This window comes from Tamandua tetradactyla, chromosome 20 (genome assembly GCF_023851605.1).
Source record: "Tamandua tetradactyla isolate mTamTet1 chromosome 20, mTamTet1.pri, whole genome shotgun sequence".
NCBI lineage: Eukaryota > Metazoa > Chordata > Mammalia > Pilosa > Myrmecophagidae > Tamandua > Tamandua tetradactyla.
The window spans coordinates 3,966,541-4,038,629 of record NC_135346.1 but is presented as its reverse complement, the minus strand read 5'-3'; the positions used below and the strand labels follow the sequence as shown (position 1 = coordinate 4,038,629).

General features: G+C 36.2%; 2 protein-coding genes and 1 pseudogene across 2 annotated transcripts; all 3 read right to left on the bottom strand.

Moving 5' to 3' along the window:
* Positions 1-10,725: 10,725 nt before the first annotated feature.
* On the bottom strand, positions 10,726-11,658 carry LOC143664776 (olfactory receptor 2T27-like). Its single transcript, XM_077138164.1, has one exon. The coding sequence runs from the start codon at positions 11,656-11,658 to the stop codon at positions 10,726-10,728; it is 933 nt and encodes a 310-aa protein (XP_076994279.1).
* Positions 11,659-39,103: 27,445 nt separating this feature from the next.
* Positions 39,104-40,986, bottom strand: LOC143664775 (eukaryotic translation initiation factor 5B pseudogene; annotated as a pseudogene).
* A 12,649-nt stretch (positions 40,987-53,635) lies between these two features.
* On the bottom strand, positions 53,636-54,571 carry LOC143664774 (olfactory receptor 2L8-like). The gene has a single exon (XM_077138163.1). It carries the CDS (start codon positions 54,569-54,571, stop codon positions 53,636-53,638), a length of 936 nt encoding a protein of 311 aa, XP_076994278.1.
* Positions 54,572-72,089: the final 17,518 nt, after the last annotated feature.

The following is a 72,089-nucleotide window of genomic DNA, read 5'->3' as shown; positions in this document are numbered from 1 at the left end:
TCATCTCTGGCCAACTGTAGCAGGGTGGACCTTAATCTGTATTACTGCAGTCCTTGGTAAGTAGAAGAAATGCTGACATAATCAGAGAAAGCTGCAGTGAGGAACCACAAACCAGAAGTCAATGGAACCTAGAAGAGGAAGTAAAGAATGTTGCCACATAACATGAGGCAAACATACAAGCCAAAGGACCCAAAGACTCACTGGCAGCCAGCACCAAAATGTTACAGGCTTTGGGGAAAAACCATATAGCTTTGCTAACATCACAATTTGGACTTCTATAGTCTCAAAACATGAGCGGATAATTCCCAGTGTTTAAATCAACCCAGTGTGTTGTATTTGTCATAGAAGTGTGGAAAACTAGGAGAAATATGATATAATGAAGTCTTTAAAATTTTGGTTATAGAGATTTCATGACTATATAGGAGGGGGTTAGGGTGAATACACTATTATTATGTGATTGCAACAGAGGTAGATGGCTTAGGTGTTTCAGCCACTAATCTGCATTTTTAATTTCTGCCCTCTGGACCTTCTACTGCCAAGCTATGTTTTGTTCCTATATTTCAATGAATAATTGTGCTACAAGTATGAATTTTGGATGGGTATCTCAGCTCAGGAACAGTAACTCTGATCATGCATATATCATATCCACTTCTCAGTGAAGACTAAAGCTCCAGGCCAAAGTCCTGTGTGTGATCTTTAAAGCCTGACCATAGGCAATCAAAAGGCTTTCTCTGGAATGTTTTATGGAGGAAGCTGACCTCCCCACACTAGACGTGGTGCTCAGTCAATGCACTGCTTATCTAGAGCAATTTGCAGTCAGGGACTCTCCACCACTTTCTCAGACCAGCCATGTTCTTTAGCATATCTGCATTCCTAGCCCAGTTGCTTCCATTCTAAGGCCTCCTTTAAGGGTATCCTTAATCAATCCTTTGAAAAGTATAAAGCTCCTCTTTTGAGATTTCCTTGTCTGGGAGCCTTGCCTAAGGTACTTTTCTACCCTTAACTCAGTGCTTTTCCACTGTTATCCTTCACTTTCTGACCCCACCAGTTATATTAAAAACAGAAGCCTTTTGTTTGAGATTCCTCAGCAGTGAAGTAATTCTCCCACCTCTACCACCTATTATCTGACTCTTACCCTGTGCCAATCTATGGTGAAAAATTGAACATTTGGGAGCTATCACCAATATTTTTGTCTTGCTTACATTGTTGCCAAGGTTTAAAGTCTTGATTATACTTTGAGTAATGTAGTGAAAAAAGCCTTAATTTTCACTTTCAGTTCGTTTGTTGTCCTAAATGACCATCCAGACACACAGCAGCCCAACAGTCAGCTTGCAGCCCCTGCTGGAACCAACAGTGTTATGGATAAAATATGGGTAAATTGACAGTCATGCTCAATAGTCAATCCTGAGACATCAAGCTTTCAAACAGAGTCTTTATTGCACTTGGACAAAGGAGGAGAACATGAGATAAAAGTCTTATATCTGTTGTCCCTGAATTGGAGAAAATTTGGGTTTTGTGAAATTTAAACAAAGGGAGATAGAGATAGTGATGTAGGGATGGTAGGAAATATTGATTGATTTGTTCAATTGGAACAAATGTGCCCCAGAGGCTGTTCCTGTGGACTGACTAAAGCTGGCTGAGACAAGCAATACAGGTTATAAAACTAGTTCCTGAATTGCTTAATAGACATTCATTAGGAACAGAGGAAGTATAGCTGGTGTAATACCAAAACTTGTAAGTAGTTCAATCCATAAAGGATGATAAGTAAGAAGTCTAGTTACATGGCTGTAAATTGTCTAAGCTAGTACGAGGTAACAAGTAAAGAGACTAAGCTAAACAAAGTGGGTCATTACAGACTGTTAAAAATTGACATAATCCAGCTGGCCCATGTATAATAAGATGAGGGAATACAAGTAGGGTCAGTAACAAATTAATACCTTACTTTTCACATTTATAAAACAGCATCAGCATTAAAGAAACAAGTGAGTTATAACAATTCAAAAATTTGCCTCTAGCTCCTGCAAAAAGCTAACATACTAATATTTGACTCTAACTACTTTCCTTTAGCTTCTTTAAAAGGCTGTCAGTTATGTGTTAATGCTCAATATTTGGTTTCAGTGACGAGCCAAGATGAGTATTTTCAATAGCCATTATTTCTCTGGTAAAGATTATATAGCCATGATCTAGAACTAGTTATTTGCACTAGGACTTAGACTCCATTTTAAAATCAATCTACCATGGATATTTAATACATTGTATATTCCAGATTCTGTGGCATAAGAGGAAGAGCAGCTTACATGGCAGGATGGACTTGTGGCAGGGCCCTCTCATGCTCCTGGCACTGTGAGAAATCACCATCTTCCCTAGTGACCTGATAGTTGAGTTCCTAATTTTTTTCTCAAGTGTAGAACATTCTTCCTCTACAATCCAAAGGCACCCAATAAGCATGGCACCTTTTTCCTCAGAGTAGATTGTATAAGGTGTGAAAATGGAATAAACAATAACTATACTAACCACCTGGATTTTCTTGAGCTTCCACTTTATCTAGGGAACTATAAAGAAGGGAAGAAGGCCAGCTGAGCTAAATTAACATACCAGTGATTTTTAAAGCAGGATAAAATAGGACAAATGCAAGTCCCTGGATTCCTATCTAGCTCTGAAAGAGTTAACAGCCAAGTGCAAAGCTCTCATTTCCTTTCAACCTCTTAAAAGAGTGAATGGACAACTGCAAGTCCCTTGTTTTCTTATTGAGCTCTAAAGTAATTAATGTAAATTTGCAAACTTCAGCTGCAAAATTCAAAAGACAAAAATTTCCCCCAAAGCCCAAAACCTCCCCAAACCATGGAAACCTCACCAAACCATAAAAGCTGATAAAATCATGGGCTCGAATCAGACTCAGAGTTAATAACAGAAAGCCCTGGTGGTTGCAAAGAGTGTTAACATCCGCCCAAAGATGGATTTTGTATACCTGAAGGGATGGCCACAAGTATCCATAAGTTCTCTCTTCCTGACACAATCCTAAGCACCTGGTTGAAGTAAACCATGTAAGCCCAAAACGTCCAAGCATCACTATGGAAACCTGCATAAAAAGACCCACTTGTGCTCAAAGGTGGCTCTGGAAACCTGCTACTAAGAAAACCTTTCTATAAAACAAGTTAACCCACTTCCACTCAGTGTGTGTCACTCCCTTGACCACCTACACATCTATATAAATAAACAAAATATAAATAAATCTATAAATAATTTTGGGTAGAAATGAAATCTTAACTATAGTTAGTCTTCCAAACCAGAAACATGATATGTCCTTCCATATATTGTCTTCCTTGATTTATTTTAGCACTGTGCTGTAGTTTTCTCTGTACAGGTTTTTTATATCATTTGTTAAATTTATTCCTAAATGTTTTGTTCTGTTGGTTGCAATAGCAAATGCATTAGTATAGTGAAGGAATTCTTTCTTGATATCCTTATCAGGTCATTCGTTACTACTGAATAGAAGTATTGATTTTTGTGTGTTGATGTTATATCCTGTCAATCTGCAGCCCTTGTTTATTAGATCTACTAGCTCTTTCACAGATATTTTGGAATTTTCTACACACAGGGACATGTCTTTTGTAAACACTGAAAGTTGTTCTTCTTCCTTTCAATCTGGATGTCATTTATTTCTTCTTCTTGCCTAATTGCTCTAGCTAGAACTTCCAGCACAATGCTGAACGACAGTGATAAGAGTGGGCATCCCTGTTTTGTTGATGATCTTAGAGGCAATGCTTTCAGTCTTTCCCCATTGAGTATGATGTTAGCAGTGGATTTTTCATCCATGCCCTTAATCATGTTGAGGAAGTTCCTTCTATTTCTTTCCTTTGAAATGTTTTCCTTAAGAAAATATGCTGAATTTTGACAATTAACATTTCTGCACCAATTGAGATGATCGTGTAGTTTTTCCCTTTTGATTTATTTATGTTATATTGCATTAACTGATTTTCTTGTATTGAACCACCTTGACAAAACTGAAATAAATACCCTTGCTCATGGGTGATCAGGGAGCATAATTCTTATCATAATGTGATGCTGGATTTGATTTGCAAGGATTTTGTGGAGGATTTTTGCATTTGTATTCATTAAAGAGTCAAGTCTGCAATTTTCTTTTGTTGCAATATCTTTGTCTGTCTTTGTTCTTAGGGTGATGTTCACTTTATAGAATGAGTTTGATAGTTTTCCCTACTCTTCAGTTTTTTGAAGTGTTTGAGCAGGATTTGTACTCATTTTCTATTGAATGCTTGGCAGAATTCACATGTGAATCCATATGGCCCTGGACTTTTACTGAGTTTTCTGATGATTGATTCAATCACTTTATTTATGTTTTGTTTTCTCAGGTCTTCTAGAGTTTATGTTCATTGTCCATTCTTTTCTAGGAAGTTGTTCATTTCCTCTACATTGTCTAGTTTCTTAGCATGTAGCTCTTCATCATAGCATCTCATTGTCTCTTTTATTTCAGGAGAGTCAGTAGTTTTTTTCCCCCTCCTATTTCTGATTTTATTCATTTGCATCCACATTCTATTATCTTTCTCAGCTTAGCTAAAGATCCAATGATTTTATTGATTCTCTCAAAGAGCCAATTTCTGATTTTGTTGAGTCTCTCTATGGTTTTCATGTTTTCAGTTTCATTTATTTCTTCTCTAATCTCTAATTTTTAATTCTGTTTGTTTTTGGGTTAGGTTGCTTTTCTTTCTTTAGTTCCTCAATTTCTTAATTTTTTTTCTTTCTTCTTTTGTAATACAGAGATAGTGGGCAGTAAATATTCCTCTCAGCACTGCTATTGCTGCATTCCATAAAATTCAATATACTGTGTTCTTATGTTCATTTATAACGAGATATTTACTTTTTCCTCTTGTAATTTCCTCCTTGTCCCAGTGGTTGTTTCAGAGTGTGTTGTTTAACCTTGACCTATTTACAGTTTTACAGATACTGTTTTACATATTCATTCCATTATGATCTGGAAAGCATTTCATATAATATCAAACTTTTAATTTTTTTGCAATCTAACATGTGGTCTATCCTGGAGAATGTCCTATTAGTATTTGAGAAAAATGTATATCCTACTCTCTTGGCTCATTTATAATTTTATACAAAATTTCATTTCTTTATTGATCCTTTGTCTAGACATTCTATCCATTATTGAGAGCAGTTTATTGAATTAGTGAATGATTATTGTGGAGGTGTCCACTTTTACCTTCAGTTTGCTCAGTGTTTGCCTGATATTTTGTGACACTCTGGCTTGGTGCATAGATATTTATGGTTGTTATGTCTTCCTGCTGAATTGTTCCTCTTATCAATAAAGAATGTCCTTATTTGTCTCTTTTAATTGATTTACATTTGAAGTCTAACTTGTCTCATATGAGTGTAGCTACTCCCAGTCTTTTCTAGTGGTGTTTGTGTGAAATAACTTTTCCAGCCTTTCACTTTCGACTTACTTTTGTTCTTTGGTCTAAAGTGACTCTTTTATTGACAACATGCAGATGGTTCTTAGTTTTTTATCCATTCTGCCTGTCTGTGTCCTTTGATTAGAGTTTAATCCATTAGCATTTTTTAAGATGTTTACTTTAAAGGCAGTATTATCTTCAACCATTTTCTTTTGAATTCTATTTGCTGCATTATTTTCTCTTTTTACTCTATTTACCTTTACTGAAAATCTTCATTTCTGCACTTTAGACCACACCTCACTATTCTGTCTTATCCCATCTGTCTATATAGCACACACCCTTTAGTATTTCTTATAGAAAAGGTAAATTTTTAATATATCATGCCTTCTCTCCTTCGTGTTTTTTGCTGAAAAGTCCACATTTACTCTCATTGAGCTTCCCTGGTATATAATGGATTGCTTTTCTCTTGCTGTTTTCAGAGTTATCTCTTTGTCTTCTACAGTCTGTCTTTGAGATTTGATCATCTGAATAGTAAGTGTCTTTGTGTAGATCTATTTGAATCTATTCTGTTTGGAGTATCCTGCACATCTTGGAACTGTAATGGTATGTCTTCTTTTTTTTTTTAATTTCCAAGAGTATACTAAGTGAAAAGGATGAAGTACAAAAAATTGAATATTGCATGCAACTTTTTGGATTAAAAAAAAGTGGTGAAATGCACAAACATACACTCAACACTAATTCATGCATATGCATATCAACAGCCATGGCTGGATGGATGCATAAAGAACCAGTAACACTTCCTCTGGGGAAGAGAACTGGGAATAAGAGTATCTTAGTTTGCCATGGCTGCTAACACACTAGGTTGGCATAGACAAAATAAACATATTGTCTCATGGATTTGGAGGCTAGAAGTCCAGCATCAAGGTATGCGTAGGGCTTGCTTTCTCCTGGAATCTAGAGCATTCCAGCAATCCGTTGTCACATGGTAATGTCTCTTTCTTCTGCCTGTCCCTCTGATTTCCACTGACTTCTGGATTTTACTGACTTCTACTGACTGACTATAAATTTCCTTTATTACAAGAACTTCAGCATTATGGATTAAGACCAATCCTTATTCTATTTGGCCTCATCTCAATAGGATCTTCCAAGATCCTCCTCACAAATGAGGCCATACCTTAACCTAGAATATCATCCTGGAAGGTCTTATTTACAAATGGGTTTACACCCACAGGAAGGAAGATTAAGACTTGAGCCTGTCTTTTGTGGGGGACATGACGCTATTCCCAAAAGAGAAGAAGAATTCCATTTCATGGTGCTTTGTGCCATTTGATTCTTTTCTCCATGCATCTTTATTAATTTTTGAGTAATAATAATGACAGTTTAAAAGTGAACAGCTCATTGAAATCATGTACAAATCTCCTGAGCACAAGAGGAACTCAGTCTCAGTAAACCTCAACTTCCCTCCTCAGGGTTTATCTCTTATAACAACTTCTATGTGGATTCATCCCAGGATTCTTTCATTGAAAGAGACAAGATGATGGTGAGAGTGGTGTTATGGACACAGTGAGGGGAATAGAGCAGGAGATGCATAGACATTCGTTCTACATTTCTGAGCATGGTGAATTAATCTGAGCATTCTGAGTCCATCTGAGCACCAATGACATCTGAAATTAAGGGCATTGCTACACATGAGTTTACTGGTTGGAACGGGAAGAAAAGAGATATTATGAGGAGAAATTTTTTCAAAAGCTTGTGGTTGAAGAAGCAAAGAAAGGGATGATTTTTAAGTATAAAAAGGGTGGAGGATGAGAGAAATATTTCTTGTAGGTGTCAGTTTTCTATATTTTACTTATGTTTCCCTGGAAAAGCAAGGCACACACTGTCTGGAAACTCAAATTGCTTGTATTGTAATAAAAACATTGAAAGGTGAGTTCTGCTTCCTATTTAACAACAAAGTTTAGTGTGTATGTGCATGTACACTAGGACCTAAGGAATACTTTTGTTTTAATTTATAAGAATAGAGAAAGTTTTCTCTGAAGTCACAGTGATGATGATATACAATCTTTTGAACAAGAATCTTTTGAACAATGAATATTTTGAACAAGATTGTAATGGTATGTCTTTAATAAGACTTGGGAATTTTTCAGTGATTATTCTTTCTATTATCTTTCTTCCCCTTTTCCCTTCTTTTCTCCTTCTAGGGCATCTATAATAAATAGATCCTATGTGCTTCATGTTGTGACACAATTTCCTAGACCCTTCTCATCCTTTCTATTCTTTTTCCTATCTGTTCTTTTGTACATAGGAATTCAGATGTCCTCTCCTGGAGGGCATAATCCTTTCTTTTGCCTCTTCAAATCCAGTGTTGTACGATTCCACTGTGTTTTTCATTTCTTCTATTTTGCTTTTCATTTCTATAAGTTCAACCATTTCTTTTTCAAGTGTTCAAGTTCTTCTGTCAAATCATCTTCATTGATTTTGTGTTTATAAGGAAAACATAAACTTTCATTTTGTTAAGTCACTGTGATTTGAAGATAGCATTCTTTTTTGGGTATTGTAGGAATAATGGGATGCTATGTTGGCAAAGTAAAACATAATTACTTTGTCTAAATTTTCACTCCCTCCACAAGATTCTGTTGGGAAAATCAGGTTCAGTATTCTAATAAAACACTCTGCTCTCTTCATCTTCCTTCCATTTCTACTACATATTCCCTGAATCTCTCCTCATAAGCAGAGTTGTGGGGTGCTCAGTTGATCTTGCCTTGAACATACTTTCTTAAAATTATCTTGGATAATTTTACCCCTTTCCCCCAAAAATTAATCTATTGGAAACATGATCTGTGAAGAAACTCACAATTTATGTAGGAAAATACAGGGAATTAACAACTGCTTGAAAAGAATGCCCAAATGAACAGAGAAATAACGGGTAAAAAAAACAATATTAAGTCTGAATTTATGAAATATTATGATGTGTGCTTGTACTGAAACAGGAATGAATTATGAACACAACAAAGGGATGGCTTCATAGCCAATATTAAACATGTAAATAATACAATTGTAAGAATGAGCATATGTTATATTAACATCTTTTTCTCATTTTTATTATAATAGAAAAATAACAGTTCTATATAGTAAGAAACAACACAGTTCCACTAACCTATGCTATCTCTGAAACTCTAGATATCACTGTATTTTGAGAAAAAAATATGAATTTGCATTGAATTCGCAAGAATATTATCTATCAGTATGGAGTTCTTAATTTCCATTTTGAATAGCCCCTATGTCAAACATTGTCTAAGATAAAATCTTTATGTAAGATCTAGAAGAACAAATATATTATTTGTTTTCTCTTATGTGCCATAATCCAAAGTAGAACAATGTCTCTATTGAAACCAGATTCCTATTTCCATGGAATAATTGTCTTACATTGCCTTAATTTAATAAAATCAACATCACCCTTCTAGGGAACTTATTTATAATCAGCCTTTAAATTAACATAAATTCTGCCTTCTTATGAAAATCTAGCATTAGTGTCATGTTTTGATCAGATTTTGTGCCTACATGAAGCTGTGGTGTCAGGACAGAGGTGGGAGCTTTCCACTATAGCAGGGAGGATAATTTTACACCAAAATGATTTGGGGTTGCAGTGTTTGGAGATAATAAAAAGCAGGCTTAATTTTATTCAGATTTATTATTTTGTTAAGAACTATAAAAATATTACTTCCCTTATTACTTGTACTTTCAGTGGACCTCACCTAATACCCCTTGGGAGCCCACTGCAAGCATGGTGCTGTAACATTTCCAGTACTCTTCACTGAAGTCATAAATTGTGATCCTGATAAACTAGGGAGAAACTCACAGAATAGAAGTAGCACATCATAATACTGCTTGATCTCTTTGTGAGTACAGACTGCTGATCACTTGAATGGTTGAATTTAAATACATTTAAGGTAAAAAATATATATTTCAGCATTATTAGAAACAGTAAGTGCTATATGAGAAGCTCCAAATATGCAGTAACAAACGAGTTTTAATTAAAGAAAATAACATATATTTTTAGAAAGCCCTACAATTTACTAATTTGTGATCATTTATGCTGTATTCAGACCAGAGTTGAAAATTGTCATGGGTCTTTATAGCCCTGGAATAGTAAACAATTTACACTGAAGAAAAACTTTCCTTTTTTCACAAATTCTAGTATATCTGGATACTAGTGAACATATACTGGGTACTTAGTGATTTATTTATCTTTTGCATACTATGTGTGAAACACTTTTCAGGATACTGTGGATACAGCAGCAAACATAGACAAAAATTCTTGCTCTGGTGGGCCTTGAATTGTAGTGGGAAAATATTATTCATATGATATATAGATTGATAAATGTTTATGGACCAATAGATATAAATAAATAAATTGATTGATTAATAAATTATTTCATTAAATATTAGTATGTGCTAAAGAAAACAATTTTCAAGAAAGGGAGAAATAAAGTACTGAAAAAATATTAAAATTTTAGATATGATGACCAGGGCTATTGAAGAAAGACACAAAGGGAGTAATGGAAAGATTATTCTAGGTTAAAGAGTAGCAAATGAAAAAGCCTATGGGGTAGGAGTATGTTTGAGAAACAAATGTCTTGATGTATGATTAATGTAAACTGTGCTCACTGTGGCCAAACTAGAGTGAGGGAGAAGGAGAATAGTAGGAGATGAGGACAGAGGGCTAGCAGAGCTTTGTTAGTTTTTTAAAGAATCTGTGAGAAAAAATTCTAGGGTAACAGTGAGGTCACAATTATATTAGAGCATACAAAAATATGAATTAAAACAGTATTTGATTATTAAACTAATAAGGTTTTTTAACTTTGTTTTAAGTTCCATTCAATCATAAGAAGCATCATTGACCTGGAAAAATAATCATTCCTGAAGAAAACTCGTGTCTTCATGTCTGCGCTTTGTTCTACTCTAAGACAGTCACAGCTAGTTATCCTGCATTGACAGAGAAGAACAATGGGAATCCTGATACAACCTTGCTGGTGGACTAGGGAAAAGAGAAGAAATGCTTCCATCTAGTCACTCCCAAAGCAGTTTTCTCTAAATGTGTATATAGAAGCACTCTTTACTGAACCCATTCATTTTGCATCAAACCCAAGAAGGTGATCACAAATGCAATGACTCATCCCTAAAACAATCTATGTGTCTGAACAGAAGTTCCATGTACCTGAAGGAGATGCAATCCAGGGCTTCTACTTTGGAGACTAAATATATTTTAGATGAAAATTGCGGCAACAGTGTTTGCCACACTAACGTTTTATATCATGTTTCTTCCAAGCACCCTCCTCAGTGCACCCAGGACCTCCTTGTTCCTCAGGCTGTAGATAAGGGGATTGAGCATGGGGGTGAGGATGGTGTAGAACATGGAGAGACCTTGGTCCAGCTCAGGAGTGTGTGAGGACCCTGGCACCATGTAGACCACTATGCCTGGTCCTAGGTAGAGACTCACCACAGTCAAGTGGGAAAAACACGTGGTCAGGGCTTTGCTCCTCCCCCGTGGAGAATTCATTCTAAGAACAGCAGAAAAGATGCGGGCATAGGAGGCCATGATGAGAGTGAAGGGAATAATGATAAACACAATACTTACCATGGATACCACCATCTCATAATCTGATGTATCCTCACAGGACAGCTTCAGGATGGCAGGCATCTCACAAAAGAAGTGGTTTATCTCCCTCAGGCCACAGACAGGGAAATGCATGGTGTAGATGGTTTGGATGACTGCGTTTAGAGCACCCCCAAACCATGATACCACAGCCATTAGCCAACAAACCTCAGGGCTCATAATGATTGTGTAGCGCAGAGGGTTGCAAATTGCCACAAATCTGTCATAGGACATAAGGGTTAAAAGGAGACACTCAGCACCACCAAGAGTAAGGCAGAAGAACAACTGGACTCCACAGCCAATGCGAGAGATACTTTGTTTCCCTAAGGAATGGTTGATGATCATCTTAGGAACTGAACTGGAGATGTACACCAGGTCAATAAGAGAGAGCTGACGGAGCAAAAAGTACATGGGGATGTGGAGGCGGACATCCACCCAGATCAGAAGAATGAGGATGGAGTTCCCCATGAGGGCAATGAGGTAGACCAGCAGGATGGAGTATACCAGGAGGCTAGCATGCTGCAACCCAGGGAAGAGACCCAGGAGGATGAAATCGGTGGGGAATGTGCCATTATTTCTCTCCATACCTCTGCCTCATCTGTAGGTGCTGATGGGTGGAAACGTAGGAAAACATAGTGAATGTGTTAATTCTTATTCCCATTGTAAACCTTTTATCTTATTGTTTATTTGCAGCCCTGTCCCTTTCAGCTTCAAACCATAATAATCTTAAAATATAGTTGGGGTCTAGTCATTCTTGCTCAAATTTTTTAACCTTTCTCATTGACAATTGTATTAAGCTCAAAGCAACTTATCTTGGCATTTTAATACTCAACCAGTATACTGGTAACTTATCTGGCCAGCTATTTACACTAAAATAAACTTTGTCCCTATGGTGATTTTAGACCTCTCTCCTGAAAGATAGCCATGTCTTTCCATCATTATTTATTTAATCATGCAGTTTCCCTTCAATTTTAACTACCCTCCCTCTATTACAACAGGTATAAAATTCTTGCACCAATTTTTTTCTAATCACACCAGCATCTTTCTTCAGTCATCCCAAAACCCTCTCCACCCCTGCCATTTCAAAGAGTGATTACTCTTTCCTCAATTCTGATGGAACAAATTACTTTGTCCTAATACTGGTTGTAAACTGATTTTACCTTTTTTCAATATTAGTTTCCTCTTGGATGGCAATCCTTGGAGTCATAACGAAACTCTGATAGGTTTATATGTAATCCCTCTATAGTGTGCCCATGATTAAATTTTGTATGTGGGATCATAGTTTGGGTAAATGAGTTAAACATTTTGGAATATAAGATTTTTCATAATTGCTATAAATTTATTATTACTCGCTTCTGTAGAAACAACTCATCAAAATGAAATTAATATTTATTTACTCGACAAATGCTACCCTTAGCAGAATATAACAGTGAGATTTCTGTGACATATTGCTGGTCAGAGAAAGAGACCCTACTATCACCTCCTTTTACTGCATGGGGGGAACAGTATAACAGTGCCTGTCATCAAGACCACACTCTTAGATTCCCAACCCCCTGCATGGTTTTCGGGTGTTAAGAACACCAGCAAAACATGACTCACACTGGCACTGATTAGAAAACATTACTTACATAGAGAAGAGAAAAAGCAAGGCCTGCTCACAAGTGGCCATGGCCTCTGGGCCTGGCTAAGGGAGTCTGCACAACTCTCATGCCATAGTGAAAAAACACTGTTCCCTTCCTCCCATGAGTAAATATACCAGCAGATGAAACAGGCTTCATAGGATGAAGTGACCTTGTCTCCAGGGAACGTGTATGAATGACTGAGATAAATGAGGAAGGAATACCCCGCAGGCCACTGTCTGCAAGCGACAGTTTATTATTGAAAGGCACCCACAGTAGGGATTCAACCCGTACTTATCATGCAGTCCTAGAAACCAGACTAACAAGGCCCTGAGCCAGTTTTTATTTGGGGGTCCCACGGAAAGGTGATGGGCTGTGCTCAGAACATCACCGACCTCAATTCCCGAGGGCTCTATCTTTTTACCATCAGAGATAATTCAACTCCAGAGTTAAAATTACACATGGTGGTAAAGAAGTCATTAAAGATCAATAAGGATAGTGAGGATGAGGCAAAAGAGAAAGAGAGGAAGTGGAGTTTGAAGAAGTAGAACAAGAAGAAGATGAAAACATAAGTTAGAAAAGGTAAAGAAGGAGAAAGAAGAAAAATTGTCAACTGGAATGATGGTTGGTTATACTCGTACCCACAATTATATATAATTGTATATATATAATTAAAAAAAAAAACTATTTCACAGTGTAGACAACCAAAGCTATAGGATAAGCCCCCTGTCTTGAGGTTTGTTCACATGAAACTTAACCCTACAAAGAATAGGTCAAGTCTACTTAAAATTAGGCCTAAGAGTCATGCCCAGGAGAACCTCTTTTGTTGCTCAGATGTGGCCTCTCTCTCCAGCCAACACAACAAGCAAACTCACCACCCTCTCCCTGTCTACATGGGACATGACTCCCAGCGGTGTGGACATTCCTGGCAATGTGAGACAGAAATTCTAGAATGAGCTGAGACTGAGAATCAAGGGATTGAGTAAACCTTCTCAACCAAAAGGGGAAAGAGTAAAATGAGACAAAGTGTCAGTGACTGAGAGATTCCAAACAGAGTTGAGAGGTTATCATGGATGTTATTCTTACGCTTTAAGTAGATATCTCCTTGTCATTCAAGATGTAATGGAGAGGCTGGAGGGAACTGCCTGAAAATGTAGAGCTGTGTTCCAGTAGCCATGTTTCTTGAGGATGATTGAATAATGATATAGCTTTCACAATGTGACTGTGTGATTGTGAAAACCTTGTGTCTGATGCTCCTTTTATCTACCGTCAACAGACGAGTAGAACATATGGAATAAAAATAAGTAATAAGGGGAATAGATGTTAAAATAAAAAAAACTGCTTCATTGGTTGTTTAAAATCAAGTATATAAATGAATTCTCACATGAACTGCTGCAAATGCAAAGAACAAAAATAGAGGGGTACATGAAAAAACCTTCACTAGTGCAAACTATATGGAAAAATCATAGGTAGTGTAAGTATGGACTATAGTTAATAGTAATCTCTTAATATCTTTTAATCAACAGTAACAGATTTGCTATACCAATACTACTGGTCAACAATAGGGAGAATAACAGCTATGAGAGGCCTTAAGTTTATTTTTTATCCTTATTTCTGTTTTAAAATTGATCATGAGGGTGTGTACATAGCTATGTGATGATACTGTGAGCCAGTGATTGCGTACATTGGATAGTTTGTGAGGTGTGTGAATATATCTTAATAAAATTTTTAAAAAGAGGAATAGTAACACTCTATTACTACAGGGCCTATTCCTAGATGGTTGTGGGAAGTGAATATCATAATGCAATAATGTGCTTAGTCATGCTCTCAGCACAAAGGAAACATTAGTTATCAATATTGTTGTTATTATTATTACTACTTTTATATGCCCTAATAGACTTGGGACTTGTACAAGGTCTAGCATAGGGAAATTATTTAGTAAATAATAATGAAAAATACATTAATGGTAATGAATTAATGAATGTCAATAATTAAAAAAATCATTCAATGCACATGTCTCATATATAGTGCATGGTAAATCTGGTGATAATAACAATAGGACAGGTATAAACATTTACTTTTACATAAATTAAAATTGATGGTGTTTTTTCCACCAATTGTTTGAGTCGCTACAGATATTGTCATCTCCTTTTTCATATTAGAAAAATAATTTTAGAGAATCCAAGGGACTTTTCAAAATCATAAAATATTTAATTTACTGTGATATAATTTTACTTCTCTCTGAGGTATAGTGATGGCTTGTTTACTAAGAAAGCTGAATTCTATATGAGTGAGATGAAATGTGTTTAGCTAGACAAATGCATACACTCTAATCTTTGAATGGATGAGAGTAATGACTTCATCAACTCCATTCAAATTAGCAATCTGGTTTTGGTCTCAGTACAAGAACTTGACTAAATCCTGGAATTCATTCACTTCCCATTCCCAAGAGCAGTACATGAGATGTTTTCAGTTTGAACACCCAATTAGAAGTAGAGCGTGGTTTTGAAACCAAAGGACATTCGCTTACCAGCCCCAAACTAGAGTCCCTTGCTCTTAGGTCACTTTCTGCTTAAGTGAGATTAATCTCACTTAAACTGGCCAATTTATGTTACAGGTAAAGAAAACATGAGGGTGAGACACCTAGAGATGTGAGAATAAGAGAATAAATCTTTTTATGAAGGGGAAGAAGAGAGCGAGATTGTGAATCTTTCTGACAGCTCTGTCTACGTGTGTTTTCATGAACTCCAACCACACTCCTACCTCCTTTGCACTCCCAACTGTTAGCTCATACAATAACTGAAGTCTAACCACAGGAACTTTCATATTGTCCCTCTAGAATCCTGGAATGGTAGCTGTCAGCCTGTTTCTGGAGGGGAACACATTTAGAACACTCACTTGAGATGCATCCTGAATGGAGCTTCTCTCCAGGTCAAACTAAACTGTGATAACCTTCTAATACCTTTGTCTTTATCTCTGCTTGGAGACACGGGGGAAGCATTGTGTGCAAGAGTTAGTCTCTTCCATTAACTTCTTCATTTAGAAGGAGACCTGGAGACTGGGAGCAGAGTATGAGAAAGGGCATTGAACATTGTAGAATGCATCCAATCCAATTTTTACCAAATAAGATAATATGCAGTAATAGACCACAAAGACTAAAAAAGAAAAAAAAAAAAAAACAAGAGGCAAGAATCATTTACCAAGCTTTAAGGAGCACTTACTAAATGTTCCTTGACTATTAACCCATGGAATAAGTAACAGTACTCTCATTCTGATTTTGCAGACAGCAAACTAAGACACAGCAAGTTTAAGTAATTTCAAATACAACTGGCCCCTAGCAGTCAGGAATCCATCCACCCCCATGGCCAGCTCCACAACCAGGCTCTTAAACACTGGCTTTTTGGCTACCACACAAGGGTCAAGGGTGCACCAACAGAGCTATGTACCTGGGTTCCTGGAGCACAGAGATGCCTGCCTTCTGGCAACTTGTTTTCACAAATGCCCAGAATGAGTAGAGATCTGTGGGCTGAAGGCAAGAGGCTGGGGGTATGAGGTGTTGGGAAGGTGGAGTGTGCTATAGGCTTATTTGGAATAGTAGAGCTATCCACAGTGACTTCCAGGGTTGCCAGGCTGAGGAGAGAATGGTACAAATGGACACAGCCCTGAAGTAAGACAGGAATAAAACTGGAATGTCTGCTGAAAGTAGCAATGGCTAAAAGAAAGGATGTACTGTGCCTCTCAGTGTCTTAAATCATTAGTTACAGCTTATGTAAAACACAGTTATCCTAATGTAAATGGTGCATAATAGTTAATCATACAGTTATGCAGATGTTCTTTCATGAAATTTAAAGAACATACCGCACTAATGTAAGGTGTTTATAACAGGGTGTTAAATGGGAACTCTGTATTTTCGGCATGATTTTGCTGTTCACGTACTCTTGAATAAATTGTAAATATGTACAATAAAGAATTTAATCAAACTGATTCTAAAAAGACTTTTTGTACTGAATAAATTATTTGGCTAAAAATATTATTTAGAAGGAATTTGATAAGTATCAAAACACTCCTTTGTAATGTTTGATTACTCCAAATACTTTGAATGTTTATTTCTCTCTCCACCACTAGAACACCTGTTTCTTGAATGCTCTCCCCTTGTTTCTTCCTTTTGAAAACATCAATGCTTAGTATATTTCCTAGAACACAGAGAGGACTAAAAAATATGAATATATAGTACATCTAAACTATATAAACAGAATATTATCTCTACTTTTCAGACGTGGATGCTGTTGCTAAGAGATTCACAGACTTCCCAAATTTTCCCAAGTTTAGATGCCATCTGAGTCCTGGCCCTGTGCTATTTCCATGGCTCCATGCTGTATCTCTCTTTCAGGGAACTTGGGACAGGTATCGGGAACAACAGAGGAGAGTCCAGAGGTTTGCTCTTTCCTCCAGGGTGCCCTACCATGACACATGTACTGCTCGGCTGTAAAATGGAACATGTGAAGGAAAAGAACCATGAGGTCTAGATGTCCTTTGAGGACAAGGAATATCAGGGAAAGGACTTCAACTTAGAGGAAAGACTGAAAATGTAATACAAGGAGATAGTTTATAATCACATACAGTCACATATTTCTGCTTATATCCTAAACTCTGAATCAGCCTTTTATGTCCAATGATTGGCTTTCATATATCATAATGTGCTTATGATAATTAGAAAATTTCCAGAAAATAACAAACCTGAGATGATTTTTCAACCAAGTTGATGACCTCTTAATCTTGTCCAAGTCCCATTAATCTTTATTTCTTGTGAAAATGCTGAAACTTCCAAAATTCCTTCCAATGCATGGTAGCTGTTCTCAGGAGACAACTACTTTTAAGGGATGAAAACGTATGTATCTCATGCGATGCTGACAAAGGTCACTGCATCGTCACGTCCACAGACTCACAGCTTGGACATGAGGTTGATGGTTGTCTCTATAGTAAGCTTAAAGGTAAGTAAAGCTGGAAGGGAAGAGGGAGGTAAGTGAGATATTGCATAAAAGAAGGAAACCCCTCCATGCTGATGACTTGTTGAGTGACTTAAGACCTCATTTTCAATGCTTTGTGGAAATTTTGCCTTTGTGCTTTAATTAGAGGATCTTCTACCTGTCTTAACTTCCAGAGCATTCTCAAAGGTGTCTACAGAATAAAACAGCCACCTTTCCCCCAGGACTATAGGATATGTTGTTATTGTGCCTCTCTTGGGATTCCAAGCCTTTCGTCACCTTTAGGATCCTTTGTGGCTTTGTTCCTTGCTAATATGTGGAATACTTATGAATTCTGTTAATATACTGTGAAACTAATGTATATGAAAATAAGGCTTTATTCCAAATATCGTGACCAATTAGTGTAATGAAAATATATAATTCGGCTATGTATTAATGATAATGAAATGTTTTTAAAAAGTGTTCACAGAAGAAAATGGTCCAGTAAGCTGGTGATTCTTCAATATAATTCTCCTATAGTTATATGGCATATTTATCCTACAACCTGATGAAATATTGCATTTGTATAGACCCTCAGGCATCAGATTTGATAGATTTGAAATCAAACCATGGTATTTCATTGTAAACTTACTTGTCCTCTTTCCAGTTTGACCGAATTCTTTGGAACTGATATCACCATCAGCACAACTACTCAAGCCACAAAACTAGAAATAATCATTGCTATATAATCTTTTTTTATTTTTTTGTATGCTGTATGGTGGGGTCACATTTTATTATTTTTCCATGTGAATATCCTGTTATTGTAGTACCATTTGTTGAATTCTTTGTTTGTTTGTACTTTGGGGTAAGTGCATGGATTGGGTATTCAACACATGTCTCCTGCATGGCAGGCAAGACTTCTACCACTGAACTACCCTTGCAACTGCCATAATACTATAAAGAGTGTCAATGAAAACATCATCTCCAAAAGTTTTCATTCCCTTCTATTAACATTCCCTCCTGCCATGCTATGAACCCTTCCTCAAACAATCATGGAACACTTTCTTTACTGAAATTTCTCATTTTCTAGAATTTTAAACGGAATCATAGGGCATATAATTTTTCTCTCATTTGTTTAATTCAGCATAATTATTTTGAGATTCTTCCATGTTGTTGCATGTATCAAAATTTAATTTTTTATTGCTGAGAAGTATTTTATTTTATGAATATACAATAATTTGTTTTTCATGCAGCTGTTGATAGACATTTAGACTGATTCCTCCTTTTGGCCATTACAAATTAAGCTGCTCAGAAAATCTACATGAAAGTCTTTTAGGAGTTATAATGCTCCTTTTTCTTGGGCACCACCTAGAAGTGGAGTGGCTCAATCATATGGTAGGGATATGCTTAAAATTTTTAGAACTGCCAAGTATTTTCAAAATGTTTATAATGTTTTACATTCTCAACAGCAATTTATAAACGTTCCAGTCCTTTCCATTCTTGCCAAGTCTTGATATGGTTAGTTTTTTTTTTTTATTTTAGTCATTCTGATGTATGCATCTCATTATGGTTTTAATTTGCATTTCCTAATGATATTGAACATCTTTTCATACTCTTATTTACCATCTATATATATTAGTGGATGAAGTGTTTGAATTATTTGCCCTTTTTCTAAAATTATTGCTGTTTTGTTTGTTTTGGAAGTTCTTTATATACTCTGCATAAATTATATATCCTCATATCATTATCAGTTATACAGTTTGCAAATCTTTTTTCACAGTCTGTGGGTTATCTTTCATTCTCTTAATGCTTTTGAATAAAAAGCATTTCTTTTTAATTTGATGAAGTTCAGTTTATCAATTTGTTCTTTTATGTATCATGCTTTTGATGTTATAAATATTTCAAAATATTTAAGATGAGGGAGGAATTGGATTGGAGGATGAGTATACCTTCTGAGATACTGGTTATGCTTTGTTTCTTGATCTTCCTGTTGATTTCACCAAAATGATGCAGAGAAGTTTGTGTGTAGCTATGTATGAGTTAAGGTTCTCTAGAGAAACAAAATCAACAGGAAACATTTGTAAATATAAAATTTATAGAATTCTCTCATGTAACCATGGGTGTACAGAGTCCAAAATCTATAGGGCAGGCTGTGAAGCAGATGATTCTGGTGGAGGGTCTGGACAAATTCCACAGGAGAGGCTCCCCGGATGAAGCAGGAAGAGAGTCTGTCTCTTCTGAATCCTCCTGAAAAGGTTTCCAGTGATCACATTAAGCATCACTCATTAAAGAAGACACTCCCCTTAGCTGATTACAAATGGAATCAGCTATGGATCATGATTTAATTCTATGAAATTCCTCATAGCAAAAGACAGGCCAGCACTTACCCAACCAGACAAACAGGTATCACCACCTGGCCAAGTTGACACATGAACCTGACCATGACAAGTTATATAACAAATTTCAATATAAAGCTTTCTGTGAAAAACTCCATTTCTGTCCTTTACATCTTGACTGCAGCTGACAGCTGGAGCTGCCATATTCTTCTCCATCTCTCTCCTGATAGGAAATGACTGCTTGTTTTCAGAGGCATGGTTTACTCATGCCTCTGAAAATGCACAAAACTTTCCAAGCAAACGTAGTGTTCTCAACGTCTTTCACAACCTTAATCCCTTGCTAACATTGTAATACTCAATCCAGTCATTGCTTGATTCTCAGCCACCAAAGTACCATCCTCAGCACCTTGAAATACTTGGGAAGTTTAATCATTCAGGCATATGTGTTCTCTCCACAAGACTGTAGTCTCATGCACAAACCATTTCCTATCTCTGCATTTGCCCTGACTTCTATCATAATGACTTTCCTTAGATGCTCAATGAGTTTTAGATAATTAGACTGTCAAATCTGCATTAAACTGTGATATCATTAAGAGATAATTCTGTATTTTGTTTTTATGCATTTGTTCTGTATTTGCAGCAGATGAATTTACTCTTTTCATTTATGAAATTTTTATTCATTTTTTAATGTTAGAGAAGTTAATTTTGTATTATGTCTTTAAGGCATCCAAGTTAGTATTTTAATTTAAAATATAAAAAGGATATCCAAGTCCTATAGACACACATTTATTAATAGCTTATTGGTCAAGATCTGTATATAAAATCATTTTAGAGTGATAGTAACATCAATAAAGTATTCAATAATAATGAATCTTTACATATGTATGGGATGTTATAGTGCAGAAATAGCTTTCCTAAGAATTTTCTCAATTATCGCTTGCACAATTCATTGCAATTGGAAAGTCTGATGTAAAGATACCCAATCTACATGCAGTGAAACTGAAGGTTAAATAAGTTAAATATTTTACCCAAGATCCCACCATTAATTAGAAAAGGACTCCTAAATAAATTTACCCTTAGATATATGTGGGTTTATTTAAATCTGGAAATTAATTCTCATACAGCTGTAAGAAAAGTAAGTTGCTCACAGTTGAACTCACCTTATAGAGGGAAATTTGGAGCTCATTGAAGTTTAAGAAGCACTTTCTCACTCATCTAAAGAGAAACATGTCAGGATTAAAAGTGATCTACTGTTTTTCCAAATTCGTGGCACTTTCTCTATATTATTCTGGAAAGGGGGATTGTATGATTTAAGGGAAGAAGCAAAATTATTTTCCTTGACCTACTGACTCCTGGATGAATTTTTCACTTTAATCTACATAGGCATATATTTTAAAATCTTGATGTATTAAAGTACATATGGAACTGAAAAATAGCCATTTAAAGTTGAAACTCCTCAGAATGTGACCCCTGTATTCATGATGTATTGATTTCTTTGTCTTTTGCATGAAACCTATTTATAAACAAAATCTATTGAAAGCATGGAAATGGAAATTCTATTTTTAATTTAAGATACTGTAAAACATAACCAGTAATGCTGAGATGGCTTGTATTTTGTGTCCAAGGCAATATTAAGCTGCAGGATGAGCCATAGTTTCAAATTTCAATGGTTTTCAGTTTTTAAACCAAACTGCTACCCGTCACCTTCCTCAGCACCAGTACCTGTATGGTACGCCTTGCTCCTCTTGCTGTAGATAAGGGAATTCAGCATGGGGACAAGGATGATGTAGAAAACAGATACACTGTGTGGTTTGCAGCTTCATGTCCCCAGAAAAATGTTCTTTATAATTAAGGCATTCCTGCTAATGTCAGCCCTTTGTAAGTAGGATATTTTGATGTCACTTAAGCTTAGGTGTGGCCCAATTCCATCGGGATGGGTTTTAATTCTATTTTGGAGCTGTTTGTAAGTAGAATAAAATATAGAAAAAAAGGAGAAAGCCTCTGGAAGCAAGAGCTGGGGGTCAATAAACCTGTAAAAAACATGGGAAGGTTAGGAGGGCTGCCATGTATTTTGTCAGTTGACAGATGAGTCCAGGACTAAGAGTTAGTGGAATGCAGCCCATGAGTACCTCTCTTAGGAAGACATCATTGCCTAGATGATACCTTGATTTGTATTTCTCTTATCTTCAAAATTTGATCTAATAAATTATCATTCCTTAAGCCAACCCAATGCATGGTATGTGACTGATCTGCAAAGGAAACTAAAACAGACCTGTACAGCCCTTGGACGTGGTATGATCCTGGGTAATGTAAACCACCATACATGGCCCCAGATAGAGACCAACCACAGTTAAAAAAGAAGCGCATGTAGCCAGGGCTTTGTTTCCCCTTCAGGAGATTTCTTTCTGGGAATTGTAAAGAAGGTATAAATGTAGGTAGAAATAGTAAGAATCCATGGTGTAACAATAAACACAATGCTCATCACTTCTACCATCTTTAGGTAGTCTGAGGTGTCCTCACAGGAGAGCATCGGGATTTGGTTGATTTCTCTTTACCCACAGAGGTTAAGTGCATTAAGTAATCTGTCTCAGCCAAGGAATACAAAAGACCTTCAACCCTGGACCCAAAATCTATCTACATAAAGACCCTGGAACTAATGATGGTCCGATGCCTCAGGCGGTTGCACACAGCCATGTTGCAGTCATAGGCCATAAGGGTCAAGAACACACATTCTGTAGCTGCTAACATCACACCACTTGACTTATGAGACCACAGCCAATACATGGAATTGTTCTGCTTCCAGAGAAGTTGGCAGGCTTCTTAGGAACTGTGCTGGAACAGAGGGCAGGTCAATGACAGACAGGTAACTTAGAAGATAGAACTTAGGAGTGTGAAAAGAAAAGTCCACCTAGATAAGGGTGATGAGGGTGACAAAAGGTGTGAACTGTGCTAGAGATGACAGTACTAGGGTATCTATAATCAGAAAAGAGCCCCATCAGGATGTAATATGCCAGTGATGTTGCATCCCCTTTCCCCATATCTCAATAATTTTGATCAAACTGACATTTGGGTGAGAAATCAGCAAAAGTGTCTAATTTTATTGTTTGTTGAGTCATTTAAAGACTTCATTTATAACAATTAAATACCAATTTATCAGATTGTAGGAGTTATTAAATTCATCATTCTATTCATGGACTTTTCTATATTCTAATATTTATGACACACATATAATTTTTTATGTATTCAGCTACATAGATTCACCAAGAAACTATATGTGGGCTTTGTCCCAGGCATGCAAGGAGGCTTCACCTAAGAAAATAATTTAACGTAAAACTCTATATTAAATCAAAAGAAAACTACATGATCACCTCAATTGATGTGAAAAACCAGTTGACAAAATCCCAGGATCTTTTCTTGAGAAAAACACTTTGATAGTTAAGAATAGAAGGAGAGGGGGACTTCCTGGAAGATGGCGGCTTAGTAAGACGCGCGGATCTTAGTTTCTTCTCCAGGACACCTACTAGGGGAGTAGAAACGATACAGAAAGCGCCCAAAGCCACAACAGAGATAAAAAAGACAGCGTACCCCATCCTGGAACGGCTGGCTGGCTGAGAGAAGCAGCTCGGGTGAGATCGCCGAGGCGCGCGGGCCTTACCGGGCGGGGTGGCAAGCGGCCGGAGTTACTCCCTTCCCCCTTCCCGGGCCGGCTGGGAGAATTGGAGAGGCGGTCCCCTGAAACAAAGACGGCTGGCGCCCACACCACGCGCAGCCCCCGGACCAACTGAGAGAATTGGATCGGAAACCCCCAGGCCGCGGAGAACGGTGACGGGTGGGGGAGGCCCCTTCCAAACCCGTGACTCCCGGGGAACGTGCACTCTCTCGGGCGGGCCGCTGCCGCTGGCGCCCTCCCGCCACGCTTGTTGCCCAGGGCCGACTAGGAAATTCGGACGGGCTCTTTCCCTGGCTGCGGCGACCAGCAACCCTCCCTGTGTTCGGACCCCGGGCCGGCTCAAGCCGTTTCAACTAGCGAACCCCCCGGACGGCGAGAGTTTTCCAAAGTTTAAGGTCCCACAGCACCTTTTACTGGTGGGACCTGCAGACAAACGTGTGCCACGAGCGCCACCTACTGGGCAGGATAAGAAAAACAGAACCCAGAGATTTCACAGAAAAATATTACAACCTTGCTGTGTCCAACACCAAGAGAAATCTGAATAAATGCCCAGACGCCAGCAGCAGAAGATAACTGTCCACGCTCAAAAGATTGAGAATATGGCCCAGTCAAAGGAACAAACCAATAGCTCAAATGAGACACAAGAGCTGAGACAACTAATCCTGAATATACGAACAGAAATGGAAAACCTCTTCAAAAATGAAATCAATAAATTGAGGGAGAACATGAAGAGGACATGGGCTGAACATAAAGAAGAAATAGAAAAACTGAAAAAACAAATCGCAGAACTTATGGAAGTGAAGGATAAAGTAGCAAACATAGAAAAAATAATGGATAGCTACAATGATAGATTTAAAGAGACAGAAGATAGAATTAGTGATTTGGAGGATGGAACATCTGAATCCCAAAAAGAAACAGAAACTATCGGGAAAAGAATGGAAAAATTTGAACAGGGTATCAGGGAACTCAAGGACAATATGAACCGCACAAATATACGTGTTGTGGGTGTCCCAGAAGGAGAAGAGAAGGGAAAAGGAGGAGAAAAACTAATGGAAGAAATTTTCACTGAAAATTTCCCAACTCTTATGAAAGACCTAAAATTACAGATCCAAGAAGTGCAGCGCACCCCAAAGAGATTAGACCCAAATAGGCATTCTCCAAGACACTTACTAGTTAGAATGTCAGAGGTCAAAGAGAAAGAGAAGATCTTGAAAGCAGCAAGAGAAAAACAATCCATTACATACAAGGGAAACCCAATAAGACTTTGTGTAGATTTCTCAGCAGAAACCATGGAAGCTAGAAGACAGTGGGATGATATATTTAAAATACTAAAAGAGAAAAACTGCCAACCAAGACTCCTATATCCAGCAAAATTATCCTTCAAAAATGAGGGAGAAATTAAAACATTCTCAGACAAAAAGTCACTGAAAGAATTTGTGACCAAGAGACCAGCTCTGCAAGAAATACTAAAGGGAGCACTAGAGTCAGATACAAAAAGACAGAAGAGAGAGATATGGAAAAGAGTGTAGAAAGAAGGAAAATCAGATATGATATATATAATACAAAAGGCAAAATGTTAGAGGAAAATATTATCCAAACAGTAATAACACTAAATGTCAATGGACTGAATTCCCCAATCAAAAGACATAGATTGGCAGAATGGATTAAAAAACAGGATCCTTCTATATGCTGTCTACAGGAAACACATCTTAGACCCAAAGATAAACATAGGTTGAAAGTGAAAGGCTGGGAAAAGATATTTCATGCAAATAACAACCAGAAAAGAGCAGGAGTGGCTATACTAATATCCAACAAATTAGACTTCAAATGTAAAACAGTTAAAAGAGACAAAGAAGAACACTATATACTAATAAAAGGAACAATTAAACAAGAAGACATAACAATCATAAATATTTACGCACCGAATCAGAATGCCCCAAAATACGTGAGGAATATACTGCAAACACTGAAAAGGGAAATAGACTCATATACCATAATAGTTGGAGACTTCAACTCACCACTCTCATCAAGGGACAGAACATCTAGACAGAGGATCAACAAAGAAATAGAGAATCTGAATATTACTATAAATGAACTAGACTTAATAGACATTTATAGGACATTACATCCCACAACAGCAGGATACACCTTTTTCTCAAGTGCTCATGGATCATTCTCAAAGATAGACCATATGCTGGGTCACAAAGCAAGTCTTAACAAATTTAAAAAGATTGAAATCTTACACAACACTTTCTCGGACCATAAAGGAATGATGTTGGAAATCAATAACAGGCAGAGTGCCAGAAAATTCACAAATACGTGGAGGCTCAACAACACACTCCTAAACAACGCCTGGGTCAAAGAAGAAATTGCAAGAGAAATTAGCAAATGCCTCGAGGCGAATGAAAATGAAAACACAACATATCAAAACTTATGGGACGCAGCAAAGGCAGTGCTAAGAGGGAAATTTATTGCTCTAAATGCCTATATCAGAAAAGAAGAAAAGGCAAAAATTCAGGAATTAACTATCCATTTGGAAGAACTGGAGAAAGAACAGCAAGCTAACCCCAAAGCAAGCAAAAGGAAAGAAATAACAAAGATTAGAGCACAAATAAATGAAATTGAAAACATGAAAACAATAGAGAAAATCAACAAGGCCAGAAGTTGGTTCTATGAGAAAATCAATAAGATTGATGGGCCCTTAGCAAGATTGACAAAAAGAAGAAGAGAGAGGATGCAAATAAATAAGATCAGAAATGGAAGAGGAGACATAACTACTGACCTCACAGAAATAAAGGAGGTAATAACAGGATACTATGAACAACTTTACGCTAATAAATACAACAATTTAGAGGAAATGGACGGGTTCCTGGAAAGACATGAACAACCAACTTTGACTCAAGAAGACATAGATGACCTCAACAAACCAATCACAAGTAAAGAAATTGAATTAGTCATTCAAAAGCTTCCTAAAAAGAAAAGTCCAGGACCAGATGGCTTCACATGTGAATTCTACCAAACGTTCCAGAAAGAATTAGTACCAATACTCTTCAAACTCTTCAAAAAAATCGAAGTGGAGGGAAAACTACCTAATTCATTCTATGAAGCCAACATCACCCTCATACCAAAACCAGGCAAAGATATTACAAAAAAAGAAAACTACAGACCAATCTCTCTAATGAATACAGATGCAAAAATCCTCAATAAAATTCTAGCAAATCGTATCCAACAACACATTAAAAGAATTATACATCATGACCAAGTAGGATTCATCCCAGGTATGCAAGGATGGTTCAACATAAGAAAATCAATTAATGTAATACACCATATCAACAAATCAAAACAGAAAAATCACATGATCATCTCAATTGATGCAGAGAAGGCATTCGACAAGATTCAACATCCTTTCCTGTTGAAAACACTTCAAAAGATAGGAATACAAGGGAACTTCCTTAAAATGATAGAGGGAGTATATGAAAAACCCACAGCTAATATCATCCTCAATGGGGAAAAATTGAAAACGTTCCCCCTAAGATCAGGAACAAGACAAGGATGTCCACTATCACCACTATTATTCAACATTGTGTTGGAGGTTCTAGCCAGAGCAATTAGACAAGAAAAAGAAATACAAGGCATCAAAATTGGAAAGGAAGAAGTAAAACTATCACTGTTTGCAGACGATATGATACTATACGTCGAAAACCCGGAAAAATCCACAACAAAACTACTAGAGCTAATAAATGAGTACAGCAAAGTAGCAGGTTACAAGATCAACATTCAAAAATCTGTAGCATTTCTATACACTAGTAAGGAACAAGCTGAGGGGGAAATCAAGAAACGAATCCCATTCACAATTGCAACTAAAAGAATAAAATACCTAGGAATAAATTTAACTAAAGAGACAAAAAACCTATATAAAGAAAACTACAAAAAACTGCTAAAAGAAATCACAGAAGACCTAAATAGATGGAAGGGCATACCATGTTCATGGATTGGAAGACTAAATATAGTTAAGATGTCAATCCTACCTAAATTGATTTACAGATTCAATGCAATACCAATCAAAATCTCAACAACTTATTTTTCAGAAATAGAAAAACCAATAAGCAAATTTATCTGGAAGGGCAGGGTGCCCCGAATTGCTAAAAACATCTTGAGGAAAGAAAACGAAGCTGGAGGTCTCGCGCTGCCTGACTTTAAGGCATATTATGAAGCCACAGTGGTCAAAACAGCATGGTATTGGCATAAAGATAGATATATCGACCAATGGAATCGAATAGAGTGCTCAGATATAGACCCTCTCATCTATGGACATTTGATCTTTGATAAGGCAGTCAAGCCAACTCACCTGGGACAGAGCAGTCTCTTCAATAAATGGTGCCTAGAGAACTGGATATCCATATGCAAAAGAATGAAAGAAGACCCATCTCTCACACCCTATACAAAAGTTAACTCAAAATGGATCAAAGATCTAAACATTAGGTCTAAGACCATAAAACAGTTAGAGGAAAATGTAGGGAGATATCTTATGGATCTTACAACTGGAGGCGGTTTTATGGACCTTAAACCTAAAGCAAGAGCACTGAAGAAGGAAATAAATAAATGGAAACTCCTCAAAATTAAACACTTTTGTGCATCAAAGAACTTCATCAAGAAAGTAGAAAGACAGCCTTCACAATGGGAGACAATATTTGGAAATGATATATCAGATAAAGGTCTAGTATCCAGAATTTATAAAGAGATTGTTCATCTCAACAACAAAAAGACAGCCAACCCAATTACAAAATGGGAAAAAGACTTGAACAGACACCTATCAGAAGAGGAAATACGGATGGCCAAGAGGCACATGAAGAGATGCTCAATGTCCCTGGCCATTAGAGAAATGCAAATCAAAACCACAATGAGATATCATCTCACACCCACCAGAATGGCCATTATCAACAAAACAGAAAATGACAAGTGCTGGAGAGGATGCGGAGAAAGAGGCACACTTATCCACTGTTGGTGGGAATGTCAAATGGTGCAACCACTGTGGAAGGCAGTTTGGCGGTTCCTCAAAAAGCTGAATATAGAATTGCCATACGACCCAGCAATACCATTGCTAGGTATCTACTCAAAGGACTTAAGGGCAAAGACACAAACGGACATTTGCACACCAATGTTTATAGCAGCATTATTTACAATTGCAAAGAGATGGAAACAGCCAAAATCTCCATCAACAGAAGAGTGGCTAAACAAACTGTGGTATATACATACGATGGAATATTATGCAGCTTTAAGACAAGATAAACTTATGAACCATGTAATAACATGGATGGACCTAGAGAATATTATGCTGAGTGAATCCAGCCAAAAACTAAAGGACAAATACTGTATGGTCCCACTGATGTGAACGGACATTCGAGAATAAACTTGAAATATGTCATTGGTAACAGAGTTCAGCAGGAGTTAGAAACAGGGTAAGACAATGGGTAGTTGAAGCTGAAGGGATACAGACTGTGCAACAGGACTAGATACAAAAACTCAAAAATGGACAGCACAATAATACCTAATTGTAAAGTAATCATGTTAAAACACTGAATGAAGCTGCATCTGAGCTATAGGTTTTTGTTTTTTTTTGTGTTGTTTTGTTTTGATTTTACTATTATTACTTTTATTTTTTTCTCTATATTAACATTCTATATCTTTTTCGGTTATGTTGCTAGTTCTTCTAAACCAATGCAAATGTACTAACAAATGATGATCATGCAGCTATGTGATGATGTTAAGAATTAATGATTGCATGTGTAGAATGGTATGATCTCTAAATGTTGGGTTAATTTCTTTTTTTCTGTTAATTAAAAAAAAAAAAAGAGAAGGGATAATTGGAGATGAAGGGATACAGACTGTACAACGGGACTGGATATAAAAACTCAGAAATGGACAGCACAATACTACCCAATTGTAATGCAATTATGTTAAAACACTGAATGAAGCTGCATGTGAGGTATAGGTTTTTTGTTTTTGTTTTTTTTTGTTTTTTTTTCTTTCTATTATTGTTTTAATTCTTATTCTGTTGTCTTTTTATTTCTTTTTCTAAATCGATGCAAATGTACTAAGAAATGATGAATATGCAACTATGTGATGTTATTAAGAATTACTGATTGTACATGTACATTGAAATGATTTCTAATTGTTTTGTTAATTCTTTTTTTAATTAATAAAAAAAAAAAAAAAAGAATAGAAGGAGACTTCCTCAACATGAAAAAGGGCATATATGAGCAACCCACAGTCAACATCATACTCCATAATGAAAGACTGGGAACATTCCCTCTAAGATCTGGAACAAGACAAGGATATGCTGTCACCACTATTGCTCACCATTGTGCTAGAATTTTTAGCTACAGCAGTTAGACAATAAAAAAAATTAAAAACATCCAACTTGAAAAAGAAGAAGTAAAACTTTCAATATTTTCAGATGGCATGATCCTATATGTAAAAAGTCTCAAGAAATCGACAACACTACTAGAGTTAATAAACAAGTTGAGCACAGAGGTGGGCTAAAAGATAAATATGCAAAAATCACTAGTGCTACTATACAGTAGTAATGAGCAATCTCAGGAAGAAATCAAGATAATAATTCCACTTGAAATAGCAACTGAAAGAATGAAATATTGAGGAATAAATTTAACCAAGGACATAAAGGGCTTGCACACAGAAATCTCCAAAACATTGCTAAAAATATCAAAGAACTATGTAAATGAAAACACATTCCATGTTCATGGAATAGAAAACTAAATATCACTAAGATGGCAAATTCTATACAAACTATTTTACAGATTCAATGCAATCCCAATAGAAATTCCAATAGTCAACTTTGCAGAAATTGAAAAGATAATTATCAAATTTAATTAGAAGAGTGCATGGCTTGTAATAAGCAAAAACATTTTGGAAAAGAAGAACAAAGTTGGAGGACTAACACTTTCTGGCATTAAAAGCGACAGTGTTCAAACTAACCTGGTCAAAATAGGACTGTACTGACAGAACTAGGTACATTGAAATTGAATTGAATGACAACCTGTATTTGACAAGGCCAACTTCATTCAACATTTGACCCTTTAACAAATGCTTCTGGGAGAACTGTATATCCATATGGAAAATACGGAAAAAGGTCCCCTATCCCACACTTTATGCAAAATTAACTGAAAATGATTAAAATAATTCAATATAAGATTCAGGACCATAATATTCCTGGAAGAAAATTCAAGAGCTTATGGTAGGCAATAGTTTCTTAGATTTCATAAAGAAAGCACAAGCAATGAAAGGAAAACAATAGATTAATAAGCCCTCCTCAAAATTAAATACAGATTTATGTTTACACATAACAGGAAAGAATGGTAAAATGAGACATTTTAACAGGCTTGATAGGTCTAACTACATTAACTTCAAAAAGGAGAGATGCATTATGTTCTATCAGACAAGAACAGTTTTAGCTTCCTCAGAAAGATCCCTTCTCACCTTCCAATTTTTCTTATGATACGTCTGCTAGGGACACTTTTCCTTATATCCACCAGTTTTCCACTGATTAGTTCCTACCCATGTTTAGTGGTCCATATTTCACGAAGCATCCCACTCCTTCATTTGGTTAGATTCCGTTGCAATCTGTCCTAAATTATATCTATGGTAACACTGTCTCATTGTATTTAAATAGCTTTTTTCATCACCTCCACCACAACTTGTAAGATCTTTGAGGAAAAACACTACATCTTAGCATTTCCAATATTTCTCAATATTCCTGGTGCAAAAAAAAAAAGAATATTATATTATTTGGCTCTCCATGGTGCTTTGCAATGCCAAGATCCAAGTGCAGCCAAAATTTCTTTTTTGAATTCCAAACCTTCGTAGGGCAGTTATGTATTTTCTACTTAGTCAGAATAGTTGGCTATAGGACTATCAGTCAACAAAATATATCGAAGCACATTCTGTGCATAGCCATTTATAGTACTGTTTGTTTAGCTATATGTATTTCTGTTTTTCACTCCTGCCTGACAGGGAGTCACAGTCATTTCCGGGCAGGAACCCACCTTCTAGAACGAAAGATGTCCTAAATAAGAGAAGAAAATAGGATAAAATGGTGCAATCATTTGAAGATAAGAAAAAAATCTTATTTTGATGACACAATGTTGTAATAAAATCACTGATTTCATGCAATATTAAAAATTTTCTGGAAACACCAGTGAGATATAAGCTTTCTATACAAACTCTGTAGTAAAACTAAAACATAATGACTCAAACTATAATTTTATGTTTAACCAGTCGGTTATCATCTATGTACTTGTAACTTGATTGAAATTGTGGCACTGTAAGCATAGTGTCTACCTATCTCCTTGATGATTCATAGCCTTCAGCAGATAATTCATCTGAATATTGATTTCAGAATCACCCCTTAGTAATTTTGATAGTGACAATAAATACAACATAGCTAATGATGCATGGAACCCCACTTAATGCACATCCAATCTAATATTATTTTATGTATTGGAGAACTATGCTGCTGTAAACAAGATTGACAAAATACCTACTCTCAGAGTAAGTGGATATAAAATGGAAAAATATGTGTTTATTATTATGTATTTTATATATTACATATCAATATGATAACATATACTTATTACATTAGCAAATAATTTGTTTGCACTTTTAAATGAAATAATAAGAGCTAAGACTTTGATACATATTTGACCATTTTATTTGAAGGCAATGTCTTATAAAGAATAAAAATGTTAAAAATGGAATGTTCTACTGAACAATGAATTAATTAATCAATACAATGGAAAGCAATCAACATATACCAAAAAAATTTTTACTGAAAATTTTATTGATGCAACTCAAAGTTTTGAAATTGGGAAGGCCAAAGTTCAAGGACTCACAGATTCATTCAAAATACTATACTTCTGAAATAAACTTAGTTGATCAGGGAGTAAACTATCTACCCCAAACTTTAAGATACTCAACCACTTCATAAAAAAAAATAATAATTTCTGAATTTAGACTATCCTTCTTTCCCCTTAATATAATCTTGTTTTATTTGACATAATGTGGAAATTCCACATTCTTTCTACAGTATGTATTGAATTTTCAAAAACAATGACTAACTGAAGCTTCCAAGTGTTTTTCTTTGTTAATACTTCTCTTCAAAATACAGGCATGCATGATTTTATTGTGCCTCACTTTATTGCACTTTGTACATATTATTTTTTTTCAAATTGAAGTTTCATGGTAACTTTTCGTCAAACAAGTCTATCAGTGCCATTTTTCCATGAGCATGTGCTCACTTCATATCTCTGTCTCATTTTGGTGATTTTCATAATATTGCAAAGGTTTTCATTATTATTATTTCTGTTATAGTGATCTATGATCAGTGATCTTTTATGTTACTCTTGTGATTATTTTGGGTCACCACATACTGTGCCCATATAAATGGCAAATTTAGTAATAAATGTTATCTGGGCTCTGACTGCTCCACTGATCAGCCATTTCTGCATTTCTCTCTTCCTCTCCTTAGGCCTCTCTATTCCATAAGACAGAACAATACTGAAATTCAGACAGTCAATAACACTCTAATTTTAGCTCCGTTTTGTAATCATTTGTCAGAGAGTTGAAGGATAAAGAGAAAACAGGGTCTTCCAGCAGAAATCCTTTGAGATGCAGGTGAATTCAGGATGTCCTCATACACGCAAAAAAGTGTCATCATATTACTGGATTAAGTCAACCTAATTATCCCTGAGCTGCCTTGCATTTTGTATTTTCTCATATGTTTAGCTTTGTTTTGGCTGCACCATAGGCTATTCTCTGTGTCTTTTTCAATTATCTATTATTTTTCCTGATGAACCTGAACTCTGACTACCTCCTCATTTCCAATACTATTCAGCCTTTCTTGTTTTCTTCATTTTGCTTAGTAGGCCTCAAAAAATTGCCCACTTTTAATTGAGTTCTTTGTCTTTTTGTCATTGAGTTGATGAATCCCTTTACATATTCTGGATACTAATAGTAAGAAATGAAAACTGCCAGTTTTCTGGATACTAAACCCTTATCTGATACACGGTTTCCAAATATTGTCTACCATCATGCGGGCTGCCTTTTTACTTCCTTGGCAAAGTTCTTTGATGCACAAGTGTTTATAATTGAGGAACTCCCATTTATCTATTTCTCTCTTCAATGCTCATGCTTTGCATATAAGGTCTTGGAAACCACCACCTATTACAAGATTTATAAGATATTTCCCTCCACTTTCTCCTAAGTGTTTTATTGTCTTTAGTTCCAATGTTTAGGTCTTTGATCATTTTGAGTTAATTTTTGTATAGGGTGTGAGATATGGAACCTTTTTCATTCTTTTGCATACGAATATCCAGTTATCCAAGCACCATTTATTGAAAAGATTGCTCTGTCCCCAGTGGGTTGGCTTGACCACCTAATCAAAGATCAATTGTTCATAGATGAGAAGGTCTGTATCTGAAAAATCCATTTGATTCTGTTGGTCAGTATATCTATCTTTATACCAGCACCAAGCTGTTTTGACCACTGTGGCTACATAATATGCTTTAAAGTCGAGTAGTGTGAGACCTCATGTCATTTTTCTTTCTCAAGATATTTTTTGCTATTTAGAGCACACTTCTCTTCCAAATAAATTTGTGTTATTGGTTTTTGTATTTCTGCAAAGTAAGTTGTTGGAATTTTAATTGGTATTGCATTGAATCTATAAATCAATTTGGGTGAAATTGACATCTTAACAATATTTAATCTTCCAATCTGTGAACACAGTATGTCTTTTCATTTATTTAGGTCTTTGATGATTCTTTCAGCATTTTTTTGTAGTTTTCTATTTAGGTCTTTCGTATCCGTAGTTAGATTTATTCCTAAATATTTGATTCTTTCAGTGGCTATTGTAGGTGGAATCTTTTTCTTGATTTATGGTTCAATTGCTCAATAATTGGGTATAGAAACACTATTGATTTTGGGGTATTGATCTTGTACTGTACCACTTTTGTACTTGTTAGTTCTAGTAGTTTTGCTGTAGATTTGGGGAGATTTTCAACATATAGTTGAAATAAAGGCTTGCAAACCATGAGAGATTTGTTTTCTTTCTAATTTGGATGTCTTTGTTTTTCTGCCTAATTACTCTGGCTAGAACTTCCAGCACAATGTTGAATAACAATGGTGATGGTGGGCATCCTTGTCTTGTTCTTGATCTTAGAGGGAAAGCTTTCAAATTTTATCCATTGAGGATGATGTTAGCTGTGGGTTTTTCATATATTTCCTTTACCATATTGAGAAAGTTCCTCTCTATTCCTGTCCTTTGAAGTGTTTTCATCATGAAATGATGTTGAATTATGTCAGATGCCTTTTCTGCATCAATCGAAAAGCTCATGTGGTTTTTGTGCTTTAATTTGTTGATGTGGTGTTTTACATTAATTGATTTTCTTATGTTGAACCATGTTTGGATACCTACAATAAATCCTGCTTGGTCATGATGTATAATTCTTTTAATGTGCTGCTGGATTTGATTTGAAAGTATATGGTTGAGGATTTTTGCATCTATATTCATTAGAAAGATAGGTCTGTAATTTTCATTTCTTGTATTTTTGACTGCATTTGCTGTTAGAGTGATGTTGGCTTCATAGAATGAGTTATGTAGCTTTCTCTCCTCTTCAATTTTTGAAGAATTGAGCAAGGTTGGTACTAATTCTTCTTGAATGCTTGATAGAATTCACATGTGGAGCACTTTGGTCCTGGACTTTTTTTTTAGGGGGAAGCGTCTTGATGACTGATTCATTCTCTTTACTTGTGTTTGGTTTGTTGAGGTCATCTATTTATTCTCAAATCAGTGTTAGCTGTTCACGCCTTTCTAGGAAGTTGTTGATTTCATCTACATTGATTGTCTAGTTTATTAGCTTATGGTTGCTCGTGGTATCCTCTCATTACCTCCTTATTTCTTCAGGGTCAGTGGTTATGTCTTCTCTTACATTTCTGATTTTATTATCATGTGCATCTTCTTTTTGTCTACCTAGCTAAGGGTTCATCAATTTTAATGATTTTCCCAAATAACTTCTGGTTCTGTTGATTTTCTCAATTGTTTTTCATGTCTTCAGTTTCATTTATTTCTGCTCTAATCTTCATTATTTCTTTCCTTTTGTTTGCTTTCAGATTAGTTTGCTCTTCTCTCTCTACTTCTTCCAAGAGAACAGTTAATTCCTTGACTTTTGTTCTCTCTTCTTTTTTGCTATAGGCATTGAAGGCAATTAATTTCCCTCTCAGTACTGCCATATGCTGCATCCCATTAAATTACATATGTTTTGTTTTTATTTTCATTTGCTTCAAGATATTTAGTGATTTCTCTTGTAGTTTCTTTCTTTACCCAGTGATTGTTTAAGAGTGTGTTGTTCAGTGTCCATATATTTGTGAATTGTAAGTATTTATGATTGTTAGGTCTTCTTGTTCTTCTGTCATTTTGCTTTTTGGATTGCATATGTCCTATCTAATTTTTTCCTCCTTTTACCTTTACTGGCAGTTTTCAATTCTTACTATTTCTCCAGAACTCTCTCTCCTGCCTTTTCCTAACTGCCTGTAGTGCTCCCTTTAAGGTTTCTGTAAGAGCCAGTCTCTTGGTCACAAATTCTCTCAGTGATTGTTTGTCTGAAAATATTCTAATCTTCCCCTCATTTTTGAAAGACAATTTTGCTGGATATAGAATTCTTATTTGGAAGTTTTTCTCTTTTAGTGTCTTAAATATATAATATTGCTGCCTTCTTGCCTCCATGGTTTCTGCAGAGAAATCCACATATAGTCTTATTGGGCTTCCATTGTATGTGATGGATTGCTTTTCTCTTGCTGATTTCAGAATTCTTTCTTTCTCCTTGACATCTGCCAAACTGATTAGTAATTATCTTGGAGTATGCCTATTAGGATCTAATCTGTTTGGAGGACACTGCACTTCTTGGGTCTGTAATTTTATATTTTTCATAAAAGATGGGGAATTTTCAGTGTTTATTTCCTTCTCCTCCATTTACCTTCTCTTCTTCTTCTGAAACACACCATAACTCCCATATTCATATACTTCATGTCATCACTCAATTCTCTGAGAACTTACTCATATTTTTTTCCAATTATATACCCTATATTTTCTCTTGTTTTTTAGATTTCAGATGTCCAGTCTTCTAGCTCACTAATTCTTTCTTCTGCCTCTTCAAATCTAGAGTTGTAGGTTTCCATTGTTTTTTTTATCTTTCTATTGTTCCTTTCATTCCCATAAGTTTTGTGATTTATTTTTTCAAATTTTTGAGTTCTTCTTTTTGTTCACCCAATGTCTTCCTTCTATCCTCCTTCAAATCATTGATTTGATTTTTGATGAGCATTTCTCTGTCTGTTCAAAGATCCTGAATTAGTTGCTTCAATTCCTGTATCTCACTTGAATTGTTGGTTTGTTCCTTTGACTGGGCCATATGTTGATTTTCCTAGTGTGACTCATTATTTTTTGATGGCATCTAAGTGTTTGACTATTTTTTAATTGGTTTATTCTGGAAGTTGTTTTCAATTTTGACCTAGTATTTCCTTGCTGATGACTTTGTTCTCTATCTGTTCTTTAATATTCAATTCAACTTATTCTAGACCTCTAGCATAGTTTCTGTTTAATTAGAATTTTTCAGTTCTTGTTTTCTTTTCTTTGCCCTGCCTATATGGAATGATTTATTTATATGTAAATAAATGTGTTAATTCATTTACTGTGGCATAGATTCTATTTACAAAATGTTTGTTTATAAACTCTATAGATTTTTACAGAGAAGTGTTTACAGTTGTTTAATAAAGAACTGTATGAATATTTTGTACAGGTTCCTTTTGGTAATCCTTAAGAATTCAACTCTAAAAAGTAAATGCTGAACTACTGTTTATTATATTTAAAGGTAGAAAAACCTCCAGGCCAGACTATTAAATTATCAGTGTTAAACTTTGGATATCTTGAGAAGTCCTAAACCTGGATTCCATTTGTTCCATCCAAGGAAGGGTAAAGCTTTTAAACAATCTCATAGTTTTTCTCCCCAAGTGTTAACTTTCACAGGAGATTTTTAATAAATCTTTACTTTGTGAAGGTGGAAAAATTTATGCATTTTGCATTAGAAACTACCCATTCCCATGGACCCTTGCAGCTGAAGTTTTATGTCTTGCCTCTACTGGCCCTTGGGAAACTTCAATAATGAGAATAACCCGGACATTCAAATATATATAAAATATTTTTATACTATTCTACCATAACACTTTAAAACATATAGTTTATGATTATATCAATGAATAGTTGAATTTTTTTTCCTCAAACATCTCACAATTGATTTGTGCTATAAATAGGTATCAGATACAGAGCTCTGGAATGAGAATGTCACACTGATAGATTTCCTAAGTTGGGGAAAGGAGTATATGCTCCCTCAGACCCACTCTCGATGTTCAGGAAAATCATAAAAGCAACTACAATCAGATGACTAAAAATAAATCATTATGACGTATCTGCAACAACTTAAAGTACTAAGCCCAGATATGTTTAATCAGTTCCCTGCTATTACCAACTGGTCTCATAAAAAAAAAATGTCTGCATGATAGAATTTTCTAGGACAAAATAGACCAAGATTAATACATAAAAATTCTTATTTTTTTGTACTTTGCTCAGTACACAAAGTATAAGTAAGGAATAAAAATCGTTCTCATCCTAAGCAGAATGTGCCAGATATGCTTTGCCAGATGGGAAGAGAGGCTATGCTACCATGGAAGCCCAACAGAAGTCCCTGGTCAATGTCTGTTGTCTTAATTGGTAGTTCGGAATTGCAATGATTATGAAGGATGCTCATGACTATACAAGCAGTAAAAAGCAACCAGCTATGCTTCACACCATGGTTTCACAAAAAGATCAAGAAATAACAAATGTTTAATTTTCTATTTTAAATCTTCCTAAGGGCATATGGCAAAAGAAGGCTGGAAAAATCACGACAGGAAGAATATGCATAAATAAATACTTTTTACATCAAAAAAGTTCAAGAAATCACAAACTCTGCAGAAGCTTGGTTAATCACATATTGCAGTGCTGATTTAATTAGTATAAAGTTGAAAGAGCTTTAGATCTGTAATAAAAATTGAAATTTGGGGAAGGGCAAACTTTACAATAGCAGCCAGTAGAGAAGGTGGGGAAGGGGTGGGCAAGGTGAACAGGCACCTTAGACTATGGCATGTGTGATTGACTACTGTCAGACCAGTGTCAGTTTCTTGGTTTCTCATGGAAAACATTTATACACCTATTTTTCCTTCCATATTTAACTCCGTGAGCATCCAAATATGTCTGTTCCATATTTTTGTCTTGTTTTTGTAGGTGATATTACAACATAATATTGCACTGACTCCATTTCCTTCCCCTACATGAAAAAGTTAGATGATTTCAGATACTTTTGTCAGCTCCACAATAAGCTGCGAGTTGATCTCTAAACCAGTCTTTGAATGCATCAATGGACTGCCAGCTGATCTTACTGACAAGAATGTCTGTAGCCTCAAAATGCCTTCTATACCTTTCGGTAGATTCATCAGGGATAGGTTCTATTCTGGCACAGACTTCTTTGTGTCTTTCTTTGCAATATCTACTTCTTTGTGGTTTATTGCAATACTTGTTACTATTCCAATATTAATGATATTTTTGCTCGGGACACACATGGGTGTACCTTGCTTCACCTGTCCTGCCTCCACAGTCACTCCCATCACTATCAGTCTCAAGGATTAAAAATATACTGAAGTAGGAGTTTTATCTTGCAGGGAAATACTGCTATGTATTTAAATTCTTCCTGTTTCTAGTTTCTAGTAGTCTTACATATATTTTGTAAAGGCATCAAATAGATGATAAATAATTTCTGCACTAAAAATTCTAACTCTGAAACTACCGAGCATTTCCTGTGCATTCCACTCAATTCTCACATCAATGGTCAAAACGACTGCATACTCAGGATCAGGTTCCAACACCACTGAAGACTTCATAACATCTTTTTATGGTCTGAACCAATATTAATTCCTGCATAGGACACTTCTGAGGTTTTCAGAGATTCAAGTAGAAATTCCAAAGAGCCCAGCATTGATACCTGGATATAGACTCCCTTTTCTTCTAACTTGATAACATTGAGTGTCAGCTTTAACTCACGTATCAATTCATCTTTAAGAACTGGGACTTCATCTTCTTTATAAGCCATCAGAAGGGGTAAACCTGCCAGTGTTTTCTCTAGATCTTTTCCAAGAATCTTTATCCCTTGAGCTGCTTCTACTTCTTTATACTTTCATACTGGTTCTTCACTCGAAGTTCCTTCATAGGAGGAGGTAACAGGAGTCCTCAAATCAGAGTTAAAATGGGCCCTTCTACTCTAGGAACAATGATGGTATCTCCTTCCTCCAAATGCCCATTGATCAATAATACATCTACAGTGGTGCCCATTCCTGGGAAAGCTTCAACTCCCATCACCTGAGCACTCATGATTCACAGTGTGCAAGTCTCTTGCTCAGCATTGTTTGGGTTAACTAGACAAGAAGGTATATCAAACTTCCCATGCCATCACATACTCAGTATGTGAAGAGGTAGGTGCCAAGGACACAAAAGCGTGGGGGTCTTTATTCTCAGAAAATAGGGCAACATTTCAGCCCTGCTGTGCAAATTCCACAATAATAGCTTTTGCTCTCTCCTCAAATTCATCTTTCATATTCTTTTTCTGCTTCTTTAAAGTAGCCTCCACATCAGAGTCAGGGCTTTTTTCCCAATCATACAACTAATCAATCTTAATGACTGCCACAATTAAGGAACATTTTTTAGATTCCAGAAGATTGATAGATTCAATTGTCTGGGACTTCAAGCCATGGACAATATCAACAACTAAAATGTCAATATCACAAAGAGATCTTCCTCTGTTTATTAGGTTACTGAAAGACTCATGCCTTTCAGGAGTAATCAGCATTTCTGGAATCCATACATTCTCCCTATCAAAATTTTTGATGATCTTAGTCTGCTCATTAATAGCTTCATGGAGAATATTAGTAGCCACAATTTGCTGTGTGATACCACCTGCTTCACTGTCCTTAACATGGGTGTGGTGGAGCTTATCCAGATTTTTGTCTGCCCTATGTTCACATGTCCAAGTACACATAACAGGGACTGTTAACTTTTCTGTATTTACATTTATACTATGTTTAATCTCCATTTCAGTAACTATATAGTCATCTTCAAAATGACCACCTTTCAAGTACAGCAAAACTGGTATGCAAATGATGTAGACTTTCATCAAAACCCTGAAGAAATGTCATTTACAAAACCACTTTCCAGGTGTTTTAGTTTACTAAGGTTTCAGAATGTAAAACACCTGAGATGGACTGCTTTTATAAAAGGGATTTATTTAATTACAAATTTACTAATTTAGGAAGGCCCACAGGGACATCTGTGAGGCTTCTCTCCTGGCTTCTGGGTTCAAACAGCTTACCCCAGGGTGGTTCCTTTCTGTGTCTCCCAACATCTGGTTCTGAGCTGGCTCTGAGCTGTGTTGTGCTGAGCTATGCTGAGTTCTCAGCTATGCTGAGCCATTTATTTTTTGAGAAGGGTCTCCTCAGATATTGTAGACCCCAGTCAGATCTTGCAAGACAAGACTTGCCCAAATCTCAGGAGGAAAGAATTGCCAACATCAGTTTTCCCTGAGGGTGAAGCCCAGGAGGTTGTCAGACTTTCCTCTGAAGCCTCTAGACCCTGTGATTTTCCTATCCTGGCCAGTATGTGGCACAGGTCTGCTTGTGGCTTCCCACCAGTGTAAAGTGATGTGGTGCCTTTAACTTCAGCAGGCTCTCCTCCTGGGACATGGTTGAGACAGAGGTGAGGTTGTAGGTTGGCATTAACTGCTACTGTTTTCCAGTCTCTGTGGCCTGAATTCCTTGAAGGAGAAACTCCACTTGAGCTGGCCCCACTTTCCTTTTTGGGAAGACATCACCTTTGTGGAATTAATTCCTCTCACTCGACTAGTTACTTTGTCTGTCAGAGTTTAATTCCACCCTTGTCTGGGGCAGTGCTGGAGCTTGAGAAATATCCAGTTCTATCTAATGAGGTGTTAAGGAGTAGGAAATAAAAAACAAACTTTTCAGAGCTGGACCCATGTTCCTTGGGTTTGTCAATCAAGAGCACAGTTGGTATGTGGCTCTGTGTATCTCCAAGCTCTATGTGGCCCCTTTTCCATGTAAGTCCAGCTCTTTTCTAGTACTCTGTGGTGTCTGACTCAAAAAGTCTTTGTTTTTCTTTTCCATCAGCCCCACCCTGTCTCCCCTTTGGCAAAAACTCCTAGTACTTTTAGTGCTAGTTCCAGCTTTATCTATGCTGGGCCTATTTTCAACAGTCAGAATTTGGTGGTTAATTCTGTAATTGGAGCTTGGTTGAGCTAAGTCCTGCTAGTAATGTCTGTTTCCTTTCCCCTTGGGGAACTAGTCTTCTGTGACTAGTTGAAATGTTGGTCTCTATGGCCTGGGGAATTACAGCTGTGTGTGGTGTCTCAGCCATTCAACCTGGTCCAGACTGGGGTATGCTATTTGTATGGCCACTGATGTAGCCCCAGCAATTGTTCTGTACTGTTCCTGGCTATTTACTAGCTGCTCTGGAGGAAAAACCAAATTGCACACTTCACTAAGCCACCATCTTCCATACTCCTACTTGTGCATTCTTGTGTAAATCCTTTAGATTCTTTTGTGCTCATTTTCTCCACATAGAGATTGGATATCTTTGCGTATAACTTCCCAATTACAATGACTAATGTGAGAGATAATCGAGAAAATGCCTATGAAAGCTAACTGTGCATTATAAAATCATATGCATATGTAAAGTGTTATTCATATTGAATATTGAAGTCTTCATTGCTGACATTATGATACCAAAATGACTTTTATATAGAAATCTTGGCCAATAAGCTACGAAGGACATTTTGATTATAGTTCCCAGAAATTGCTTTTTTTAACATCTTAAATTAAAAATATCAACATACATCCCTTAACTAGATAATGCAAACAAGCATTCAGTTCATATTAGAGGATGGATGGAGTAGAATATTGCAGCTCTAGATGTGAGCTACAGTCAAGACATAAAGGTCAAGAATGGAGGATTTCAAAAAAATCTTTTTTTTAGCTTTATTATAAATACACACACACTCACAAACACACAATTGTTTCTGTATCACTTTTGCTCAGTCAGCACCAGATCAAGAAACAAAGCATAACCAGCATCCCAGATGGTGCACTAATGTCTCATTCCAACTACCCCCTCAGCTGAAAGATTTGGGCATAGTTATAACATTAAAGCATGGTTCATAAAATAACAAATTGATAAACTGGACTTCATCAAATTTAAAAACTAGTATTCTTCAAAAGAAAATGTTAAGGGGATGAAAGGCAACTCATACACTGGAAGAAAATATTTCCAAAACATATATCAGATAAAGATATATAAAATATATAAAGCATACTGTATATATAAAGGACTCTCAAAGCAAGGAAATAACAATAATGAAACAAAGAAATGTTTGTTCAAAAAAAATGGGCAAAAGTTAAACAAAGACATGAGATATATGGATGGCAGTAAGTGTGTGAAATATGTACAATACTATTAGTCATTAGGGAAATTCAAATTAAAACCATAATGGGCTAAGAATAAACATACATTGGAATGGCTAATATTTAACAAGACTTGCAATACCAGGCTTGGCAAGAATATGGAGGAGCTGGAATTTCTATAAATTGCTCTTGGAAATGTAAAACAGTGCAAAATCTTTGAAAAATGGTTGGCAGTTTCTTAAAGTGCTGAGCATATGTCTATCTTAAGATTGTGCCATTTCAATATTCAATATTTACCAAAGACAATTGGACTTATGACTCTTCAAATATTCCTATATAGATTTTTTGAGCAGCTTTAGTGGCAATGGCCAAATATGAAATCAATCTAACCGTCCATAAACAGGCAAATGGAAAAACAAATTGTTGTATATTCATACAATGAAAAACTTCTCATGAATAAATATGAGTGAAATTTTAATGCATTCACTAGCATGGATAATTCTCAAGATAATTATGCTGAATTGAAGAAGTGAGAGAATAAAGATCATATACTATAATTTCATTTAAAATTCAAGAAAAGGAAAACTAGCTTTTAAAGTAAGAAGGTGGATATCAGTGCTTGAGGAGGGATTCATGGAGTAGCAGGAAAGAGTGCTAATACAGGGTAATGAAAACTTTATGACATGTTGATTATGTTTATTAAGTTGATAGTGGTGATTTTTTCATAGGATACATTCAAGTCAAAACATATCAAATTGTACACTTTAAATATGTACCTTTTGTTGTATATCAGTGATGTATCAATAATGCTCTAAAAAATATTGAAAAAAAGATAATGTGGCAGTGATGATTTCCAGTTTTGTGGTTTGAACAGTTGTGCTGAATGTGGTGTCAGTCCCAATGGATTTATTCAAACAGTGAGAAAGAAGAATGAATTTACAGGGAAATGCCATTAGTTCAGCTTTGAGTCTGTTGAGATTGATGCCTAAAATGTCTATTCAAATGTGATCTTTGATATTTAATACTACTAAGATCTGAATTACGAACAGAAAAGAAAATACAAGTCAATCAATAACAAAATAAAAAGCTCATAACTGGGCATACGATTTACCAGAGAGCCTATGTTTTCCTCTCATCACCCATCAGAAGCTACAGATGAGACAGATATATAGATAGAAGAAAAGGCACATCCACCACAGATACAGTTCCAAGTATTCTCTTGGAACTCTTGGGTTCCAACCTGCTAGCTTCCTGGTCTATATCATCTTGCTAGTTAATGTCATTGTCCTCACAGGGAATTCCTTCCTCATTCTCCTGATATGGGTGGACTTCCATCTCCACATCCCCATGTACTTTTTGCTCTGTCAACTCTCTTTCTCATTGACTTTTTCTACATTTCAACTCGGTTCCTGCTGATCATCAACCATTCTTAAGAAAACACAGTATCTCTCTCATTGTCTGTGGAGTCCAGATATTCTTCTTCCTGACTCTCAGTGCTGCTGAGTGTTTCTACTAATCCTTAGGTCCTATGACAGATTTGTGGTAGTTTGTAACCTTCTCTGATACTTAGTCATTATGAACCATAATGTTTCCTGGATAATAGCAGTGGCATCATGGGTTGGGGTTGCTCTAGATTCATTCATGCAAACCATCTACACCATGCATTTCTTTGTCTGTGGACTGCAGGAGATAAACCCCTTCTATGAGATGCCTGCCATACTGAAGCTATACAGTGAGGATACATCAGATTTTGAGATGGCGGTGTTCTTGGAAATATTTTGTTTATCATTATCCCTTTTAGCCTCATTACTGGCACCTACACTCTCATCTCTTCACTGTTCTCAAAATAGCCTCTCTGGAGGGGAGATGCAGAGCATTAGCCATGAGTTTTTCCCACTTGACTGGTGAGCCTCGACTTGGAGTCAGGCATAGGGGTCTGCATGACTCCAGACTCCTCCCACACTCCAGAACTGGGCCAAGGTCACTTTCTGCTGTGCACAATCCCCACCTCATGCTGAATCCCTTATCCACAGTCTGATGGATAAGGAGGTCATGGGCATATTGATGAAAATGTTAAGAAGGAACATAATAGCCAAGTAGTTTAGTCAACACTACTGCCATAAATTTGCATCTAATACTAGACTTAGTCTGGAAATCAGAATTCCTGGATCTCATCTTTCTTCAAGTACACAGAATTTCTCTTCAGGCACATAGATTGCTTAATGGATGAGGTATCGAGTCTCTAATCACCTTATTGTGTTTGAAGTAAAATGAATGGATTCAGTAAAGTGTGCTTTGTAGAAACATTTGGAAGAAACGCTTTTGGGAGTGAATAGATGGAAGTATATGTACCCTTCTTCCTAATCCACCAGCAAAAGTAGATGTGAATTCCTGTCATTGTTCTCTTTCATTGTAGGCTCACCAGCTATGACTGTTCATTTAGATTTTTGCCTGGATTTGAGGTAGGTCTGACAGTCAATGATGTTTCTTACGATGGAAGTGGGACACAAAATAAAAGAAAAAAATCATTATTTTATACATCATTAAGGAACACATTCTCTATTTATTCATATATTTATTTTCTCAAATTTTGTTGTGTTCTCACAGTTCCTGTAGAATCTTTTAAACAATATTTTTAACATCCTACTTACAGTTTGACTCCTCTGCTGCTCCCGATGTCATCTCGTACCATTCTTAACCTCCCTCAGTCCAGTTTGAACATGGGGAGCATAGAATATGCTAAGGGCATATCAAGCCAGTTTTTTTTCACACATGCTCCCCCTCTTAGCTTTTTAATTTGCTGGTCTTTAGCCTAGAATACAATTATCCTTACTTTCTGTTGGTCACCATTCAATAACCCAGGTCACCATATTTAAAATTTTAATCTTTCCCAGGTACTTCATTTCTCCCTTCCTTCAAAAATATTTCCTTTTAATAAGTATTAACATCTTATATAATAACTGATTAATCAACCCATTAATTTATATCTCCATATCCATCTAACATTTACCTGTATATCATGTTAATTATATTTTTCCACTACAAAATAATCCTCATTGGAGCAAGGATTTTTGTCTGTTATGTTTACTACTTGTGCCACTTTGAAAGTTTCCAGATATACTAGAACTTTAATAAAAAGGGTAGATTTTTCTGCAATGTAAACTTCTTACCATACATGGGCCAAAAAGATGCATGGTAATTTTCAAATGTAACAGTAGTTGAGGAGAAGCAATCACAAATTAGTAAATGTAGCCCTCACTAAATCTATGTATATACATTTTATTTTTTTGTTCCTCTGTCCTTTGATCCTCGACAAAGAGATATGTCTGAACTGAGGAAGAGTCATTGCTATAACAAAGTTAGATGCATTAAGAATCTGAGCAGCAGAGCATGGATGTTACTTATAATCTCTGGATATGCACAAGGTGATTTCTGCATCCAGCACATCCATTTTGTGTTGAATTGTTGCTAAACCTGCTTGGTTTCATGACTTGATGAATCTGAAACAGCCCCATTATGGGCAGCTGCTGTTCTTTTAGGGGCTCGATTTCCCATGTTCAGTCTCTACTTAACAGTCACTGTTTTTCCAATAGAAAGCAATCTTCCGATACAGAGGACTTAACCCTGGGTTCTGAACTGTGACTCTGCTTTGGGTTTTGTCTGTGAGCTCACACAACATCTTTGTTTACCAGTGACACCTGTAATACTATATGATCTGCTGAGTTATAGTATAGGCTTAAGACAAGAACATGAATATGTACTTCCATCCTTCCTTTATAAGAATAAAGAGTTTTGTGTTTTTTTGTTTTTTTACTTGGGCAGGCATCAGGAATAGAACCAGAAATCGAACTGAGGTCTCTAGCATGGCAGGTGAAAACTCTGCCCCTGAGCCAACAGTGTCTGCCCATGAGTGAAGAGCTTTTGATCCTCTTTATTGATGGGTATTAGAAGCGCACACATCACCAGATTAATGGCCACTTGTCAGTATTAGAGATTGTGCTGATACCTTCCAGCAAAATCTGCCACCTTAAGAACAAGCCAAGGAATATTGCTATTCCACTTATCCTTTTATTCCTGAAAATGAGGATTAAAAGCTAAATACAGGGCAGGGCAACCATGGAGCAATAGCAAAATTCTTTGCCTGCCATGCTAGAGATTCCCGGTGCCTGGCCATGATGAAAAAAAAAAAGAAAATCTAAACTAACTACAGTGTTTTCTCATCTCCATATTCACAGTTATTTAATATGTCTAATTACAAGATGCTGGAGACTGGAAAGAGCCAAATAGTCAATATTTTAGGCTTTGTGGGCCATAGGCTTTATCTTCTATACTCTTGGAGGTAGCAATTGTTTTATTTCAATTCTGCCAAGAAGCAGCTATGAGAAAGGGATTATATATGTAAGAAATTTATTGGGGAAGTACTAGTAAGAGAAAAATGGGAGGGATTCTGAAGAGGCCAGGAGACTCATGAGACTGTCATTCAGGCCTGATCCAAGTTAATGAGAAAAAGAAAGAAGTTTGGCAGTGTCCCAGACTGCAATGAAGTTCTTGGGACTTTCCCACCAGAAATATGGGGATTTCAGAGTTAAACACATACCATAGGAGTACTTGGTCTCACAGAAATAAATGTGTGGAACAGGCCTATTTTAGTATCCCTGCTGAATTCAATCATTGCATTAGAACAGCCCTTTTGAAGCATGGCCTCCAAAGAATGAAGTGGTGGATTTAGAAATGCAGCTGTGTGATAATTATGCTCTCTAAATCAGAAGATCTGAGTGATTCATCTTCATGACTACTACAATTACCTTGCATTTTTACATCGATAAAGTCCCCAAGACTATTTTGCACATAATTTGGAGATGTTTTAAATAATGTCCTTACACTCTAAGTCTGTCCTGCAGTAGCAGACACAAAGAGGTAACGGTGGGTTCCAGTGGGTTCCTATCTCTTCTCTATTTCTTTCTGTCTCTTCCTGATTGCTGTAATAGTGGACTAACCAAGATCTCAGACTCACTACTAGATGATTGACTGGTATGCAAGGAGGAGGAACTGCAAAGAATAGGGTTTACCCCTTTTCTAAACTTAAAATATGTAACACAAGTATTTTATGATCTGTTCTAGTTTGCTAGCTGCCAGAATGCAACACACTAGGCATGGAATGGCTTTTAAAAAGGGGAATTTAATAAATTGCTAGTTTATAGTTCTAAGGATGAGAAAATGTCCCAATTAGAACAAGTCTATAGAAATGTCCAATCAAAGATATCCAGGGAAAGTTACCTTGGTTCAAGAAGGCCAACGAAGTTCAGAGTTTCTCTCTTAAGTGAGAAGGCTCACGGTGAACACAATCACAGTTTCTGTCTCAGCTGGAAGAGCACATGTGAACATGGTATCATCTGCTAGCTTTCTCTCCTGGATTCCTGTTTCATGAAGCTCCCCAAGAGACATTTTCTTTCTTCATCTCCAAAGGTTGCTGGCTGTGGACTCTCTTCTTCATGGTACTGCAGCATTCTGAGGTCTCTACAAGTCTCCTCCATTCTCCAAAATGTTTCTTCTTCTATAGGACTTCAGAAACTAATCAAGACCCACCCAAATGGGTAGAGACTAGCCTCCAGCTAATCCAGTTTAACAACCACTCTTGATTAAATCACATCTCCAGGGAGATGATCTGATTACAGTTTCAAGCTTACAGTATTGAAGAGGGATTATTCTACCTTTATGAAATGGGATTTTCATTAAAACATGGCTTTTCTAGGGTACATACATCCTTTCAAAACAGTATATGATCTGTAATTGATAATGTCTATATACACAATCCTTGGGGGTCTGAAATTGCTGACCTTTTCTCTTCTGACTCTCAGTCATAGAGTGTCACATTTTTTTGCACATTTGGTGAAGTAGAATTTTGATCTATGCATTGAGAATTTAAGAAGAGTTTTTCAACAGAAAGGATTTGATTTCTGGATATGATAGTGCCAATCACCATGGGCTACCTCTCTCCTGTGTGAGCTTATGAACATTATGGGGTGAATATGTGTGTGTGTTTGTGCTCCTAATGGCTGAATAAAATTTCTTGCTATGAATATAAGTCATTCTTGTTTGAATGAGCACTCAGATTATTTCAAATGTTTCTCTGCTATAAACAATGCCATATTAAAACGCCCTTTGAGGGCAGATGCAATCTACTCAGAGTGCTGATCCACAAAATACATTTATTTGCCTCTGTTAAAAATAGGTCTTGTCATTTCTTTGTTCATATGACAAAAAACTATTGAGCACCTGTATCTCCAATGAATTTTGTAGGGGTGGGGCTAAGTCATTTAACAAACACAGTCCTGCTGTCATGTGACTTCAATGGCTAAATCCCCATTTATTAATGTTATCCCAATCAAAATTCCATCAACAATGTGTGAGAGCACTTTCGTCCACTCTTCTCTACAACAGGAGGCATCATCCCACCTCTGTCATGGAAGATGGACTAAGATACTATGTACTGACCAACAACTGCTTATATCTCAGAGGGTTTCAACAACAAAGATGTATTGCCTTTATGTGACATATCCATCTAAAGTTAGCTGATAGGTCTATTTGAATTACCTTCACTGGAGAACCAAACTGAGGGAACAGCCACCATTTGGAACCTTTCCAGGCACTGTGTCAAAAAAGGAAGGATTTCACATTGATGATCAAAGCCAAAACAGTCATGGAAAAAAGAGGGCTGAGGTAATTCTGAATACAGATATTTAAATTAGAGTTTCATTTTTTCCACTCATACAAACATATTTTCTCATCTTGACTCCTATTTGTAGGTTAGTCTTCACATCTTCAACCACAAATAAGTCTTTATTCCCCCTTTGATTGAGAATTCACATACCTAGAGTTCTGGATCACATTTTTGCTATTTGTGATTCAAAGTGAAGGAGTGGGTCGCTATTCTGACTGTAGTTGAGATAATTCCAGGGAAACTCACAGATTATGCTCAGGGATTTAATACCAGCATCAAATGACCAGAGATATGCTAAGGGTAATGGTGCATTTTGGGATATTACAGAGGAACAACAGAGACCAAGAAACAACAGTGCTCCCAAAGAAAGGATGACGTGTTCTGAAAAAATGGGATCTAGGAGAACATGTGTTACAGAAGAAAATGAAGAACTACAAAACAAAAATTCAATGAACTGTAAAGTGATCATCCATAACACAGAATCTCTCATGTAAGTTGCTTATAATGTCTAATGAAATAAGTGACATCAGTACCCTGCCTACTCTTTAAACATAATGGCAAAAGTAACATATCTGACTAAAATATTTATTCTTTAATAGCCATAATTGCTATGCTCATTAATTACTACTCTTTCAGCTTTCTTCTGAATCTTTATAAAATGAAATTATTGTGTGATGAAATTTAAATATTTATAAATTATTCCACTGACCAGTTTTTCTAAATAAAAAATTATTGGCTGAAGAAGTATCAACTGAAATAATTTTGCTAGTTATTTGACAATCCAGAAAATCGTATTGGATATTTGTCCATAAGTTTTACATGCCTAACTTTAATGTAAATAGTGTGAAAGTACAAACATCAGGAGCCAGAGTAATTTTTTGTAATTTCCTGTGTTTTTTTAAATTTATTTATTAATTAAAAAAATTAATGAATGAACTAAAACATCAACACATATAATCAGTAATTCACAATATCATCACTTAGTTGCATATTCATCATTTCTTAGAACATTTGCATCAATTCAGGAAAAGAAATAAAAAGACAACAGAAAAATAAATAAAACAAAAACAGAAAAAAAAGATTGTGCATACCGTACCCCTTATCCCTCACTTTCATTAGCATTTATACTAAATTTATTTCAACATTTGTCCCCCCTATTATTTATTTTTATTCTGTATGTTCTACTCATCTGTTGACAATGTAGATAAAAGGAGCATCAGACAAAAGGTTTTCACAATCACACAGTCACGTTGTGAAAGCTATATCATTCTTCAATCATCCTCAAGAAACATGGCTACTGGAACACAGCTCTACATTCTCAGGCAGTTCCCTCCAGCCTCTCCATTACATCTTGAATAACAAGGTGATATCTACTTAATGCGTAAGAATAACCTCCAGGATAACCTCTCAACTCGGTTTGGAATCTCTCAGCCATTGCCACTTTGTCTCATTTCACTCTTCCCCCTTTTGGTCGAGAAAGTTTTCTCAATCCCTTGATACTGAGTCTAAGCTCATTCTGGGGTTTTTCTCAATCCCTTGATGCTGAGTCTCAGTTCATTCTAGGATTTCTGTCCCACATTTCCAGGAAGGTCCACACTCCTGGGAATCATGTCCCACATAGACAGGGGGAGGGTGGTGAGATTGCTTGTTGTGCTGGCTGGAGAGAGAGGCCACATCTGAGTAACAAAAGAAGCTCTCTTGGGGGTAACTCGTATGCCTAAATTTTAAGTAGACTTGATTTATCCTTTGTGGAGTAAAGTTTCATATGAACGAACCCCAAGACTGGGGGCTCAGCCTATAGCTTTGGTTGTCCACACTGCTTGTGAGAATATCAAGAATTCAACTTGGGGAAGTTGAATTTCTCCCTGTTCTCACCGTACCCTGAAGGGGACTTTGCAAATACTTTTCCACTCACTGATTGAATCACTCTGGGATTCATCAGGGCATCACTCTGGACAAAACAACAAAATCTCATGTCCTACTTGAGATTTCAAGTACTTAAGGTGTTCAATCAAACAATCTTCGTAAGTTATATTAGGAAATGCACTAGTCAAAATATAAATTTTGTACCAAAGAAACATTTTTTTTGCTTTAGTCTTACAGATAAGGTGAGACTTTAAAATATTAATTACCATCTATTTTCAGCACCCTGCAGTAATGACATTCCTTTGTTCTTCCTCATGCAAAACCCTTTTTAAAATTTGTACATTTAGCCACTATTATTATACACTCTAGGCATTCCTAGATTATACCATCTCAATCTTTAACATCTATCTTTCTTTCTGATTTCATTTATGCCCCCAGCCCTCCTCCCTCTATCATTCTCACATGCAGCTTCATTCAGTGTTTTAACATAATTGTATTACAGTAAGGTAGTACTGTGCTTTCCATTTCTGAGTTTTTATATTCAGTCCTGTTGCACAATCTGTATCCCTTCAGCTCCAATTACCCAGTATCTTACCTTATTTCTATCTCCTGGTGATCTGAAATATTCCAAATTTATTCACTGATGTCAGTTCATATCAGTGAGACCATACAGTATTTGTCTTTTTGTTTTTGGCTAATCTCACTCAGCATAATGTCCTCAAGGTCCATCCATGTTGTTGGACATAAATTTATTCTGTCTTAAAGCTGCATAATATTCCATCATATGTATATACCACAGTTTGTTTAGCCACTCATCTGTTGATGGACATTTTGGCTGTTTCCATCTCTTTGCAATTTTGTATATAATGCTGCTATAAACATTGGTGTGCAAATGTCTGTTTGTGTTTTGCCCTCAAGTCCTTTGAGTAGATTCCTAGCAATGGTATTGCCCTGTCATATGGCAATTCTATATTCAGCTTTTTGAGGAACCACCAAACTGCTTTACACAGCGGTTGTAACATTTGACATTCCCACCAACAGTGAATAAGTGTGCCTCTTTCTCCACATCCTCTCCAGCACTTGTCATTTTCTGTTTTGTTGATAATGGCCATTCTGGTGGATATGAGATAATATCTCATTGTGGTTTTGATTTGCATTTCTCTAATGGCCAGGAAAGTTGAGCATCTCTTCATGTGCCTTTTCGCCATTTGTATTTCCTCTTCTGAGAAGTGTCTTGTTCAAGTCTTTTTCCCATTTTGTAGTTGGATTGGCTGTTGTTGAGTTGAACAATCTCTTTATAAATTCTGGATACTAGACCTTTATCTGATATGTTGTTTACAAATATTGTCCCCCATTATATAGGCCATCTTTTTACTTTCTGGATGAATTTCTTTGATGCGCAAAAGTGTATAATTTTGAGGAGTTTCCATTTCTTTTTATCTTTCTTCAGTGCTCTTGCTTTGGGTGTAAGGTCTATAAAACCACAAGAGCCAATGTAATTTTAATTCAAGATAAATATATTAAAGGAATGAACAAAACAAAGTTAAAAATAACACAAATTCAAAAAGTCTATCTGACTAAATAAATGAAATTAATTTCACTTTATAAAACTTATGTTAGCTTTAAGTAGAACACAAATCAAACTAAATCAAAGTAGACCACAAATTCATAGAGGAAGAGAACATATATATACTGAATGAATTTATTGAGTTGTCAAAAATTACACAATATTCATTAAACAATACGAGACAAAAAAATCTCAGGTTTTAATTTGAGCATAGACACCTTTCCAATATCTTCTTCAATGCCCCCAAAACATCCTTGTTTCTCAGGCTATATATAAAAGGGTTCAGTGTAGGGGTGACAATTGAGAAGAACACTGACACAGCCTTGTCCTGAAGGGCGCTGTGTGAGGAACCAGGAGTCATGTAGGTGAAGATGGTTGGACCATAAAAGAGCCCCACGACCATCAGGTGGGAGGAGCAAGTGGCCAGAGCTTTCTTCCTCCCCTTGGAGGAATTCAGGTGGAGGACAGTGAAAAAGATTATGTTGCAGGAAATGAAGATGATAAGAAAAGGAAAAAGGAGAATCACAATGCCTGTCACAAAGATTGTCAACTTATATGCAGAGGTATCCTCACAGGAGAACCTCAAGATTGCCATGACCTCACAGAAGAAGTGTTCTATCTCCTTGCGGCCACACTTAGGTAAGTGCATGGTGTAGGCAGCCTGGACTAGAGCATTGAGGGCACCCCCAGCCCAGGACCCCATCACCATCTTCTGGCAGACCCTCTGGCTCATGATGACTGGGTATCTCAGGGGACGGCAGATGGCCACATAGCGGTCACAGGCCATGAGGGTCAGGAGAATGCACTCAGCTCCTGCCAACATCAGAAAGAAAAACATCTGTATCCCACAGGCTGTGTTGGAGATGTTTCTCTTCCCTGAGAAAAAGTCAGTGGCCATCTTGGGGACAGTGGTGGAGATGAAGAGCAGGTCGATGAGGAACAGCTGGCTGAGAAGGAAGTACATGGGCGTGTGGAGGCGGGAATCCACCAGGATGAGGAGAATCAGGGTGGAATTCCCTGCGAGGGCAGAAGCATAGATGAGGATGACCACACTGATGAGGATGTCAGCATGCTTCACGCCAGGGAAGAGTCCCAGGAGAACAAAGTCCATAACTGTTGTCTCATTCTGTGCCATCGTCAATTAAACTCAACAGCTCAACCTGGAGGGAAATAGGTAAATTTAATAAATGCACCAAAAATGATTTAAATGAAGAAAACAGATTTAAAAATGAAATTATAAGGTTCTAAACTTCAGAACAAAACATTTCAGTGCACTAGTAAAGCATTCTCCAAGTTAATGATCAAATCAAATTTATCAAATATATTCACATATTTACTCCAGAATGAAAATGTTTAAGAACATATAAAATATAAGAATTGTTGAAAATTAATTATGAATCTTATATGAATTGTTTTACTTATAGCTAACACACTTCACATAGCCAAATTGAGGGTCTCCATTCCTGACTGAACATTGAAGTCTTTTTTTTTTTTTCACTCAACTACTTCTTCTTTGCGAGGGCATAAGGGTACACTGCATTCTACAATCTCTCTTCAAGATAATTTTGTCCACATCATTTCAGTTCTATAGAAAGCTACTTCTGGGATGTTTCACTTCTCTCCCATAGCAGGCAACCTTGGGAGACAAGTGTAGAAGATAATGGGAATTCGCTGTGGAAGGAGGTCAGTGTGCAAATCAATGCCAAGGAAACCACCCACATTAGATTGGTTTTTGAGCATGAATTAAACATATTGTGGGGGTTAAATCACTAAACTGTGCACTGTTTTTTATTCTAACAGCTAGTGTGAGCCTAATGCCTAATGTATGTAGAAAAATATATTTTAACCTGAAAATGTGTGTGTGTTTGTTTTTGTGTGGTTGTGAGTGTGTGAATTATTTTGTTTACAATCCAAGATAAGTGTTTCTTCTCTCTACTGTTATCCTTAATGCCAGTTTCCACTGTTATCCTTAATGACAGCTTTTTTTCCCCCGAATTAATTGCGGCTGAAGCAGACTTTCTCTATCTCCCATATTAATCATTTCTTTGCTTAATGTATTCTGGAATTTGCTGAAATTCCTAGGCTTGAGGCACCAGGTAGTCTCACCTGCTATCTTCACTGTCCTCAAATGCTCTCCCATGGTTTGTCTGCCAAATCTTCCCTAGATTTTTCCTTGGCCAATACATCTGCCATAAATGCTACTCAGCTTCACACAGTTGAAGGTGGAGGGCAGGCACACATACTCAAACACATCTATTACATGAGAATTCATCTTAGGAACATGGGCGGATTTATGGACAGAGACATAAATGACCTTTATCCTGGCCTCTTAGATGAGAAAAGGGGAGACAGTTTTAGAAACTGTCATACAGAATTCAGAACACTTAATGAACAATCGTTATGCAATGGCTATTTTAATTAAAAGGCAATGTTTGCCATATTTGTTTTTATATTTTATTCTTATATCCTTTTTCTTCTTTACTTAAAAAGTATTTCTGGTTATATATATTCCTGTGAAAATGCAATGTTAGGAATACCAGATGGACCTCAAAGAAAAGACAATGGGAAAGTTCTGAAACTAGATAGTGGCGATGATTGCACATTTTGAATGTGTTTAATTCAATGAATTATACCCTATAAAATGGATAAAATCATAATTTTACCTTATGTATGTCAGCACAAGAAAAATGTGTTTAATAAAACTAAGTCTATCATGCAGAGACAGTCACTGCTCTTGTGCTATTAGCATTATTGATGTGAATCTGAGTATAGGTACAATAAAATGTATTTACTTAAAAAAATGTATTTACTTAAAAGTAGGCATCTCTGATCTGCCTCATGCCTTGACAGTGAAACTACACTGGTTCTTTTTCAAACAACATCTAAGAATTTAAGTATTTTGCTGAAATAAAATTTAATTATGTAATTTATTACTATTAGTCTGTATTGCTATTCCTGCTTTTTGTTGCTATTATTTTATAGAACATAGTGAGATGAATATCGTTATGTGAATAACAAATTCTTTTATTCTCAGTATGTTTTCTGAAGTTAGAATTAAATTATTTTTATCTATTTATTTTCCACCTTATCATGGGGTCCTTCAGATCATTCTGTTGCTTGCAGAGAGGCTATTAAGATATCAGCCAGGTATCCAAATAAGTGAAAATACAATATTTTTACAAGAAGCTACTACCTACAGGTGCTCTGGGCTTTGGGAAATGTCTAAAATGTTGATTCATGTTCTCCAGACAAGTGATACTGCATGAGATTGGCTGGTACACAGCAGAGGGTAAAGAGGCTGGTTCCCAGCTCCATTAGGCAGCCGCCTTTCCCAGTCACTCCATTCAGCACCTTAGGTGCTGTGTGATCCTTATCACGTTGATGGCTCAAATCAGGCTCATAGGCAGCTTTGAGTATTCCCCAGATATCCATAATTGAAATCAAATATTCCTACATCCATTTTCTATTGGTAGTTATGATGCATCTAGTACATTCGAAATGAAATAGAAGACCTCCCATTCCACTATGGTTCTCCCTTATCCATTTTTAAAAATGTTTGAATTTGAACACATGGATGCACTGATAAAAGCATCTCAAAGATGACAATAACATGATGATTTGCTCATGATTGGTTTTGTATCAGTGATGTGGCTCATCAACATTCCACATTATACAAGATGATTCCATTTTTAATAAATTATTTCAACCATAGAGCTGCCAAGGCATAAGGTTCTCATCAATATTGAGGAAAGTACGGGTTTTCCAGTTAGATTACTGCATTCATCTTTGAACACATCAAGAATTTAACTTATTTTCCCTTCTCTAAGCAGAAAGAGGGTCATGGAAATCTCTTGCCAGTTGCAACATATGTCTCAGCATTAAATAACACAAAATATGAAAATAAACAACTATCATTGTATTATTAGTAAATATTCATTATATTGAGCTAATTATGTACACTAATATTAGTTCCCTCTAATTGATGTGATTGCCTAATAATACATAACATTTCCTACAGTTTCACATGATGCAGCATCACATTTTCATGTTCCCCATAATGAAATAATGTCCAGTGATGATTAATTTCTCAATGAGGGCAATACACTGCCTGTCTTCAAGCCTTAAGGAACACGTTCTGGGTCAGTTTCCTAATGATTCAAGGTTCCAAACTATGTCTGGTTCTGTCTGAATATAACCTTCCAAAATGAAAACCATGGCATTATTTAAGTAAGGGGCTGGGAACATGTGTATATTACCCTCAGGTATTTCTGACAGAACAAGAAGCTTTTGGAGTGTTTCATATCTCAACTTCACTTAAATAGATCTACTAAGCAGTGCTTTTAAAAACTAGAAGTGTTCTAAAGAAAAAAAAAAAGAATCCCCATCATTTCATTAGCAGATATTTGGACCATTTGTGAAATCATTCTTGCCTCATGGGAAAATATTTTTTCTACCATTTGCTTTTTCTTATTCAAAGACCCTGTAACTTAACTGTCCAGGAGTTGAGTGGTTCTTACCCTGTGTTTATTCACCTAAAACATATCACAATGAGCTCATGCAATAAAACTGTCTCATGTTAGAGCATGAAATTAAATGCCTATTTATGTCTTCCTCTTCCCTTAGAAGTCTGCATTTTGAAACAACACACAACTATAGTCATAAAGTTGATCACTGCCCCCTGCCCGTCCAAGAGAAGGTGGGGCTCTCCAATCCAAGAAGAACCTTTCTTAACTGACTTCAGCATGTCTTAATGATTTATTTCTAAATATGTATCCCCGTATGTATCATAGAGCAAATATGCCATTCGCCATTCAACAATTGTGTATTTGTTACTTTATGTAGAATTATATAATCCTGGAATTCCCTTGTCTACACGGTCATATCTTAAGTCCCAACCATAGAGGAACCACAATTCAATTTGCCTTCCTTCATCATGCTTCTCTCTGTATCTTAATTATTGAATTATACCCATTTTACTTTGTTGAGCTGATGTTGTGTATTTTTCTTCTGTTGAGCTTAACTTCAATTTGGAATTTCAATCTGTAGCATAGCACATATGGCATTTTTTTAATGAATAAATAAACAATTACCTTAATTTAAAATAAATTTTCTTCCCCAGGACATCGTGCATAATATTTATAGGTCTATTTAGGAATGGAAATAGTTTTTCTCATGGCATATACAGTTATATATACATGTATTTAGCACAGAAGATTGCAAAGGCCTTGATTCCACTCACTCGTTCCTCTAGTGTTTTCCCTTGAACTTTCATGCTTGTTTCCACATCTACAGCAAATTCATCTGCTATTTTAATCTGTACTGATATTAACAGTGAAATTCAAATTTTAATTTTATTGCCTTTAACTTTATTTTATGACCAAACTTTTTTCAACAATTCTCTCTTTTTTTTTGTTTTCCAGGCAACTTTGGAATATAGCCCTGTGTTTTGCTAGCTTTTTTGGCTCAGTCTGAAAGACTTTCTTAATGAGAAAATTGATCATAATCACAGTTATGATAATATTTGTAAGCTTTCTTGCTCATAACGTTTTATATTATCTTTTACAACAGTGATTCTTCGTTGTTTCCTGACACTTACATATGTGCCTTTTAAAACTCATTATCCCTCTTCTTTTTATATGAGATCCATTTTGTGAGTTGTATATATGTCGTGTTATATATTAAACTTAAATTTTAAATATTTCAAATTTAAAAATTTAACTCATATAGCCCTTTCAATGAATGACGTTAACATTATTTACTTTATGTGTTTTTCTAACCAAAAATTTGCCCTCTTTCAATATTGCCAATTGGCATATATTGAGGGTTTCGTCACAATTATACTAAGGAAATTGTTAAAGCAAATAACTTCTACATATTATTATTAAGGAAAATATTAGTATTTAGAGCAATTTTAATAGCTCAATTTTTCTGTAATTGAAATGACTCTGGTTGCTTAAAATCAAATCTATCAATGCTCTCTGGCAATATGTTTTACAGCTGAACATCTCCATTTTCATCTTATACATTTTGATTCATCGTTACTTGACATAAAATTTACTAGTAAACCGCTAGTCTCTATTTTAAAACATACCAGAATATGACTACCTATCATCTTTAACCCACTCCTCCATATTCTGTTGCCTCATTTATTGTAAAGGTCTCATAAATGATGTCCCTTCTTGCTTATTTCACCCCCAGTTAGTTCACAACACACTTATTAGAGTGATCCTTTCAAAAAATAAGGTGAATATTATATTTCAGCCCCACCGAAACTTCACTCATCAAAAGCGTTGGTGGGCTCCACTTGCTAAACCCAATAGTTTACTCTTCCTCCCTCATCTTTTTTTACTTATTCGTACGACTTTCATAGATTAGAAATCTTTCTATTTGGAATACCTTTTTTTACTTGGCTTTAAAGATATTGCCTTTTCTAAAATTTCCTGAACATTTTCGGCTGCTTTTCTTTGTTTCCTTTGTTTGCTTCAGTTCTTTCTGATGAATCTTTTTGTCCTTAGCACCTAACACTATCTAAAATATGATATATATATTACATTTTATCTTGCTTCCTTCCTGTCTTCCACACGTGGATGTCAGCTTTATAAGGACAGGAGTAATTATAAAGACTGCCAATCCTGTACCTCCACATCCCATCATAAACCAGATATAGAGAATAGATTCTCAACATGTACTTTTGAATTAATGATGAATGATCCATGCCATCCATCCGTCAAAGGTCCTCAACACATACTTCTTGAATGAGTGATGAATGCGTCCCATAATCATTTGTTTGCTTATTCTAGTGGAACACCATCTTACCCACAGAGAAGGAAAAGTCTTTACAATGGTCCACCAAACTCTAAGTCATGAGGTCTCAACCACATCTCTGAGCTTGTTCTCAAAGACTACTTTTTTCTCACTCTACTACAGCTGCACAGGTTTCCTCAAATTCCTCAAATGTAACAGGGGTATTCTCAACTTGAGGCCTTTGCACCAGCAGCCCTGTCATCTCCAGAGTTATTTTCCTCCAGCTGTCCTCAGACCTCGCTTTTCACTCCTTTCACTTTCTGCTCAAATCTTCTCTGCAATGTTTAAGTTTCCCTGAAAATCCCCCAAATGTAACCAAGTAGCACTCCTGTCCCTTTCCTTTCTTTACTTTTTTTCATAGCGTATTCAGCATGTATATGGTATATGGACTAAATAACAACCCTCAAACCACATTTTAGAACTCAATAAATGTTGATTTAATAAATTCATAAGTAGCACCATTTACCAACTTGCTATAATGGCTTTATTATATCATAGTAATCATTTTATCTTATCTTTTAAAAAATAACTAATTGATTCAGAATATATTAAGATGCATTTGGTTTATAGTTTAAGTAATCCAGTTATGATATCTAATACAATGAAATTCATTCTATGGAAGGACTATCTTGATTAAAGTTTTTAGTCTCTGTAACAGGCAGAGTTTTCATCAGATATGGCTTGCAAACTGAAAACTTCATTCCAGAAAAATTGAATAATAATGTTCACATAACTCAATAAAAAGTAAATGTGTGTGTCTAGATTTTATCATCCTACAGATTGGTAAACAACATCTATCTCTAATGTTTGAACAAACTTTTACTATGACTTCAATTTCTTGCTTGCAGAATTTCAGATCCCTCCACAATTCAACAATTACTCAAGCTTCATTAAATAATTTAATGGATACTTGTAAGCAATCAAATTGTGTTGGAATCTTATAACCATGTCTTCTATGTAAGATGCAAAATTTTAGATGATAAATTTAAGCCAGGTATCTTTCATTTCTCTTAAAATTGACTTTGGACCCATCAATTCATTAAGAATTTTCTAATAGTAGAGATGAATACCCAAATATAATATCTTCTTTATAATACACGTAATATATATATATTTCTCAAATTTCCAAATAAGCCATACCAGAATTTTATATAAATGGATTTGCAAAATTTCCCAGGATTAAAAAGAGGCCTGTTTCAACAAGGACAGAATCCATATATTTTGTTATAGACCCTTAATATCGAACAATGCATTTAATCCTTTCAACAAATTAGGAAGTAGGCACTCATAAGTAATATGTTACCAATGAAGACATTGAGGCTTCAGTATGTTAAATAACTTGCCCAAGACCATACACATATGAATCAACAGCACTAAACAGTTATTGTTCTATTATAAGACTTGCCCATAACCAGAGTTACTCTATTTTATTTCTTTCACCAGAAAATATTTGAAAATAGACCTTGAGAATGAGAACTGTTTCTTGATAGGTTTCATTATCCCAGTGTCTTGACATGCTCACACACTCACAATTAGGGATTGTAAATGCAATACTCATGTCAGGCAAAAGTGGCTTAGTTCTGGTAACACATGTACCTTAGTGGAGACCAGTTGTTTGCCCTCTCAGAAATTCCAGTATTTTCTGGATTCCCTTCTCAAAGCTGTGACTTTTCTTAGCGGCAGAAACTGAGCACTTTCTGTGGTGGTTTGCTGGGTGTTTTTCAACACTGGTGCCCAGACTTCATGGTGCAGACCTTCTTACCCTCATGACTAATACAGACTCACCGAGTAGGGTGAGAGCACAGGTAGTGGACCAGGGAAACTGATTTGGAATGTCGCTAGAGAATTCTGTCCACTGACATTAATTAGACTGAATTTCCATAATTGTTACAAACAGCTTCCACATCAAATGCTTTAAATAATAATGTTAATAATTCCAGACTATTTTGATAAACAATCTATCCTTTAAGATTTTCAGTTACAAATCATATCAAACTCCCTTTGTCATACAGAATTTGCAATGAGAGATCAATTTAACAGGTATTACCTAACATTTTGCTACTTACTGTAGATTTAAGCTATTGGGTAAACTTATGAAACCACTTATTTACATAAATATGAAATGCAATTTTTGTATGTTTTTCTTATATAAACTAATTATTGACAATATAAGTGTTAGCAAATTTTACTGATAATAGTCAGATAGTAAATAATTTAGGCTTTGTAGGCCAAGGCAAAAGTACGGTATTCTGTAGATATTTATATAACGAGAAGAAATAGATTTCCAAATAAATGTATAATTGATGTATTTTACCATATAATAATGTTAATTGAGAAAAAGTTTTAAAATATGTCTGCTAATGGAAAAGGTGATGCTCTTTTTGGAATGTAATTCTGCTTAATTAGGGTTCAGTGTTGGGATGCTCTGTCATCAAAATCAATTGCAAAATGTTTTGCTAATAGTAAACTGTAGGGAGATTTTATATTTTTAATATTTAAAAATATTTTCATACAGTTAGGTATTGAATCTTGATATCATCTCACAATAATAAGATTTAAATAGAGTCTATTAATATCTTAGAGGGACTTACATAATTCTATTAGTTTCTTCTCTTGATATTTGCTTTTTAGCATGCTGTTACACTGCAGAGTAATCACTTTTATTTGGATATTGCCTGGAAATGACTCACCTGCCCTGTTAAATGGTTTTTAAAATATGTAAACTTCCATTACTCATGCACTGAGATCTTAAAAGTGTTCCTTAAAATATACTTTGAGCTTAGTAAAATATATCCAGTGAAATTTATGTGTGAATGGACATTTCATTTCTTGTTCTAACTTTTGACATCATAGGAAGTATACTAAACAGCATAACATTACTTTTAATTCAAAAACACTAGATGTTAATAAAGTGATTTCACTCTAGAATAAGTAACATATAAATATGTGTTGTTTCCCCTGTAATTTTAGGTTGAATAGATAAAGTAACCATATGAATTAAAAATTAATTCCCAAGGCCAATAAAGTGCTTGATAAAGATGCCTGAGGGTGGTTCTTCTCATTTCCAATACCAATTAATCTTCATCTTGAGCAAAATTTAAAAAGTCACAATAGAACTTACCAATTGAAGGTCATCGAATTTCTGTGTGACAGGACAAGACAAGATATTCAGCTTCTATTTCTTTCAAAAATGAATAGAGCACCACAGCGGCAGAATTCTCACCTGCCAGGCCAGAGACCCTGGTTTAATTCCCAGTGCCTACACACGCAAAATAAATAAGTAAGAATAGAACTGGCAATTAATTCCATAGGGATGAATAAAGTTGTCCATTTATACTAATGGATCAAAAACATGTTATCGACTAAGTTATCTTACTGATTAATGAATAATACAAGAAATACCATAAATTTCAACCACTTTGAACTTTCACTAGCTTTGTGAATTATCCAACTAAGCCATCTGCTAGGATACCCAAAGTTGTTCAACAATGGATATAGCATATCTTATTAAATTCCACTTCAGTTTAGACTGAATGAGTAATTTTTAAACTTTGAAAATATTCATAACTATATTTGTCACACACCATTTATTTATAAAGGTTAATCCCATATTCACTTCACACCCAGTATTGACTCTCAAATCATTAAATGAACAGTATGGTAACTACTTTAGAGATATTAAATGCCAAGAAAATAATTCAAGCTTTGTAAACTGTGTATTTTGCAATACCAATAGATTTAAAGGAAGTCACAGAGACAACAGAGAAAGGTCCCAAGTATTCTTCATCCAGTTACCTACAGTAATTACAACTTTCATTATTATCGTTCAATTGAAAAAACAGGAATTTGACACTGGTACAATATATGATTATAGTTCTATATCGTTTTCTAATTTGTAGACTTGTGTTACCACCATCACAATCAAGATACAGAGCTGTTCCATCACCACAATGATCTTCTTCAGGATATTTTTGTGTGGTCACACTACCACATCCCTAATCACTTACAATTGCTCATCAGTTTTCCAACTCTATTACTTTGTCATTCCAGAGTATTATTCAAATGAAATCATATAGCGTGTAACCTTTTGAGCTTGACTCTTTTTCACTAAGTGCAATACCAGTGACAGCCATCTACGTTGCTGCATGCATCAACACATCATTGCTAAGCAGCATTCATAATGAGAATGTACAAGAGTTTGTCATTAATCTCTTGAAGGATGTTTTGGATGTTTCAATTTTCAACTATTACAAATTTAGTTTTTCTAAATAATTATGTAGACATTTTAGGGTAAATGCATGTTTTCATTTATCTGAGATAAGTACCCAGAGAAGAAATGCTGGGTTGTATGATAGTTGCATGTTTCCTTTTTAAAGGAACCAAAAAAATTATTGTTCAGTGTCATGTGCTATTTTACATAGTCACAAGTGATGCACTAGAGATATACTTTATTTGCATACTTACGAACATTTGGTAGTCTTCCAATTTTTAAATTTTACCTCTTCAAATAAATGTCTAGTGAGTGCTTGTTCTGCTCCTAATTGGCATTTACCTAATAGCAAGTGTGCTGATTTGAAAGTATTATGTACCCCAGAAAAGCCATGTTTTAATCCTGTTTTGACCCTGTGGAGGCAACTGCTTCTCTTACACTAAATCAAGATTGTAGGGCAGAAACTTTTTATTAGATTATCTCCACAAAGATGTGGCATGCCTACTTGTGATTAGATGTAGATGTGACTCCACCCCTTCCAGATGCATCTTGATTAGTTTACAGGAATCCTTTAAAAGAGAAAACACTTTGGAGCAAATCCGAAACAATTGAAATGGTAGAGCCAACATAAACTCCAGGGCAGAGCTGACACAGATATCAACACTTGGAGAACAGAGACACAGATGTTTGGAGATACCTGTAGACCAGCAAATGTCAACATGAGATATTAATCAAGCCAGAACCTTGAGAAAGCCAAGGGAAGACAAAAGATGAAAGCCAGCCCTGGAGGAGCAAAGTGAGGAACCCCCACAGGAACAGAGGCTGAAAGCAGTGGAGACCAGGAGCAAAGGACCAGCAAGGGACCAGCATGCCTTCCCAGCTGACAGAGGTATTCAATATGCATTGACTTTTTTAAAATTAAAGTGTCTTTCCCTGGATGCCTTAGTTTGCAAATTTTCATAGGCTTAACACTGTATACCTGCAACTTAATAAATTCTCTTTATAAAAGCCACTCCAGTTAGGGTATATTGCATTCTGGCAACTTTCAAAGTACTACAGCAAGTTATGTTGCTACTCTTTCCCCATGCTTATTTGCTTTCCATATATTTCTTCAGTGAACTGCCTCTTTATGTCTCTGCCTATTTTCTAATTAGACTTCTAATGTATTGAATTATGACAGTTGTTTCAATATTATAATTCATGGTCTTTTGTCCCATATGTGGTTTGCAACTATTTTCTCCTACTCTGTAGCTTCTCACTTCATCCTCTTAACAGAGTTCTTTGTGAATGAACTTTGTGAAAAAAATTCTTGAGGTCCAATTTGTCCTTATTTTTTCTTTATAGACTGTGCATTCACTATAACATCTCCTTAACACTAGGATTCAGAGATTTTCTCTTACGTTAACTTCTAATAGCTTTTTGGCTTTACATATGATAATAGATCTATCATATATTTATGTAAATTATGTAAAAAAATTTGTTTAGATCTATTAAATCTCTGATCCATTTTTGTGTCATTTTTTATTGAGATGTCATTCATGTAACAAAAAATGAACAATTTCAAGTGGAAATTTGGTGGCATTTAGTACATTCACAGTGTTTAACAATCACCAACTCTATCTAGTGCCAAACCTTTATATCGCCCAAAGGGAAAGCCATGAATGCATTAAGCTGTTATTCCCTAATCCTGCTCTACCGGGTTCAGGTCACCATTAATCTCCTATCTGTATCTATGGACTTACCTATTAGAGTCCTTTCATATAAATACAGTCATAAAATATGTGACCTTTCTCGACTGGTTTCTTTCATCTAGTGTCAGTTTTCAAGGCTCATCACTGTAGCTTGTATCAATATGGATATGAAAAGTGTGCATATACATTTCTTTGAGTACCTATTTTTATTAATTTCTGTATTTGCTCATGAGTAGAGTTGCTGTGTGACATGGAAATGGAAATTGGCTGTTTCTATGTACAAGGAACCTGCAAATTGTTTTGCAGAGTGATGGAGAATTCCAATCAAAATGCACAGTTCATTTTCTTTCACATCTTCAGCAGCTTTCTTATTTTCCATTTTAAACACTTGCCACAGGTGTGAAGTGGTATTCTTTGCAATTTTTCTTTGCTTTGCCCAAAGGTAATGACATTGAATACCTTTTCATGTTCTAATTGGCCATTTGTATATCACCTTTGGAGAAATGTCTATTCAAGTCCTTTCCCTACCCTTTAATTATGTTTGTTATTTTGTTATTGTAATAATAGTTCTTCATATATCCCAGATGCTAAAACCTTATGGTGTATATCATTTGCAACAAGTATACCCGTTCAGTGAGTTGCTTATTCACTTTTTTATCATTCTCTTTGATGCACAATATTTAATTTTGATGAAGTCCAACCTCTCTAGAATGTCCTTTATTGCTTGTGTTTTTGGTGCCATATGTAAAACTCCATACTGAGTCCAAGATCATGAAGGGTTTCCCCTATGGTTCCTTACATGAGGTTTACGGTTTTAGCTCCTAAATTTAAGTAATCAATCAATTTTGAAATATTTTATATGTTCTGAAATAAAGTTCTAACTATTATTCTGTATGTGCATATATTTTTCCAGTACCATTTGTCGAATGACCTTTCCCCCTTTGAAATATAAGTTGGCCATAAATATATAAATTTATTTCAAGACTATCAATTTTATTTTGTGGTCCCATGTCTATTTGCATGACAAAATCGAATTATTTTGACTTGTAGCTTTGTAGCACATACATTGTACCAGTAACAAATGATACTTGGGGGAGCTTATGTCTACAATCAATAAAAGAATTTCCCTTCAGCAATAAAATGATGGTTCTCATCCAATCTGACAGAGGAATTAAAGTGGAAACTGAGGATTTCAACAATCACAAAGAAGAATTTCTATATCAAATTTAGCCAGCCAGCTTCTGGGATATTCAATGTTAACTTCCAAGGAGTTTATAAGTTGTTGACTTCCCGGCATAATCTTGAAATGTTTAGCCCATTATCATGTGAGATAATTCCTAAAATAAATGTCATATTATATATCCTCTTAATTCTTTTTCTCTGGAGAAAACAGACTAATACACCTTATTAACATGATTAAGTATTCCAATCCATGTAAATCGTAATTCTGTTATTTAGGTCTTTCTTAGTTTCTTTCAGCAATGTTTTGTAGTTTCTAATATGCAGGTCTTTTGCCCCCTTGCTTAAAAATTTTCCTATAATTTTTATTATTTTAGATCCTGTTTAAACAGATTGTATCTTCATTTCTTTTTCGGCATGTTAACTCCTGGTGTTTAGCAACACAACTGATTTTAGGGTTTGATCTTTTACCCAAAACGTTGATGGTTTCATTCAATATCTCTAGCAGCTTATTGTTCTTTCTTTATTTCTACATAAAAGATCTTGTGATGTGATAATAGAAAACTTTAATTACCTCAATTCTAATTTGGATGCTATTTATTTCTTCTGCTTGTCTAATAACATTGCTTGGAATTTTTAGCCCAGTGTGAGAAAACGTTGTTGAAATTGGGCATCATTGTCTTTCTCCCAATGTTGTGGAAACACTTTTGCTCTACTTTGTTAGCTGTTGGAATGTGATATACCAGAAACAGAAGGGCTTTTAAAATGGGGAATTTAATATGTTGCTAGTTTATAGTTCTAAGGTCAAGAAAATGTTCTGATTACAATGAATCCATAGAAATATCCAATCAAAGACATCCAGGGAAAGATACCTTGGTTCAAGAAGGCCAATGAAGTTCACAGTTTCTCTGTCAGATGGAAGGGCACATGGCGAACACAGTCAGAGTATCTCTCTCATTTGGAAAGGCACATGGTGAACACTGTCAGGGTTCCTCTCTCATCAGGAAGAGCACATGGCGAACACATCGTCATCTGCTAGCTTCTTCTGGTTTTCTGTTTCATGAAGCTCTCTGGGAGGCATTTTCCTTCTTCATCTTCAAAGGTCGCTGGCTGGTGGACTCTGCTTCTTATGGCTATGTTGTTCTGCTCTGCTCTCTCTGAATATTTCATTCTCCAAAATGTTTCCTCTTTTATAGGATTTCAGAAACTAATCCAGACCCACCCAAATGGGTGGAGACATGTTATCACCTAATCCAGTTTAAAATCTATTCTTGATTGAGTCACATCTCCAGGGAGATGATCTAATTGCAGTTTCAAGCATACAGTACTGAATAGAAGAAATGGCTGCCTTACAAAATGTGATTAGGATTAAAACATGGCTTTTCTAGGGTACATACAACCTTTCAAACCAGCAAAACTTTCATTTAGTCATTATTGCACATGATGTTAACTCTGAGTTTTTTATAAATATACTTTATAGTGTAATTTTTTATCAAAACAGGTTGTTTAATTTTGTTCAATTATTTTCTGAATTAGATGAGATTACCATAAGGACTTTTTCATTTTGTTCTATAAATTTGATTGATTACATTGATTTTCTTTTGTTGCAGTACCTGTGCAGTACTGTTTATACGAAGTTGGACATGTTTTGCTAGTTTATGGTGAGGATGATTTGCATATATATTCTTAAGAGATATTGGCCTGTACCTTTATTTTATTGTAATATCTTTGTCTGTTCTTGATATTAGAGCATGCTGCTGTATTAGTTAGAGTTCTCTAGAGAAACAGAATCAACAGGAAACACTCACAAATATAAATTTATAAAAGTGTCTCATGTGACCACAAGAATGCAGAGTTCAAAATCTGCAGGGCAGGCTGAGAAGCCGATGACTCCAATGCAGGGTCTGCATGAACTATGCAGGAGAGGCTTGCCAGCTGAAGGAGGAAAAGAGCCTGTCTCTTCTGAATCTTCCTTAAAAGGCTTCCAGTGACTAGATTGAGCAACACTCATTGCAGAAGACACTTCCCTTGGACATTTGCAAATGAAATCAGCTGTGGATGCAGCTGACGTGATCATGATTTAATTCTATGAAATGTTCTCATTGCAACAGACAGGTCAGCAGTTGCCCATCCTGACAAACGGGTACCACCACTTGGCAAAGTTGACACATGAACCTGACCATGACGGTCCACCTCTTGTCATCTTGGCAGCTATACATATCAACTTAAACCATACCTAATTTCTAAATAAAAAACATTAAAGCAGACATTCTTTTTTCACTTAACAATACTCAACTGTCCTGCATATAACTGGAAACATATTAACTCTCTCCAGAATAAGGTGCAAGTCCTTGGGTAATATTCACTCTTAAACTTGATATCTTACAACTTAAATAGTATGACAGAAACAAAACAGCATCACAGTCCTCATTTCTGCAACTGATCACATGGCCATAGTTCATATTTATCACTACCTTCTTCCACTACCCATTCCATGTTCCCTTTACCCTCAGCAAGCACTTCAGCTGGCCATGGTTCTTTGCCTGGTGGGATGACCCAAACCTTCATTCCTGAAATTTTAGACCCATTGGTAGTCCTGCCTGGATTGGGCTGCTACAGTTTTCCATTGGTTTTAATCACAGGGCATGGTAATACTAAAAGATGCCCTAAGGGATCTCCTGTATTCCAAGAAAACTCATCTTTACTTCCATTGTGTAGCTGCAGTCCTATTTCCCCATGATAGTCGGAGTCAATAACCCTAGACAATAATGTAATCCCCTTCTTGGCTTGTTAATCCAGGGGCATGAGGAACCCAAAGTGACCAGGTTGCAGTCCTAGATTCTGCTTCAATGGAATCATTGTTGTTTCTCCTGGTGGAAGCATTCCCCCTTTTGGAACTCAAGCCTGTAGACCAGCAGAGCTCAGGGTCGCAGGGACAGGAAGCAAAACATTCCTAATGGATCAAAAGGGATAATAGCGGGTGGTACCACTCATATTTCCACCCCTTGGTTCCTGGACCCATGGATCCTGGCTAAAGGAGAAACAGCACCATATAGCAGATGCTGATTAAGAGCATATACAGCTTCCTGGAGAACATTACTCCAGCTTTTCAAGGTATTGCCACCTAGTTGGTACCCTAATTGAGTTTTCAAAAGGCCATTTCACCATTCTATCAATCCAGCTGCTTCTGGATGATGGGGAACATGGTAAGACAGAGAATTCCATGAGCATGTGCTCATTCCCACACTTCATTTGCTGTGAAGCATGTTTCTTGATCAGAAGTAATGCTGTGTTGAATACCATGATGATGGATAAGGCATTCTGTAAGCCCACAGATGGTAGTTTTGGCAGAAGCATTGCATGCAGGGAAAGCAAACCCATATCCAGAGTATGTGTCTGTCCCAGTTAGAACAAATTGCTTCCCCTTTCATGAAGGGAGTGGTCCAATGTAATCAACCTTCCACCATGTAGCTGGCTAGTCACCTAGGGGGATGGTGCCATGTCAGGCGCTGAGTGTAGGTATCTGCTGCTGGCAGATTAAGCACTCAGCAGTGGCTATAGCCAAGTCAGCCCTGGTGAGTGGAACCCACGCATAACCTCCATCCCTACCACCATGACCACTTTGTTCATGAGCCCATTGGGCAATGACAGAAGTTGCTGGGGAAAGAGGCTGACTGGTATTCACAGAACAGGTCATCTTACCCACTTAATTATTTAAAAAACCCTCTGCTGAAGTTACCCTCTGGTGTGCATTCACTTGGGACAAAAATACGTTCATATTTTTAGCCCCTCAGAAAGGTCTATCCGCATACTTCTTCCCCAGACCTCTTTGTCACCAATTTTTCAATTATGGTCTTTACAAGTTTCTGACCATCTAGCCAAACCATTACAACAGTCCATGAGTCAGTATACAAACGCACATCTGGCCAATTTTCCTTCTAGGCAAAATGAACAATCAGGTACACTGCTTAAAGTTCTGCCCACTGGGAAGATTTCCCCTCACCACTGTTCTTCAAGGACAACTCAGAAACAGGTTGTAGTGCTGCAGCTGTCCACTTTCGGGTGGTACCTGCATATTGTGCTGAACCAGCTGTAAACCAGGCCCGAGTTTTCTCTTCTTCAGTCAATCTACTGTAAAGAACTCCCCAAGAGGTCATAGCTCTCGTCTGGGAAAGAGAAAGTAATGTGGAAGGAATGGACACCAGGGGCATTTGGGCCACTTCCTCATGTAACTTACTTGTGCCTTCAGGATCTTCTCTGGCTCTGTCATATATACACCATTTCCATTTTATAATAGAATGCTGCTGTACATGCCCAAATTTATGGCTTGGTGCATCAGACAATACCCAGCTCATGATAGGCAACTCAGGTCTCATGGTAACTTTGTGGCCCATGGTTAAGCATTCAGTCTCTACTAAGGCCCAGTAGCAGGCCAAAAGTTGTTTCTCAAAAGGAGAGTAGTTATATACAGCAGATGGTAAGGCTTTGCTCCCAAATCCTAAGGGTCTACTTTGTGATTCTTATAGAGGCCTGCTGAAGTTTCCAAACAGCATCTTTAATTGTTACTGACACTTCCAGCACCATAGGATCTGCTGGATCATACAGCCCAAGTGGCAGAGCAGCTTGTACAGCAAGCTGGACCTGTCGCAAAGCCTCCTCTTGTTCAGGTCCCCAGTCAAAATTAGCAGCTTTTCAGGTCACTTGATAAATGGGCTGGAGTAGCACACCCAAATGAGGAATATGTTGTCACCAAAATCCAAAGAGACCAA

Excerpts from the sequence above, each read along its gene's own strand:
- LOC143664776 (XM_077138164.1), bottom strand. The coding sequence starts at position 11,658 with ATGGAGAGAAATAATGGCACATTCCCCACCGATTTCATCCTCCTGGGT.
- LOC143664774 (XM_077138163.1), bottom strand. The coding sequence starts at position 54,571 with ATGGCACAGAATGAGACAACAGTTATGGACTTTGTTCTCCTGGGACTC.